Source organism: Merops nubicus, unplaced genomic scaffold, assembly GCF_000691845.1.
Source record: "Merops nubicus isolate BGI_N331 unplaced genomic scaffold, ASM69184v1 scaffold21411, whole genome shotgun sequence".
NCBI classification, from domain to species: Eukaryota; Metazoa; Chordata; class Aves; order Coraciiformes; family Meropidae; genus Merops; species Merops nubicus.
This window is the reverse complement of record NW_008590562.1, coordinates 11,479-83,567: the sequence shown is the minus strand read 5'-3', so window position 1 is coordinate 83,567 and position 72,089 is coordinate 11,479. Positions and strand designations below refer to the sequence as shown.

The following is a 72,089-nucleotide window of genomic DNA, read 5'->3' as shown; positions in this document are numbered from 1 at the left end:
CGGGAGCTGCCCTTTTCATGGAAGTACTGTGCTGTGTGAAACGTGCCAAAAACTAATGGATCATTTGCAGGAAATTGGAAGTTAAAGTGCATGAGTCAGTCTACTTCCAGGCTGAACAGTTTCCACTGAAGTTAATGAATGCCAAGACCTAGAGACAGTACAATCAGCTGCAGCAGTTTTCTTTAGTTGTTTTATGGAGGCACTGTAGAGGATTCTATGTTTATTAGAGTCCTCCGTGTCTTTTAGCTCATCAGGCTTTAGAAGTGTTAGCACGCATTGTTACTGTCATTGAAACCTTTGCAGAAGAAGCAGCAATCCATGCATATTTATTTTTGCTTCAAAGCAGTTACTACAGAGTATGGGCTAGAGTGTGCAGTTTCAGGGGTGTCCCCTGCAGAAAACAACGACCCACTTTTGTAATGTCAGTCTCCAAAAAAGGAGAGGATCATTTCTTTGTTCAGAAGTGCTGTATGTTAGCGTCACACTTTCTTCTTAAAAGACACAGGTCATTTACTTCCTGGCCTCTACAAGGATTTTGATGTACTTATTGAAATATATCAGATATCAGATAAGAGAAAAGATAAAATAGTTCTTGATAGTTTTGATTTTTTAAGAGATCCTGTGCCCAGAGCATACTTGTGCAATACCACTTTCCACCAGGTTACAGACTAAATCTAACTCTTTGTGGGAATTCAAGAAAGAATGAAGTGTTCCTGTGTATGCACATGGCTTAGATTTCCTTAATATGAGTTATTTACTTGATGTCTGTGCGTGTAAAGAGTGGTTGAGGGCATACGTGGCCTCGTGGATTCTTTGCTCAATTCTTTGGTCTTGCAGTGGAAGTCCTATTCTCCAATTTGTATCAATAGTTCAACCTTCTGAGCATTTCTGGATTGGAGAATCACTGTGTGTACCAGAGACTTGGGACTTTGGGTTCATTCAGGCAGTGTGATAGGAGGTAGATGACGTTTCTCCATCCATATGCAATTGCTCTTGAGAGTATCACTGCTGAGCTACAAAGATCACTGTGTGCCTGGAGTCACAGAATTACAGAAGGGCTGAGGTTGGAAGAGACCTCTAGAGGTCATCTGGTCTAAACCCCTGTCCAATTAGGGCTACCTAGGGCTGGCTCGTCCAGATGGCTTTTGAATATCTCCAAGGATGGACACTCTACAACCTCTTTGGGAAATCTGTGCCAGTGCTTGGTCACCCTAACAGTAAAAACCTTTTTCCTGATATTTATATGGAACCTCCTGTGTTTTGGTTTGTGCCTGTTACCTCTGGTCCTGTCACTGGGCCCCACTGAAGAGTCTAGCTCTGCCTTTTTTACAGCAGCCCTTCAGATATTTGTGCATCTTGGTGAGATCTCCCTGAACTTTCTCTAGGCTAAGCAGTCTCAGGTCTCTCAGCCCCTCCTCATAAGAGATGGTCCAGGCCATTAATCGTCTTTATGGCCCTTCACTGGACTCTCTCCAGGAGCTCCGTGTGTCTCTTGCACAGGAGAGCCCAGAACTGGGCACAGTACCCCAGGTGTGAAAGTGCATATGGGAAGCTCTTCCCTGTATCTCCACTGCTTTTCCACCATGCACAGCAGCCATGCAGCATTTCAGCTGTGGCTTGGCCCAGAGTATGGGCATGAGGTTTTAAGAAAATTTGAGTATATTGTCATATGAAATTTATACTAAGTTGGCCAAATGTTTCTTAGTGAGATTTAGTCTGAGAAAGCTTAACATTATTTAGAAGAGCAATTAACCACTTTTTGAAATAAAGATTAGTCCTGGATCTGGAGGAAAGAATTGTTTTTTTTTCCCCTCTCCTTCTTTCTCTTTTCTTCAGTTATATGGAAACATGACTGAGGTTTTCAAAGCCAACTAGGGAATTTTGCCGTGCTGACTCATAACATTCTGTTGCCAAGTCTACTATTTGGCTCTGAAAATCCCAACCTGAAATGTGCTCACCTGCAGCACGCCTCCTCAATAAAGGCTACAGACTCAGCTGTATTAATTTACATGCATGGACCAGGGTGCAGTTTCTATTCCCCCTGCCCCCAAAAATTAAGTATTTCCTCTGGGTGTTTCTATTGGAGAAGACCATCTAACAGCACCAGAGAAATCTTAACTGTTTCAGGACTTGAAAGAAAAGGTGAATGACACTGGTAGGTATAGTTATCTGGCACCGTTCTAATGTTTATAATGTAAACAGGAATGTTAGTTTTTGATTTCTTTTATTAATATTTCATTTTTATAAATATCGACTATGCCTCTGATATCTGCTAGTTAACATGAAAACAGGCAAGCAAAGGCCTGACCAGCTCAGCACTTACTTGCCAGAGATGTGCAGCTATAGACACATGTGAGACACATGCGATGGCTGTTCAGAGTGCTCTGCCAGCCTCCAAGAATTTGTCACTGGCAACCTGTTTACATGTACACTTACTAAACCTCTCTCCAAATATTTTCTTGGGTGAGTTTTCCCATTTTGTCTCTGACCATGTGCTTTGGAATGCTGCGTAAGGAGTTTCTGAGTTTTACCATGAGATTTCCGAAGACCCATTCCTGGGTGATGGTTCTTTTTTCCAGAATATTGGTTTCTCATTCTCTGAGAAACCATTTGAGCTTTCTAGATACAAAAATATTAAAGGTTATCATGTGAATGTGGTGAAAGGCTTAGCAGACAGGTGTGGCTTCAAGAAAAGGTTTGAAACCCAGTAATTTAGTTCTAGGTTTAATTGAAAATTGTAATCCCGGCAACTGGTGCCAAAGTCGTCTAGGATTTCAATCTGATGCACTGAAGCATGTAATTTAAGGCTGTACAGAACGTTGGTGCGCACGCGCCTGTCGCTCCGCACGTGTTAGTAGTGTTCCTGTGGAATGCTCCTCATTAAAGTCCGGTGCTTGGTTATAGTGCAGTTGATGCTTACTATCATGAGCGCTCAAAGCAGGAAAATAATTTTAAATCAAGAATGATTTTTTTTTCCAGAGATACAATATAATTGACAGACACTTTTGTAACTGATGCTATTTTTAACATACAGGAGGTTTCAGCAAGAGACTCCTTGTTCTTCAGACGGTTTCTGTTTTCCTTTTCAAAATCGTAACATTAGCTTTAGTATGATGAAAGGGACTTTAAGTTGGTACATCAGAAAACAGGATGCTTTTGCAGCAAAATAGTCACTAGGGCATGGCTAGTTCACGTGCTGTACTCTAACATCTCATACTTAAAAGCTAGATTTGTTTTGGAAAAAATACAGCCAGTAAATCTTTTTATAAATCATACTTTTTTTTTTTTTTTTCTTTTAAGGGGAGGAACACACACCAAAATAAGTGTTTTGTGATATTATATTGCTTCTTCCTGAAATTGTACATTGTGGGGTTTTTGGCTGGTGTATTGTTGGTGCTCAGTAGATAGGGTTAATTGTTTCAGTGTGAGCAACCTAAGTTCTAAATATGAATTCTAGCTTTTTGACCCCATTAATCATAAAACTGCCTGACATCTCTTGCTTACTGTAACACTGCTGTTTTTTTAAGTGATGAGTCATGAAGATATATTAAATACCATTTCTTTAAAAATTAAAAAAAAAAAAAGGGTTGCTTGCATCTTAAAAAGATTTTGTAAGCTAAGAATTTAACATATGTATATCAGTGGGCTTATGATATAATAGCTTCAATGAAAAGTAGATTCAAATTAGAGTAGACTTTGAAAAAGGGTTGTGGGCACATGTTTCTGGGAGTGGCTGGAATATCTTACTGTAGGGGAAGGTTCAGTCATGCGTGTACTCTACCTAGATGCTAGATAGGGTGATGTTTCTGGTTTAAGCAAGATGTAGAATTTGAAACAAGAAACCAATGAATATGGAAATTAATGTTTGTATTTACTCAAAAAGAAAAACTGCAACTATGCTCTAATTAATTTTCTTTGCTTTGCCTTCCAAAAATACTTTTAGAGAGGAAATAAAAAGCATTGAAGTATTTCAACAAGCCAATTGGTTGTTTTTGTTTGGGTTAATTTTGTTGTTGTTGTTGTTTGTTTGTTTGTTTGTTTTTTAACAATGCCGTTAAAACTTCTTTGGTGAAAAAAAAAAATCCCCAAAACCAACCAGCTTAATAAACCCCTGCCCTGTGTTGCAGCCAGCACTTAGTGGGGCTGCAGAGCTCTTTAACTCACTCAGTGCACAGTAATCACATCGTTGGAAGAACAGACCAATAAGATTTAATTCTATCTGTTGCTTAGTTTAAAAAAAAGGTGTTTTGAAGTGCACAGCCTTTTAAATGTATAAGAATATTTAACTCCTGTATGTCTGTGGGGCTGTTTTGCTTCAAGGCATGGGGCAGGCTGCGGTTGCTTTGCAGAACTCGGTGGATCCTGGCAGTGCCTTCTGTGGGCTCCAAGGCCACCACGAGTGGGTGACTGGCTGGGTGGGGAAACTGAGGCACAGAGCTGAGATCTGACTTCTGGTGCACCAGTTCAGCCAGCTCCAATGCTTCCTCTGCTCTTTGGACTTTATGGATCACTGTGTTTTCTCCCTGCCAGCTTGCCCTCTTCCAGGTTATTTTGTTCCGATGTTGCTGTAACATTTTTCTCCCAGAGACCAGCCACTTATTAATTTATCTAACAGCTAAGAAATTGTGCCTACAATTAACAAAAGCCTTCTTTGGTTGTACCCTTACCTCCCCCCTTTTTCTTCTAATTTCTGGTGACCCTTCTTTGACTTTTACTACCTTTTAAGAAGTGGCAGGATCAGGCCATTAAGTTGAAAGAGAATTATGAAGTACTTAACCCTCTTGTCTCCCTTCTGAAACACCAACCCCAAACATACCAGTTACACAGATATGCTTCTTGCTGAAAATTTTAGAGATTTTTTTTTGGTAGAAAAAATGTGACGTGTATTTGTTTCTAGCTTGGATTGCAACACGTGTAAGGTGCAAGAGGGATAAAACCAGAAAATGAATTTCCTCACACTCAGAATCTCTTGTGTCTCCAGGAGCTCTACTTTTACCATTTAAAAAATGAATTTTGGATAAAAAAATACACTGCAGGGTTCCACACTTTATTCAAGGAGTTAAAAGTCTGGAGCTGTGCTTGATGAGCCAGATGGTCTTTAACAGTAACATTGTTCATATTGTTTAGATTATCCTGTTGCAAGTACAGTGCCTCGTTTACCTTTTATGGAAGAAAGTGTGGAAAATTGACCACAGATGTAAGTAACCAAGAATGATGGCTGAGGCAATTCTTACCAGGCCTCCCTCTCTAACAGGCCTGATCCTGCAGATAAAAATAAATAGAGAAATGTGAGGCAGCATGAGAAATATCTAGTGTTACCTATTTAAGTGTTTAATTTGAGCTCTGTGAGCTACTAAAATCTTTATTTTTCTTAGACTGAGATTTCTCTGTGTTGAACTGGTTTTGGTCTCTCAGTGTAGGCAGCCTGAATGTAGATTTTTAACCAGGTACTAAATAGCACATCATTATGTATTTTTTTCCATCCCGGTTGAAAAAAGGGGGGTGGGAAGAAGCCAACTACACTGACCTCAAACACAGTTTATGGTCCAAAAATCTTCATGAGAAGATTGGTACCCATTTTGTGCTGTAATGACTGCACACAGACTCCCCGTTAATATTGCTTTGATTGGTATCAGAAGCAAAGGCTGTGCCAAATTAATTAGAGGCAGCTCATTGTTACTCCTAATAATGGACTGCTGAGTTTGTGAAGCATCTTGCAAGACAGTTCCAGATTGAATAAACTTTTTGAGACAGGTATCTCTTCTGTGCAGCATCTGGAATTGGAAGGCTCAGTGCTTAAACAGAACAAAGAGAAAATGCTACAAATGAAAGCAATAAAGCCCTGGTTTATAAAGTCCTTTTGTCTCCTATCACTTTTCTTCCATTCCCTTATTTCCTTCCTCTTATTAGGAGCTGCTGTCAAACTGCATTTACTTATGGCAAGTGGTTCCCTTCGGAGCCCCTAAGCTGATATTTGCATGCAGGTGCTACTGTGGTGGAGCACAGCTTCTTGCCTGCCCTTGTCCCCCTGCCCTGGCAAAGCAGAGAGAGCTGTAATTATAAACCAACAGGCTTACCCTGTGAGGGCCCAGAAACTGAAAATCTCCTGCTTGTTCACCAGTGTGGGCTGGCTGGCTGGTACTCTTTAACATTAAAGTCACAGGTAGACTCCTTTGACTATTAAAGGCAACATCTTTCCTGTCCTACACTAAGCCTTGATTGATACAGGAAATATTTTCTTTTGTCTGTGCAGTGCTTTTAAGCTCAATTCTGACAACATGAGTTTCTAGAAGCATAGACTTAGCAGATTCTCCTTCTCGTGTTTTTTAAGGATTTAAAAAAAGTTGTTGGGAAAATGTGTTTTACAGGAATTGCAGAACTGTGATTAACTGTGTAATGTAAGATCAGTGGTTAACACTGGAAACAGACTTCCAAGGCAAAGTTTGAACAGTCAACTTAAGGTACCCTTAAGTGAGACAATAGAGAGTTCATAGTTGTTTTCATATTTTTAATATCTAAAATGTGATAAGTTGGTTTGGCAGCATGTGGCACAGTTTTTTATGGTTTAACTTCTGGTTCTGCTCCCTGCAGGATCTGGAAAACAAAGTCTGTTGGCTGTACCAGCTCGGGCTCTGTGCCTGCAGTTGTAGGCTGGGGAAGGGGGAATCTGTGAAAGTGCAGGTGGGGAAGAGGTGGCAGGGGCAACACCACAGTGGGAGAGTGGAAAGGTGACAACAAACAAGGGCCTTGGAGGGGGCGATGGGCAAGGTGACAGGATAGTATAGGAGGTGTCCAGCTTGAATTAGGATAAAATGGGTGAGAAGAGAGTGATGCTGTGGTGATTTGGTGAAGCTTGCACAGGGTGGGGGACTGCTGCTGAAGTGGCCTAAGCCTGTCTGGGAGCCAGCAGCTCTTAAGGCATAAAGTGCCACTGTACTTCCTAAGCAGCAGTGATGCGTTGACCTTCGTTTGTGCCCCCAGTGGATAGATGCTTACCTCAGTGACAGAGGAAGGTTTTGCTTTCCACTTCCTGTTAACACTATGGAGCAACCACAGGTATGGAAAAGGATTTGGACACCATCCTGGGTACTACAACAGACTTGTTAACTTGTTTGCACAAGTAACAAAGGGCAGGAGGATTTGTCTAACATACCATATAGTACTAATGAAAATTGAAACATTTGAAAAAAAACAGAAGCTTTTGGGTCCTCCATTATATCTGGAGACCTAACAGGAAAAGGAGGATTAACTTGTTCACTGATGTAGCGGTTTGCAGCAGAGTTCTAAAACTTACCCAGATCTGTCAGACATTTCAGGTTTTGTGCTTGAGCTGATCATTCAGCAGGGGAGCCTCATCTGTGTTTTAATTCAGACTAGAAATAAGTCTAAAAAAGACTAAAATCGATTAAGGTCTGAACATTTCAGAAAAGAGTTTTAAAACAAGGCTTTCCAAAGATGAATACTGATTTCTATCTAGAATAATATCAACACATCATTCACACGACCCCAGAGACTGTCCATTAGATAAAGCAGAACTATTGACAACTGTTAGTATTCTAGAGAAAGAAGATGGAAAAGTTCTCTCATTATCTGGGCAGGACCTACTGAAGAGAGCATGCAGGAAGAACAACGGTGCCACAACATAGTCAAGACTCTGCCATGTGAGACACTTTGCTTTTACTGTCATAAATACCCTACAGAGGTATGTGCTGAAGAGACAGAGCCCTATAGAATTTAACTATGGAGATAGATTTTTACACCTTACTTAATGAAGTGATTATTTTTTTAAATTTTACAGGAAGAAGTCAAAGAGTGCTTAATGCATTGCAGCTCACCAGTACAGTAATTCCTAACTCGGTCCCTTGGGCATAAAGTCGACATGTCTATATCTAGGTCTGTATTGTGGTTCTTACAGGCCTGCATTACAAAGGAACTAAATGATCTCTTTCAAGTCAGTGAGATTTTCCTCAGAATCTTCCAAGTGTTGTGATACAAGTCAAATAGAACATAGAAAACACGGGTTTGTGGACCTAAAAACCCAACCAATAACATTTAGAGAAATTAAAAAGTAGCTTCTTCTGCTAGCTGTCTTCAAAGCAGACTATGAATTCAAGTAGAGCTCTGTAAGACATGCAGGAAAGTGCTAGGTCTGACCTTCAGATGTCTCCTTGAATGGACCACAGGCTTTGAACCTTGCTATTACCATTTCTGGGATTAAAATCCAAATCTCAAAGATGTAGAATAAGTACCAGGTTTATACTGTGAGTTGTAGAGTTACCTCACCAATCCCAAATAATAAGTGTGCCCAAATAATTGAAGTGCTGTGAACTCTTGGAAATAGATTGTTCAGTTCGCTGAAACTTTCACATAGTTCTGTAGCAGCATACAGAAGTCCAGAAATAATTCTCTTTGGTTTGGAGTTGTCTCAGTGGGACTTACTCAGTGGTTCTGATCAGCAGGATGGCAGCAAAACATTAGTGTGTGCACTAATGATTTTATCTGAAAAATTAATTGAAAGTTAAGTTACTGAATGTGGAATTGGATATAGCCTGTGTGCAAGTGAGGGGCAAGAAGATTTCTGGTTTTCTAGTGCCTGTGTGGTGTTCTGACATGTTGCTCTTCTTCTGTTTATAAATGTGGGACTCAAGGTATGGAGCTGTGCTGCAGAGGGACTGTGAACAGAGCGAGCTCAGTGGGATATGAGCCCTAAGCTCATTACTGGGTTTGTAGAACAGACTGTGGTCTTCTGATGAACAGTGCTATGTAAATATTGGATACTTTTATTTTTAAAGTAGTGTGCCCTACTACTGCTTGTTTCTGACAGATATGCTGGGAATTTCCTTTGTCATAAACTAAGCCTCTCTTGGTAGAAGTCTGTTTCCATGACTAAAATTATGATGAGAGCATCAGCCTCATATGGGTCCAGGAACAACCTACACAAAAGCTATACTTTGCTAAGAACAAAGAGACTGATTATTGAGATGAATGGTTTTGCTTAATATGCACCACAAAGTAGAAGAAAAAAATATGCCTATATACTTTAGTTCATAGATAATTCTCAAGAAATTGTGTATGGCATAAAATAATGTATGGTTGTGGAACAGAAATATAAGCCTTAAAATTCCTATCCTGAAAATATAAATCACTGCAAGTTTTAAAGCACTTGCATGACTCATATGCAGAGGTCATACCAAATTTGCTGATGGAGCAGGATAAAACAAATTTGGGTACATTTCTATGATATTTTTCTTGCTCCTCTTAGCTTTTTATTTACCCAAACTAATACAATTTTCCAGAGAGGTGTAACAGCTCCAACATATGGAACTGCTATCCAGTTTACAGCTTAGGTGCAAAATTGCATGGGAACAGTGGTGTGTCAAGAAATAGCTTACTGTATGTCAGGAAAAGTAGTCTCTCAGGAACCATATTGCCAGCTTGGCAGTATTCTAGAAGAGGAGATCTAAAGGTGGAATTGGTATATTAATGCACTTTAGTGAATAGGACCCAGGCTGAAAGGAAATCCTACTCAAGTAACATGAAGACTAAATGGAAGGTAGAAAGAGAAACAAGAAAGAGGGGCTTGTTAATGCACAGGTCTGTAAATCAGGGCGTTTTTTCCCCTTACCCTAGCAGAAACTTTGAGCCAATTTTGGACATCTTTGTAAGTCAGTACACTGTAATTTTTGCACTTGAGAAAAAATATTGTTACACTGACAAAGCTATTTGGTAACCAGTTGTGCTGCTTTTACTCTTGCTGAATAATATTTCTGTGCCACAAGAGACATCAACAGGAGTTGTGATTTAGGTTTGATCTGCATACTAGTTTTATGCCGCTTGGATTCTGCTGACTTTGAGGTTGTTTCTGTATTTTCAGTAGCACTGCTGATGTTTAGCTTTCGATTCAGCATAACTTCGAAAAATGAGAAGAGAGTAAATCCTGCACTCAGTTCAAAATGTTGGCACATAACAAGTCAACCACCTTTGGCTTCAGGTGAAAGCTTTGGACCCGAGTGTGTCTTGATTTAATGGCGGGGAATGAAACTTGCTTGTTAGGAAAGAGAAGTTGTATTGAGTGTTCCACATTATCTGATTTGATATGCGTGAACAGTTGTATTAAAGATTTTATTATATAGGGCATAAAAAAAGTGTGTATATTTATAGCTATAACATCATTCTCTTTCTCCTGTGTATTTAGGGAAAAAGGTAGTAGGCTTGCCAATGTTTAGTAATGTTTGGACCTTACAAGGTGCACTACAAATAATGGTAATGTACTGGGGGAGCTGTAATCCCTCAGGATCTTGTTGACACATTTTTAGCCATTTGTCAGTTATATTATAGGAGAACTGTGTCATGCCAATGGTATTTTATTGTTGTCAACAGTCTAATTTTTTGCATTTGCCACCTAGGTCTAGTTGGAATTGCTCCTTTTGAGTGGTATTTGTCAATGTTCACCTGTGTTATCTGGGAAGGACACAGTTTGATAACTTGCATGTCTAAAATTATAACTCTGGTATCCACCTCCTCCCTTTGCTTTACACAGTCCATTTTGGAATTCTTCACTTCTGGATTTTAGCCCTGGTGAATGGGGGAAGGGAGGTTAAGTGTCACGCATACCCCCAAAGCCACCCCTGAAATCCCAGGTGTCATCCTTTTGAGTACTGGGGAAGGCACAAAGGCATTTTGGAGACACCTCTGTCCTTGCTGCAGTTATACACCAACAGACTTCGGCACTGCCAGAGATCTGACCTATAATTTCTTGGTAAATGAGCATTTTATGTGACTCCCAGTTTGTATAGCTCTTGTTTCTGCTTATGTATAACACATGAGTTCTGTCTTCTCATCTTCCATTTATGTGATTTCTGGCATTTTAAATTCAAGTAGATTAGATTTAGACTTTTTTTTTTTTTTAATGAATCTGCATCATTTTGCATTCTGCATATTTCTGGAATAGCCTGGGGAAACCTGATAGACATGATTTATGTGTATATTTAGAGACATAAGAAAGCATCTGATTAGTTTAATCTTTCTTTTGTTAGCTCCTTCCTATAATTCTAATCACCATTTTACTGTAGCATTACAGTATTGGGGAAAGTATGATTTTTCAAAGTCAGGATGCTTGCCATGTTTAGAAGTGGTGGTACTTAAAGGAAAGTGGCTCAGAGGTCTTTACAGTAGATTTTCTTCTGCTGATTGTAGGGGTAGCTCAGATCATAGTTTGCAAGGTAGAAATATGTCTGACCTGTATTTCACTGACAGTAAGTGTAATTCGTCCTTTTCTGATATTATTTCCTGACTTCAACAGAACAGAGTATGGGTATGATGCTTCTGTGCACTGGGCTCTACTGCTGACAAGCAGTTTGTGTAAAATCAGAAAAGGATGCTGATACTGCAGAGCACTGCCCACGACAAAGGAGAAGAAATATTGACCAGGTTTGGCAATGTTTACTCCTGTGGTGATGACATGCATGGAGTCTCCTACATGGCTTCTAGGCCTCTGTCACTATTGCCCTGAGCAGAGCAAAGAAGACAGAACCATTAAGGACCTGGCCCTGTAATTTTCGAATTGAAATCAATCAATGTAAACAGTAAGCCAAATTTTCTTCTGATATCAATCAATACTCTTCTTTTGGCTTTAGTAAGCCTGTGCCTGGTTGCAGTATCTGCGAGTTAGGTTGTTGCTTCCCTCCCAACCTTTCTGATGACTTAACACAATTTTTTAAACATGAAAGTCTTTTTTTCAGGTCTGGGTCTTTGGCTTATATGTTTAAATTTGAGGCATGTCAATCCTCATGTAATCAACACTTTGAAGAAGATCCATGAATGAGGTTAGGTAAAAATGCATTTTTGTTCCCTACTACTATCTGGATTTTCTCAGAACCTAGATAATTTTATCCTATTTGCATCAAACATGCAGGTAACTTTAGAATCCTGCATCTGTATTGTTTCTAGGGGAGCAAAATAAAATTACAAATGACAGTAATTGACATTACATGCTTTAATTAAATTTCCTCCTCTGTGAACCAAAACCTTTTAACCAAGTATTGCAGTGCTATTTCTGTATTTATTTGTTACATGGGCTAATGTGCTATGTGGCAGATATGGTATTTATCCATTTTCACAAATTAAGCTATCAGTGTCATGTTGCCTTTGAATTGTTTCCTGTATTGATGGCTAAAACCTCCTGAGAAAGACTTTAGTCCTCCCTGGCTATACTTCTGTTTTTACAAAGCTGAAAATTGTGAGGTTGAAAGTGAACCCTTAGGAACAGTTTGGGAAATTCTAGGCCCAAAGCATCCTGCCAATGTGCTGTTTTTTCCCTGCAGTGATCTCTGCTAAGGGAAGGAGCAAGTGCATGGGCTTTTTCAGTGATGGTGGTGGTGGTGTTAGGTTACAGGAATTAGAAATTAAGTCCCACTTGAATTTATGTTTGTGGCAAGTGAAAATGGATTGCAAAGAGTGTGATTAGAAATTTCTCTGCTCGGTCTCCAAGCTATGTACTTCAGACCTGCTATTGGCATCTTCTTGCCATGTTGTGCCCTCCAAGACAGCAGCTCTGCTGTAGGTAATTTGCAGCTTTCTTACTCACTGTAATTACACCTGTTTGGACAGTTTACCTGGGCATGATCTTTTGGCTACTACTGTAGGTACAAAAACTTAGAGTAAAAAAAAAAAAAAAAAACAAAAAAAAAACCCAAAAACCCCACACTTTCATTTACTACTTTTGTAAAGTAGTTATATTTTTTTAATGCAAAAAAGCAGCACTTTATATATAGGTATAAAGAAGCACTTATAGGTTGAATTTATGATGTGGGTTGCTGTGGCTTCAGACTTTATTAATTTTTTTGACATGTAATAATCTTCAGCATCTTCCTTGATGTTTCAAGCAGAGCATGGTTTTCCTTTAACTATACTTAACCTCCCAAATGGGTTTGCCATAATAAAGTATCTGGGACACTTATGGTTCTATTCAGAAATTAAGAAAAGGAAAGCTTGGTAAAGAACTGCCAGCTCAGTATTGTTCTGTAGTTGAATGCTGTTATTCAGCAGTTTAGCAATCCAGTTTCCCAGTGCCAGAAGGCAGTGGGACTCCAGGAGTCAGAGTGGGGGAGCCCCGTTACTACTTGTGAGTACAGATGAAATGGGACTGTTGGCAGGGGAGAGCTGCTTTTAGGAGTGACCCAGTAGCTGCAGACCGATGTGTATCAGGCTCCTTAGAACTGGTGAAGAATGTGGTTTTGGGACAGCGATGAGAGCTCTGTGTCTTTTCCTGCAAGGAACTGCATATGATACGACACCAGGGGAAGGAGTGTTGTGTAGCACAGCTGAATAACCCTAAACAATAAATACCTCTCGGTTCTCTGTACTTGCCTTTTGGCACTGGTATTTTAAATGAAGTTCAGTTGGAAACTAGGAAGGTAACCACTTTCCATGACCTAGAAATGAGCCAGGGAGGTGTCACTTCCCTCATCCTGCTCCAAGTTGAAACAGATGCTTAAAACATTTTACAGCTTCTGAAAAGTTTTAGTCTGTAGAAAACTTCATGACAATTTGATTTGTAGCCTGAATAAATAATTGCTGTACATTGTCTCTTCATTACTTTCTGTCTTTGGAAGGATGCACAGTCCATGAAACTAGTTCATTTCTTACAGGTAGTTCATTATTCTTTTGACGGTTCATACTACTCCTTTCCTCTGCTTTTTAGCTTTTCATATGCTTGTGCCTGTTTTAGAGCTTAATCCCCTTCTATGTGAATTTTGCTAATTATTTTAGTAGGGAAGTATTTGTAGAGAGAGGATAACTACAATCAGGACCTGAATTGAGTAATATCACACATACATCTCAATTTTGGCAACAGGATTCAAGGATTTTGTAGCTCTTATTGACCAGCCTCTGTTTCACAAAGGGAAAAGGGAAAAAAAAGGAAATTTCACTTCCAGTATTGCTTTGTCTGTGCCTAGACTTTTCCTATGCTTTGAGGGAATTTATTTCTAAGGGGAAAAGGTAGAAGTTACCTACAGCAGAAAGGGACTGCAATTGGTAAAAACATGTGCTTTACAGTTGCCTTTTGAGCATTCTGTTCAGTTATATAACCGATAACAAAAGCATACAGTCAAAACCGCATCCGAGCGTTCAGAATGCAGCTTAGCAAGCTGCAAAAAGCAGATTTAGTTTCTCCTGCAGATGGTCTATGAGTCTCATGTGGCATCATATTAAATTATATAGGCAGTCAGTCACTTGTTCTTGAAGCAGAGCTCCAAGATGAGAGTTGTGATGTGCTAGGACTATTCTGTTGGGAAACAGGCTCTCAAGCTCCTAGAGCTTCCCTGAGGAGCAGCAGCAGAGGGGCCTGCAGAGCAGGGGGCTGCCAACACCTTAAAGACTGCACTTCTCCCTGGGATGCACTATGAGGGTGGCCCAGCGACCCTATGATGGGCTGTGGAGCGTTTTGCCCTAAAGGTAGGAGGCTGGCCTGACTTAGTTATTCTTCATCTTAATTTCTGTGATACTTGAGTAGTATTGTTTTCTGACCTTATATTTTTGCAGTGGTAGTTACTTTTGTTTTGTAGCATTTTGAAGTCAAGAATGGGCGTTTATTTTCATCTTGCCCTTGTCAGACTTAATTTTTCTGAAGTAAAAGAGGGAGAAAATACAATATTTTGTTAATTTTGAATGCTATGCCATGAAAATATTTCTGCAATATGACTAAGTTAGAATTAACTGTTTCATCCTGGTGGTATTTTGTAAGAGCATGTGTTTCTATTAACCTCAGTTTGGTACAAATTCACTCCTTAAGTGGTATGAAAATAGTGATTTTTATCAACTGAATTTCTACTCAGAGAAAATTGTCATTTGTATTTGAAAGCATGCTTGAGATAGCAGTTTTCAAATAGGCTATGTATCACTCAGTAGGGAAGTTTTAATATTCATGCTTATTAAAATGATGCTTTTGTAGTACTAAACACTTTCTAATGGGAATATTAACCTGAACTCATTTATGACATCAACAACTGAAGGCTGCAGATTATTTGTGGGAAATTCTGAACATGTTAGTTCTATGAAGTAAAACAAACCCCTTTGTGTTTATTTACTTGGAGGATTGAATTGCAATTTTTGATGTATTCACCTGTGAAGTAGGAAATAGAGCCACAACTACTATTGGTATGCCTTGCTTGCTAAAATTGATACCCTGCTAAGGATGGCAAGCTGTGAAATGGATTTAACAGGTAGGAGTTTACACAGAGGTGTTTCCCTTGTATGACAGGGCTTGACAGGTGGTAGCAAGTGCTGTTCTGAAATCAGAGCTCGCTTGAGAGCTCTTGGAAAAGCCGGTTGCAATGCATGTGCAGTTCAGAGCTGTGGGTTTACCCCTACGGTGCTGGTGCTTAGCACTGCTGGCAGCTTCTTCTCTGGTAAGAAACACGTGAATGACAATCAGTTGAACAGTTCAGTGAAGTAACTTTTTTGAGACAGGGAATTTGGATGTTGGTGTGGCTGTCTGAGTTTTATAAAGATGTGAGCAAAACCAGGAATGCACAGGAGGGTACCAGGCACTGCCCATGAAGGGCACAGGGCTGGACGAAAATCATCACTACTAGTTATATCCAAAGAGGGTGTTCTCTTTGCTATGATATGGGTTTGGGAAACAAGAGGTAGGGTTATTCCTGTCCATTCCATATCAGGCTATGTTAGACATCAAATGTTACACGTCAGTAACACAGACGGGTTTTTAAGACTATATTTTTAAGTGCCTAGCTTCCATTCTACAAGTGAAAAGTGCATCACTTCCTGTTCTGCAGTATGGGGCTAATGCTATTTTCTTCTGTTGGTGGGATGTTAAATTATTTCTGATAAAGGGATTTAAGAACCAAGACTGAAAAGTGTTGCTTTATTTCCTGTGCAAATTGCGACCTAACTCTGCTTTCCTAAGTCAAACAGTTTCCAGTTTGTGTTACCAAAGTCTTGTCTTGCATCGTCATTTTGCACTTTTATGTAAATATGTTTTAGAAGAATACCACAGCCATACTATTGGTCACACCACACTGTGATTTATGGCAGCTGACCAAAGTCCTCCCTCTAGTCAGGGATTGCCACAATCCTAACATATTCCTGTGTGTCCATGAAATGACAGCTCGTGCTGTATGGCTGGGTAAGAACAGGAGGGCTTCCACACATCAGGCGTGCATCTCGGGCATGCACATTCATACAAAATAAGGATGGGGAAACAAGTTTACCTTTTCTGTAGTCCTTTCTGTAACAGTCCAAACCTGAAGATTTTCACCTGTCAAACGCACTCTAACCTCCATGTTGGTCAAGAGAAGCCCAAAGGGTAGTTTACTCTTCAATATGCTAGAGTTTATATTTCTGCCATTTTAAGGTTTCATTTTTCTGCCCTTCACCAGAGCCAGCCTGTCTTCTCTAAGAATGTAGCTATGTTTCTGGTGATCCAGCCAAACCACAGCCTAGTTTTGCCATGTTGAAAGCCTGTCTTTAGATCCCAGTTCCCAAATTAGATCCTGATTCGGTCATTGACAGGAAACTTCAGTTCCCTAGCACACACTGCAGACTTTTAGAAAACATCAGTGTGGTAGGCACAAATATTAAATGCAGCTAGAAATTGAAAATCTTGAAAATGGAGGGGAGCAAAAGAATTAGATGTCACAATTCTAATTTCTTGTACTGAATCTGAGAGCTACGGTTAGATGTTCAGGATTGATGCAGAAAGTAGCGAAGCATGGACTTCAGGCTACCAGTTATGAAAATAAGTAATACATTTGCATATTTGCATCCATTATTATTTTCAGTTCTTTGGGTCACTCCTATCAGATCTTTCTGTTTGCTACTTTTCCAGCATTGGTGTCACACCTCAAGCTTCATATTGCCTGACTTTGATACCAAAGAAAGATCTTGAAGCATGAGGAGCTCTCAGAAGATATTAAGGTGGTTTTGGTTTTCCCCCCCTGGGATTTAGAAATACTTGCCCACTTACTGCAACTCTTTTGAACCTTTGTCACAAAGTCATTCCTTGAAGATGATGAGATGCTTATGTTAAATCACTAGTAGCTCTAGGGAACTACAGTTTGAAAATGGTGGCCATGTGTGATACAGAAACTAATTCAGAGTTCCTGAAAAGGAACTTTAACTTCCCAGTAAATGTAGTAAATTTTCTAATTCTTCCAAGAAGAAGCTGTCATCTAGATTACTGAGATACAGTGGGTCTGACAATTTTTCTCCATTCAAAACAAAGCTTATATACACAACAAGAAAAGAGGAAGAAATTCAGTAAATCCTCAGCTTGCTACTAGTGTGACCTCACATTCCTAGGAACTATTTTTGGGTTTTCTCTTAGGAATAGCTAGAACTCGTTGAGCTGGGAAAGACTTCTTGGAACAGATCTTTGGTTTTGTCTTTTCTGCATGAGCACCTCTTGTTGATGTTGGAATAGCTACTATTAGTTGATTGGTGATTCAGAGAACGAGGCAAGTCAGTCCTATAAAATCAGCTTCTCTGCTCCACAATACCTGGAAGAAGCAATTGCAGCAAGCTGGTGAGCATATAGGATGAACAATTGCCTCCACTTGCTTTGGGCTAGGACTACACCAGGCAGTCTCTCTGTCTCTCTTCTGGATGTTGTTACCTGCAGGTTTGTTATAAGTGGAGAAATATTGAAATACCAGTAAGGAGGATTCAAATGCTCTCCCTTCTGTCTCCATATAGCCCCAAGCACTCCCATGTGTTCTGAGATTTCAATAAATATCTCAAACTGGCAGTCTAAGCTGTCAAAGGATGCATTTAAATTAAATATTTTGCATTTAGGGATATCAGTGCAGACCAGCTAACAACCTGGTATGTTTTGCACAACATATCTGACCCTGTTTGAAGGAGTTTTCAGGCTGTGATCACATTCAGCACAGCAGATTTTGGTAAGGTCTAGGCATGGTCACAGCATTTGGTTTGTTCTTGAGCTGAGGAAAAAATCAGTGTAATTTGAACACTCTGAGTCTGTATTTGTTCCCAACACTCTCTTTTGGTTTTTTTTTCAGTGATATTTTAAACACTCCTGTAGGGTGACAGGCTTTTCAAAGCATCTGCAGGTACTGTTTACGTATTTCAGAAGATGTGTCGAGAGGATGTGTTGAAGGAATGAGGGGAATGACTGGCATCTGTGTTAGCTTGACACTGCACCACTTGCTACCTAGAATTCTGAGAAAGAACCTTCATCCCAAATGACATGTGAAAGCATGTAAGGCTTAATGAAGCTACTTGTGACGTGGCAAAGAAAATCACATGTACTTTTAAAAAGGGTTGAGCTTGCTCCCTATTTTGTTGTTGTTTTTTACCTCCTCTCACCAGAGGTCTGTCAAGTTATGGAGTATTTCTTTGTTGCCCGCTAATTGAAAAAAAAGAAGGAACAGCAAACTAGTCACTGAGATACTTTGGGGTAGCTTTGGACTTTATAGAAAGTTCAAGGCAATAAGCATTTAATTTGTGTTGCATATGTGAAAATTAAATTATAGCATTTCTCCCATTCTTTTTTGTGAACAGCGTTTCTCCCATTCTTTTTGTGTGTATGCCATGTTTGGTTTAATGGGGAAATGAGAAAAGAAAATAGATTCTTTTTGGAGACTGGGTACTAATGCAGTAACATTAAAGGCAGGCACATTGTTGTCAGCCAGTTTGCATACTTATTTACTTTTACAAATGGTTGGCTTGGAGTCAGCAGTTAATGGAATGAAAATGATGTTCCTGTACAGATCATTTCCTGAGAAACATTTTCAATTACAAACATATCTCTGCTTTTCTTTCCTCATTTGTTATGTCTTGGAGAATAAATGAGGAGTAGCATTTACAACTTAAGGTTTATGTTCTGAAGACAATTTTAACAATGATCCCCACATAAAAAGCCCCCTTTGTAGTTCCAGACATATGTTTATGATATTTTGTGCTGTGAATATCAAATTTCTGGTGGACGCTGTGTCACACTCTGCAAACTTGTAAACATCTATAAATCCATTGGATCATTTTAGTACCATGTGTAATGCAGATTTATTGTTTTTTTGTGTGGACTTCTTTTGTTTCAGAGTTAAAGCTGAGCTGCCAGAATCCATGTTGGACGGATTATGTATTCAAGAAAATTAGACAGTACCATTTTAGATTAATATTTTCTTTTCCCTTTGTGGACTTATAAGATGCACACACACACAAGCTTTAGAAAATAACTTTTTGGATGGATGGCCCAGAAAACAATTGCATAAGTATGCTTGACTAAATAGTATCATTCTATAAAAATGCTTTTGCTGTTTTTGTCTCTCATTCTCTGACCATCTTAGGTAACTTGGATCTTTTTTCACATTTGCCAGTACAAATTCAGAATTACTCCACTGGAATTGTATCAGGATATAAAACTGGAGTATGTGAGAGGGAATAGGAATCACACTGAGGCAGTGGGCAGGTATAAATCAGCATAAATCCACTGAAATCTGTGTGGATATAGTCATTTATCCTCAAGTCTGCAATGTGTACTATCAAGTTAGTAGAAGTAAAGCTGCTCTTGTGCACAAGTGGTTACAAAAGCAAGCTGTCAAGGTCATGAGCACTTATCAGAAATTTGCACCCAGTAAAGAGAACCAAAACTGATTTATCTAAATTTGGCTCAGCTATAGTTGAGTGTCTCTGTCTTATATAAGAGCACTAAAGACAATTATTTTTGAAAAACAGCAATTTTCTAAACTGGCTGTAGTTTCTGGCTACATATATAAACACATGTAGCATAAGCATGCATGTTTGAATGTGGGTGTATATACCAATATCCAGTGTTACTCTGGCAGTATGGTGTCTGCAGCTAAGCTTCTTGTTCTTGTTCCAGGAAAGAATAGCTTAAGATAGAGGCATGGCACGTGAAGGTGCTGTCTACCATCACAGTTTACAACACCAGGTGGTTTTTCTGTTGACTTTCGATAGAAAGATTAAACTCAGTCATATGAATGTCAACAAATATCAGCTTCCACAAAAAAACCAAACCAAACCAACAAACCAACCAAACAAAAAACAAAGCGATGTATTTGCAACCTTAAAAATGGCAGAGAAGACCTTGAATGTGAAACCCTTATGTTAAAGACAGACAGTAAAAAAACAGCGGACGTGTGTATGTGTATATTTATGTAGGTGTATATGCGTTTATTTAAACCTCCTGGATTTGAAAGATGGAGGTTAGAAGCATCATGTCACTGTGCTCCTCCAGCTTCAGGTTCAGTTCTAATTAATCACAAGCTTTAAGAATCAATCCATTAATATTGTAGCAATGGAGTAATTTTAGTTTTGTTAGTACAGAATTGATTATATGGAAAGAAATGGCTTCAGCACTCAGAGGAGAGACCATTTAACACTACGTCTTGCTATGTTTATTTTATGATTCTTTGGCTAGATATGCTAAAATACAACTAAACCACAGAGTGCATTGGGTGATGTGGCATTTCTGAGCTCAGTTAAAAAATAAGGTCCATTTTGTTCAAATCAGAATAATATTGAGCCCTGAATACTAAACAGGGCAGCAAAAAGCCTTCAGCACACAAAACAAACAAGTAAAAAACCCAAATGAAACTGTCTAATAAATACAATGTGGAGCAACAGGCTGCATGTACTAGAGGAATTAAGCCAATTTAAACCGTATGGGCAGCTCTCCACTTTCAGATGGGCTTGGCCTCCAATTGTTCCAATGGCAGTTGGATGCGTGCGTCAAAGGGCAGAGTCTGGCTCAGAGCACCCGTGTGGATTTGATAGCATAGGTTTATGACCTTGTAATCTTAGAGCATCTAAACCAGTAAGAACTCTATCCAGCTTAAAATAGCTGCTGTGGTTGCTTTTGATATAAGCTTGTGGGCTTCCCAGCTTCGGGGCCAAATTTGGTGCTGGCATGATAGGAGGAAGTCTCTTGACAGCTGATAGCACAGAAGTTGCACTTGATTACATCATAACAAATTTGGCATCTGGACCTGAATCAGAGGTCTGAGCAGAAGTGTCCATTCCTTATCCAGATTTAAAACTTGGACTTACCTACTGCCAATCCACAGAGATTTGTCTGGCCCATGCATAACTGTGCTTTTAGGGTTCTTGCTTTAAAAATACATTCAACCCCCACTTCTATTCAGCATAGTGACCTTAAAGAAACCCATGAAGAACTGGATTGTCCTCTCAGGCCCAAAAGGATAAAGTCCCTAACCATGCCAATACAAGCATGAGAGCAAGCCCCGTGGTCGCTGACACACTGGGCTGTGTCTGGGCTGCAGCAGAGGGTGCGCACAGAAAGGTGCTCCTAACTCTCATTGCTGGGGTGGTCCAGTGGCCAAGCATGCCTGATGTCCAGCAGACAACTCTGTGTATACTGTCCTTCAGAGGAACTCCCACAGGTCCCAGGGCATTGGTCTGGCTCCTGGCAGCTGGTGTCGTGTAGATGAACAGCTGCAGCCATGTCCCCTCTCCCCTTCCTGGGTCTTTATACTGGAAGATTCAGAGTAAAGGTTTTAATGATGCTTCAAGTCATTCCTTGAAGTATTTCAAGAAGTTAGATGATTTTATTATAATTTCAGCTGCTGCAAAAATTGTCCCAAATGTGTGTGCTTTGTTTTTATTAAAATACTAAATTGCTGAAGTAATTTGCATTAAAATTAATTAAAACAAATTAATGGGAAGCAGATGAAAAATGGATTCTTCTGCTGAATCTGTGGTATGCAAACTGAACCTCAGTCACATTTTTGTGGTTCCTCTGTAAACACCTAAGTGTATAATAGACGTTTGTCATGGAACTTTTTTGATGGAAATTCTTAGAAAGTGAGGCTATACTACATTTTGTTTCCCTTTACATATAACTTGATACAAAGCATGTGTTCTTACCTACTCCTTTTAGTGCCATTATTAATTTGTGGTTAAATCTTCTCAGTATTGGGAAAGATGAAGAAGATGCTATCAGGCTCAGGGTTTCTCCATCATGTTTTCTGTTTGTAAGGGACGTGAGGGCAGGAGGAGTGTTTATTTATGGGACTAACACCGACCTTGGGTATGGGCTGTGCACTGCACAATGTAGTGGCTGAGGAGGAGCTGTCCTCTCTGGCAAGCTGGATCCATCTGGGATCTTTGTGTCATCCAGACATGTGTTGGGTACATTCTGCATATGGCTTGGACAGGTGTGAGAAATGTCTGTGACTCAGGTGAGCTGCTGGGGGGAACAAGAGCACCGCTGTGGTCTTGTGTATACCTGCGTACAGTAAAGCAGGACTTAGCCCCTGCTGTACAATAAATATAACACTTGCAGTTCATTCTAGAACAGATTAAGGTATTAGCTTCTCATGTATATTTGTTATTATTTTATTTGTAACTTATGTTCCTTTTCTGTGAAAAGATATGGTGCTTTTTGTTTGCATTCTCCTGTTTTCAGAAACTCTGAAAATATGATGAAGGTCATGTTATTAAAAGTAGAATGTAATTGTTGTGCACATTGGGGGACAAATACGGGCCTTGTAAAGAATGCCGTACAAAACATTCAGCCTTGAAGGGTCCACTTGGTCTCCCTGGAGAAGTGTCAGTTAGCTCTGCTAATGGGTTGCTTTCTAGAGAGAGGAGCCAAAAGCTTTCCCCACTGTCCTTCACTAGGAAAATGAGCTGACTGCTTCCTCCAGTGTGTCTTGCCCAAGCAGAGTATCCAGCTGAAATGCTGGGGTCTGAACCCCGAGCCCCGAATTAAGGTTGCCATATGGGTGATTGCCACAGCCCTTCATACAGAGGGGGTGAGTTTGCCTTAGAGCTTCCCCCCAGGGTGCGGCCGGCCCTGCAGGGAGAGCCAGAAGGGAAATGAGCCCCAGGGGTCCCGCAGTGAGCTGACAAAGGTCAGGTGTCTGCTTTGGGATAAAAGCTGGGACCACTGGCAGGGAGTCAGGAGTGTCTGTCTGTGGAGTGGACGCACTTCACAAAGCTTCCTGGTTGAGGAAGGGCCTCCTGGCTCTCCTGGAACTGGGCCCCAGTCAGCTTGGACCTTTGCAAACGTGGGCTAGGAGGGTGAGAGTTGCCATGTGGCTGCCCTTATCTTATGCATTCAACTTTCTGATCTGGCTGTTTCCCTTTCCATCCATGGGAAACCTTGGCTATTTGTTTATTCCACCCATTGTCGGTCGGATTATGTCTTTTTTGGGATCATTGGGGATGATGTCAGTTGTATGTGAACTAATTGACTTGTTGGTACCCCCAGCAATCATTCGTGGACTGTCCTTCTTATATTCGATACATTCCACCTATTGGTTCATCTTCCTGCTGGTTGTGTTGTTTGTGTTAGGCCTAGTCATTGGCAGAACACCAGCCCTTTGGAACAGGAGAGCTCAGTGGAGCCAGCTGACTTGAGTAGATTTTATTTACTATGTTTTCTCTTCGGGTTGATATGAGAAAAAAAAAAAATTCTGCCTAGGAACATTTATGTAGAAATCCTTCATGAACTAAATATTTCAAAACAGAAAGACCTCCTAGTGGAATTTTTCTATCCACTGACATTTTTATGCCCATAACCATTCTGAACCAAAATGGAAAAAAAAAAAGAAAGAAAGGAAGAGGTTAATAAAACCAACAATTATTTTCTCTAAGGAGTGCTAGAAGTTTAAAAAAACTACCATTATGTCTAAACAGTTCTTGACATTGTACATGCTAGACCAAATTCATCCTTGCTACAACTCCTCAGAACTCAATAGAGTTACATGAGGGATTAATTTGGTCTATTGCTCTCATCCATCAGTTTTAGGGGATATACAGCAATCGAGGGAACTATTATTGTCAAAATTATTTTATGACTTTTTAGAACTGCTCAGTATTTGTATTTTACAGATAACACAAGCAGAGTGAAAAGTATGGAGTGAAGTTAGTGTGTCAGTATTGAATGTAGTGGATTTTTCAACATTATTTTTGTACCATTAAAACTAATAAGCATTCTAACAGGCATTATTGCTATGAATCTTGCACAGATGCCTGAATACAGCTACACAGACTCTTGAAAAATACACAGACATTTCATCTGGCAGAGCACAAAACATGTAGCAAAGTGTAGAAAATATCTGGGAAGTTTTAAGTACTGTTATCACACCAAATGACTAATTGTCACCATGTCAATGTGAAATTTGGCCCTACTTGCTGCACATGGGAGGTTAAGGCAGAGGTAAAGCTGGTTTCTAGAAGCTAACTTACAAGGCAGTTGTGGGGCCAGGAACAAAAAGAACACAAGATCCCTACTCTCACTTTCTACTTTTCTGTTTTCTTTGAAGCATTTGTTTCTCTGTAATTTTAAAAACAAACTGAGGAAAGGTTCAGGTAATAAATCTGAAATGTTAGCTGGTGAATCTGCTTCTGCACATAAATAATATATTTTAGTTCATGTCAGAAGGTGTATACAGCTCTCTGAATCTCTAGGACACTTAGGATGCTTGAATTAAATTTAAACTCTGACTAGAAAAATTGTGCTAACAATCAGTTCTGTTAAAGGCCTGTACACTGGAAAATGACTGCTCAAAACAACATGACTTACTTGTCATTCATAAGACAGTGAGGCTTTATCCTGTTTGGTAAATCAACTTTGCACTGACTCCTTGGTTACAAAGCAAGATACAAACTTGTCTGATCACTGAAGTGTGATCCCCCCTGCACGGTGCTCTCTGTTGTTCCATAGCAGTAGAGTTATTGTAATGGCTTGTTTGTATTTATTAACTTCTGTTATGGAGGCATGTTTGGGCAATGAAGGAGGGGGTTTGTCTTTGCAACCTATTAAAGCTTGGGTCACCCAGAGGATGAAGGAAGTTGCTCTGAACATTACCAAGTAGGGAACCTGTACAGTACAGAACTAGTGGCACGACTGCTTTTACCCTTTGTCTCTGGATCACTCTGTTCCTATGTTCTCAAATTGTGTATTACAAGAGCATTTATTTTGCAGCATAAGGGGTCTCTGGCTGAGTAGGAGCTGCTCCATATTTCCTGACTACTGTGGTAGGCATCTCTGTCCTATGGGATCTTGGATTACTTAGCCATTCCCGTGTCCAAGTTCTTTCTCAGCCTATGTCTAGACTCCACACTAACAGTATTTTTGTGGGTTTATCATCTTACACCTGTGTCCTGCTACTGTGGTTTCTGCTAAAGAAAGGCCAAGAACACAGACCAGAAGCATCCCACAATCTGCTCTAGCTGATCTCTGACCTGAACACCAGAGGTAGCTATGTGCTGCGACTGCAGCTTCAGTCTTAAAGAGTTTATCAGACTGGCAGCTCCTTTGTGGGCCAGACTCAGCTCTTCTCGAGTAGCTGAACGTGAAGCATCTCCGGAGCAAGGGTGATAGCTGAGAGCAATAATAATTTCCCTCAGCTAAAAAGATTCATTAATCTTAAAATGTCAGGACCACTAAAATGCAAGTGAGCCTTTTAAAATTTGAGGACAATGGACCTCATCCTAGAAAAGTTTTGTGGAAATTGCATTGATTCCACTACCATTCTACATGAAAAATCTACTCATACATGTAAAAGACTGTTGGCTGGGTCTCCCATTTTTGTTAGCTGTATTTTATTGCTGTAATTATACCTAGTGGCTTATCTAATAGAGACATGTTCTTATAAAGAAATTAAGACAATTAATGCTACTTTTAGCAAGAGTGAAATAGTAAAATTGAACTGAAATTTAACCAAGCCCTTCTTTTTTATTTCCTAGTATCTGAATTACAGGAAGAAGGAATAAATGCCATTAACTTACCTCTGAGTCCAATTCCATTCGAACTAGACCCTGAGGACACTATGCTAGGTAATTCACAACAATTTTACAACTCAACATAAAAGCTTGATGTAAAATAAAGTGTCATGCCTGTAGTAGTTTCTAATATCTTTCCTTTAAATCTTCAGAGGAAAATGAAGTCCGAACAATGGTTGATCCAAATTCAAGAAATGACCCAAAATTACAAGAACTAATGAAGGTAATGAAAGCATGTAAACACTTTCAAGAAAGTGAAACTATTCCTTGATGCTCTCCCTGCCTCTTTCATTTGAACACTTCAAAGCACTGTTCAGATATTAATTAATTAAAATGGCATGTACATCCCATTGAAATGGGCAGGTCGTTGTTGCAGTATCTTTCTCTAGATATGGCACAGAGAGACTTAGGAATTTGGATTAAAATCCTAAAACCAGATTCTTAGTCTCATCTCACTACCAATCTAAGATCCCACTGACTTCTCTCACAGTCTTTGTGATTCTTTGGGTTAGAACTTAGAACTTTAGCAGGAAGCTTCATTAGAATTGACTTTGACACCTTTTGCTTCATAATAAAATGTTAAAATACCACTTAGAGTAAAGGACAGGTTTAATTCCAGAAGGCACTGCATCTATCTGATACTTGTCTAGACCTTGTGGGACATTGACACAGCCACCTTAGAAGAGCCCTTCCTAAATTCTGCCTCTTTTCTTCTGATGCTATTTCAGGCTGATTGTATTTTGAGCCATTGCAGCTTTGGTATTCTTTCTGCTAAATATTTTCATCATTGTACAAAATGACATGTGTTTTAAATTGCAAATGAATAGTGTATAATCCTGCCAAATTTGTGTTTCCCATATAGGTATTAATTGACTGGATTAATGATGTGTTGGTAGGAGAGAGAATTATTGTGAAAGACTTGGCTGAAGACCTGTATGATGGACAAGTATTGCAGAAATTATTTGGTAAGAAAAATACATTTGTATGCTGTTGGGGCACTTTGTCAGTAAGTGGATCACTTGTTCCTACTTAGAAGCCTTGGTATCATCTTACATTTATGCCACTAAGTGATACAAAAATAGCATTGTGTTATGAGACCCTTGAGCAATAGGCTGTACACACAATCCTTATGGCTGCAGTGCAATGTGTGGTGCTCTGTAGCTGGTGAGAATGGCATAAAGCCTACCTGGGGTGCTAGAGAGGGAGGGTTCTTGTCTTGGCAACAGTATTCACTCCAATTAAGGTTATTGTCTGCATATGTGTTGTACAAACTTAACTGTGTTACAAGTAGAAAGTAAGTTTGAAGGCAAGAGTATTTTCAGTAGAAGGGTGGATGTTTTTAATATCTGCTGGTTCCATACTAGAGTTTATTCACATTGTGAAGTTCTTCTGGAAAGTTGGAATTTCTCTCTGGTTTGATGTCTGGCTTTTAACGTTACTGAGGTAATGGTACCCAGTGGACTGCAGACTGAGATTCAGCTGAGTAACAGATAGAGAAAAGAAACTGTTAATGCAGAGCTGACATGTGCTTTTTTAATCGTTGGCTTGGAAGCCAGTTTCATAGTTATTATAGCTCATGAAGTCTCCCTAAGTTTCTTTTCAGTATCTTAAATGAATCTTGAAACATCATGTGAACACTTTCAATAAAGATTACACAGACTATTCCCTTCCGTGAATGCTTAAGCTATTGAAAAATATTGTGATGGACTGGATAGACCCCAGACTTGAGCAATTTGGTTTTCATGAGCAAAATTCCAGTGACTTCACTCAAAACCCAGAAAATGTGTATCCAATAGAGCCTGAATCTAAATATGCATATACTGATCCAGCACTTAATGATTTCAGTGGAAACTTTTCCATTACCTTTAGTTCCTTGTGGATCAGGTCTGTGCTAACTAAAAAGTTTGGTCTTGTCAGGAGACTGTGTGTGCACAGACTGATTTCCATGGACGCACAAGAAGCCCATGGAGATAGCAGTCTCTCAGGCAGGATTTATAGGCTGGTAGCTCACACTCACTCACTTTGGGAAGATACTCATTTGGCTTTGAGGAAAGATCAATTCAATCGCTCTTGATTACAAGATCAGCTCTTACTAAATGATCTGTCTCTTAACAAGATGTTCTTTCATAGAAGTAAATTGATAGGTGACCAAGCATTTTATTTCTGGTGGTGTTATCAGGGAATTCGTTCCGCTAAATTTTCTTTGCTTACTATTTAATGGTAAACACTAAGCCATGTATGTATATGCCTAGCAATCTGTAATAATTGTTAACAAACCAATTAATAAAGTTTTTTTTAAAATCTACTGCAAATGATGAGTGCAGAAAAGGGCTGTAGTTTCATACAAAGAAATTGCCGAGGGTTTTAATTATTTTCATACACCTAGAAATACTTGTTCACATTTCTTGGGTGCATCCTCCACCTCCATGAGTATAGTGTCACTTTATTTTTGTCACAAAAGGGCCAAATAAGATTTTAAATCTCCTGAGTCTGAGGAAGAAGCCAGGAGGCTTAGACTGATGAAACAAATCTTCGTAACATTGGTATCTGTTTCATAGGTTTGATAGTCTGCTGTACAAGCCATTTGCATACAGAATTTCCTTTATCCAGTAGCAATCGAAATAATGGGCTGTACCTCAGAGTCTGGTGTTCCCTAAAGGGAGCTGCAGCAAATGTTTGTTAGCCAGTAGCATGGCTTTCACTAATACTTGGCCTTCCCCTTGACAATGGATAAATCAAGGAAGAAGGTGAACTGTACCTTTAGGAGTGTAGAAGTGTGTGGGAAGGTGGCTCCAGAAGGAAACCCAAATATTTTAAAACTAGGAAGTCTAATATCTCTTGATGTACCTCTGTGTGCATGGAACGTCATCATGTTCTTCATGGAGATGACTGGTTTTTCTTCTGTTTTCTTCTATTATCATTTCAGAGAAACTTGAAAGTGAGAAGCTGAATGTTGCTGAAGTTACTCAGTCTGAAATTGCTCAAAAGCAGAAGCTGCAGACAGTGCTTGAAAAGATCAATGAAACCCTTAAACTTCCTCCAAGAAGCATTAAATGGAATGTTGACTGTAAGTTGTGTGTTTTCTATGCTGTTCTCATTTGTTGATGGCCAGGAGTTTATAGCTGCTATCTGTAATTCTGAAATATCCAATGATAAGGGAAAGCTGAAACCTGGTATTTATGCTAGGAGCTGCTCTGCAAGGCAGTTCCAGATGTGGTACAGTCTGCCTCCTTTACTTGTGTTCAACCTTCAATTTAAATAAACTCTTTTCAGAGTCTGTCAGGTATGGTATTTCTGCTTTTAAGTCCATATGCATAAGAGCTTACATTTTCTGTTACTAAATTGATTTGTTGAAATGGGTAAGTACCTGCATAAATGTAGTAGATAGGCAGAGAGAGAGGTAGGTTGTAGTACTTTTTGTTTGTGTAGAATCTGCAACATAGATATGGACAATATTTTTGATTAAGGCTAAATCTGAACCACTGAGCTTGATTACAGAACTCTCACCAAGATTACAACTGCACTCTTCCTGTTTTATTTTATTAAAAACGGCCATAGTAATATCTAACAGAAATGCTCTCAGTGGCCCAACACAAGACATTTTAGTGCGTATGTGTTGCAAAAAGCAGGTTATCATCAGTTTTAGAAATTTAGGCATCTTAATCTTTAGCAAGTTTTGTATCCAGAATAATTTCATACCTGTGAATACTTTGACCAGTATGTAGCAGTTTCCTTGTCTCCTATACCTGTCTTGAGCTGAGCTGGTTTGTATCCAGTTCCATTCACAAAAAATTAGTGAAAGGGGGAGAAACAGGTTGAGAGAGGAAGGGTGAACCTTATGCATTTTTGCTTTTCCCATTTGTGTGGTCCCACTGAGTTTTTGGTTCCCATCTCTTTTCAACCTCCTCCCAGTTTTTTCCTGCTCTCTGTTATGCAGCTGGAGGCAGGGTGTTTGGTGTGGCCTGACAGTTTAACTTATAGTTTTAATTTAATGTTTTACATGTGTTTTAGACCTAAGGTAAAGATAGATAGCAGCAGCTGGAGCCAGCTGCACACACAGCAGTGCTAGGCAGACATCTCTTCAGTGTTCTGCAAAAGCACTTAATCTGTGACTACTGGCACCCCATCAAAATTGGACAGCAGTGCCACATTTTATCTGAATGGGTATCTCCACAGCATAGTTGAGATTTGCATTCGAAGATTATAATAAAGAAGGGTATTTTAGTGAATCTGCTCCTGTTTTACCAGTGAAGTAAGGTAGTAGCTATTGGTTAGTTCAAGCACAAAACCACATGCACTGTACTGTAGCTATCAAAGATAATTTAGGAATATTATTCTGGGGAAACCTAGAAATGCAAAAAAAAAAAAAACACCAACCAAAATATAAGAAGAAAGACAATAATAAGAGTAAGAAATTATTCACTTTCATGCCAAAGGTTTGATACTTGATTAAGGATTTCCTACAGTATGGCTTTTGATATCTTGTAAGTCATGTTAGTATTAATTACCCATATGAAACCTGCTGTGAAAAAGCTACAATAACAAGAACTATAACAACTTCAAGAGGAATGTTGGAGTCATTGAGTTTAGTAAGTTATTGCTTATGGCTTCTGCCAAAATAGGATCATTTATCATCCTGCAGACATTGTGGCACTTAAAAATGAGTAAGTGCATGTTATGAGTACAAAAATATCTTTCTGATAGTCCATAAATCCTTATTGAAATAAAGGGAAGGCAAGGAGAATGCAGAGACAGCACTTAAACTGCTGTACATGAAATCAGGCTTTTGGAGTAGCTTTAGATTTCCATCTACACAAGCCTATGGCGTCCAGACGTGTTGCAAAAAGGAACGCTTTGCTGCTGACACATATTACTGACTGGGCTGCCTTTGCATGGCCTGTGGAGCAGGATGAGGCTAGCAAGTGTGAGGTGCCTTAAAGTGCCACCTGACTCCAGGTGGCAATAGGGAAAGAGTCCTGTAATTCCTGTTTCCTAGTTACGTTGCATTTTGTAACTTGTGCTCTTAATATCTATTTCAGCTGTTCATGCTAAAAGCCTCGTGGCAATACTTCATCTTCTGGTTGCATTATCACAGTATTTCCGAGCACCAATCAGACTCCCAGATCATGTGTCCATTCAGGTTGTTGTTGTGCAGGTAAGAGAGGTGCTAAACGGCTCTTGGTAGTGTTGTGAGGTTCACTGAGTGGTTTCCCTGAAAAATACATTTAGAGTTTCTGTTTATGAGGCATCTGTCTGCCTCTTTGGCTGACAAGAAACACACGCATGTCTTCCCTGCTGACAACGCTTCAACCAGAACATGGCAGATGTGCTCTCCCAGATTGACCTGTGGCTCAGAGTATCTTATTTTGATTGTGAAGTTGGCCAGACTCTGACATTAAAATATATGAAGCGTTATTATTATTACTGGAATGTGTTTATCACCTAATATGATCCCTAGAATTATTATTTTTCCCATTTTTGACGGTCTCCTCATTTGTGTAGAGATTCAAATCATTCTTGGCACTGAATGATGAATTGTCACTGTTTATTACATTCAGATTCATGTTAGGTGACTTAATATTCTTTTTCAGCTTTCTGCATGCTAATTTAGTCTGATTACAGTGTTGGTGTTCTCATAAGCATGAAAAAAAAACCCCATCAAGTACATCTTTCGTGCCAGTCAGTATCCTTATTGGAGCCTCATCCATCCAAATTCTTCACGTTACTCTGTTCATCGTTTTTCTTTCAGTTGGACTTGTGCTTGCTGTATATTTCACCTCTTCCCATTTAATCTCCTTTTTGTTCTCTCCAATTAACTTTGCCTTTATTTTTCACACTGTATCTTTCTTTATGTGTTTTAACCAACGTTACCCTGAAGTATCTGATGCAAAGAGCTATTGTTCAAGTTTTATGTGACTGAAAACCTTTCAGACAGATCTGAGAAAGTAACCACTCTTTTTTTTCCAGCATTCAAATCAGACAAGGTTTGTAATTTGGGGAGATCTCTGAGGGAGAGTCTCTGTTAGATGTGTCACTGACACTTGAGAATTACTCATTGACTCTCATATTTCTGCTTTATGGGTTTCTCTACAGATGATGAAAGAGACCCCAGCCAATCTGCACATACCTGTCTATGACTTCAGAGGAACATAATTTTCAAATGCTTTACTTTGTCTGTTTTAAATATATTAATTGCGCTGGTTTATCTCAGAGTTCTACCAAGACCAGCTTAAGAAATCAGGAATGCAGTGGTCAAGACATCTTTGGGACGAGAAACTAAACCAAAAAAAGAACACAGTCCCAAAATAAAGAACAAGGTCTTGCATTCTGCTATCACTCCACACATCCAGACAAAACTCCCATTAAACTCAATGGATATAATTGTCCTCTTGTTTAATAGGCTAATGTAGCTCAACAGCAAATCCACTGAAGTCAGTACAGATAAACCAATTTAAAAACAATAAGTAGTGGGAGAATCTGGCTCACTGCTTTGCCTCTTAGCTACACAGCTGTAGCTCAGGCACCAGTGAATTGCAGAGAAAGCAGTTGCACCAGAATAAAGTCCAAGTAATGCTGCAGAAGATTTCGCCCTGCAAATTGAGTCCTTTGTGAAAGCCAATCAGTGGAACTCCAAGGCTATGCTGATTCCTATTAACAGAGGGTGGGGCCAGTATTCTTACTGTAATTGTGTTTGAGACATTTTTCATTTTTATTTTATGGTGGGTGTTTTTTTAAATTGTCTTTCATGTTCCGTGGAGTTGGTTCTGTGTAATTCATCACATACCCTTTGAACTCAATGAAAGTTTTAATCAACAGTTATGAGATCCTGAAGCCTAATTTAGTGTTCAAACTTGCACGACTCATGCTCTAAACCCTCATACATTCTGTAAAGTAAAGACTATGTGGTAACTGATTTTAAATTCTACTGTATACAGTTTGATAACAGGAATAGGAGAGAGAGAGAAAGAGTGAGTGAGAGAAATGAGAGAATGAAGTACTTTTATGAAGTCTTTAAGAAAGACTACCTTAATTAATTCTTTTTTTTTTTTTTTTACATTTAGAAACACAGAAAACATGATGGTTGCCATGTTGGATAGGTGTAGTTTGTTGAAACAGAAACAAAGATATTTCAGAAACAAGAACTGTGCTCGTGCCCATCAGGTAGTCGGCACAGCTCTTACAAAAGCTTCATTCCCTTGGCTGTTTTGTACAAAAGCTGTTAGCAATGAGAGTAATACAAAATCTGGGTTATAAGTTGATTTAGGAAAAAATGTGGACCTTTTGTAGCTATTTTATTATTTTCTTTTCCTTCCATACTGCTAGTTTGATCGTTTCTACTAAAACAAATGAGACCTTTTTGAAGAGCTGGATCTTGCCATCGTTTTGCCGCTTTTTTTAAAAAACATAAATTATCTGTGCTGTCCACAAAAGGTTAATCCACAGATTGATTGTGTGCAAGAGATGCAAGTCAGAGAGTATAAGAATGCATTGGTAGAGCAGCCAGAATGGCTTCAGCGTACTCTGAGCACCTGGGCTTGGTGTGCAGCAGTTTTTGGGTGCCTCAACTACTGTTAAGCAAAACTGTGGGAAACCATTGAGATTAGAAGAAGGTGTATATCACAATCTTAATCTGAGATCATTGGTCCCACTGCCTGGGAAGGTCTGAGATGTTTCCAAGCATCGTTGCTTTTGGGTTCCCAAGAAGTATTTTTTTGAACCGTGACAAATGTGTACTTTCAAGTGCCAGAATAGTTCTGCATTTCATTTTGGAGGGGCAGTTCTAAAACATGATCCTCCAGATGAAATATAAAATGAGACTATGTATAGGAAATTAAATAGTTGTCCCTTAGTTACAAAAAGTTGCTTACATATAGCTGAAGAGAGGTGAAGAAGAGACTTTCAATTTCCAGACGTATTTCCAAATTTCAGATGTATTTTTTTTGTTCTAGAGGTAGTCACCAATTTAAAATGGTGATTAGGAAGGTCTTTCATGGCCTTCAGGGGAGTCTTTCAGATGTAAGGGAAGAAAATGCCAAGCCTGTCCAAATAAAGTCTTGTGTGGCTGCTGGAATGTGCATCCAGCTTTTCATTTTAATGGGGAATCTTAATTCATGCGTTGTTTACCAGTTACTTTCAAATAGTAGATGTTCATTTTAATAATTTGTTATTGCAGTTATAGTCACTGTTTTCTTTAAGGAAGATTGCTGGTCAGTCTTTCAGTCTTTAGAAGCACTTCTCTGTCTTTTTAGGCATATTGTGTCATTCTGTGTCTAGTATAAACCTTCAGAACAAGGTAACATCATTATTTTGAGGTGGGGAGTTTTTAAAGTGCAAAAGATGTATGGGAAGCTGCTTTCACAGAGAGGGTGCTTAGGCTACTGTTTCTAAGATCCATTCTGATTGTTGCTGTTGGGACTTTTTCACCGGCCTGCTTACAAATCAAAAACATGGGAAAGTCTGTCTTGAAATGGGCTGGTCAAATATGCACCCAGTGGATGCATGTCGTATTTGGGCAGTGTGGAAATTCCATTCATGTTAGTCATCAGATGCCAGGAATGGAATTCGGAACTAGGACTTGATGTGTTTTGGTTTTGGGAGGGTTGTTTGGTTTTGGTTTTGTTTTGGTTTTTTTTTTGTCAGCATTAGGATTGAGGTGCAGAATTCCTATTTATATTAATTGCAGTTTATCAAAAAGGGAAATATTCCAGTACTAAATAAAACGTATGTTTTAGGCTGGTTTTGCATGTTTGCAGAGGGAAGGTAGAGTGTAGAGTATTGAGTATTGCAGGGCTTTTTCTTCTTCCTTATCACAGAACTGAGCACTGAAAGTTACAAGTGCCGTTGCTCTGATGCTCAGCTCCAGGAGACAAGAGTGATAGGGCTTTTGCTCTAGAAGGCACTGTTGGCATGTCTGAGTCATCATCAGGAGGAAATAAAAGTTTCCTTTCACCCCGTTTCAAAGGGAAGAATAAACAAAACTCCTGAGCAGAATGGAATTCTGACTGGAGCTAGCATGGACTAGGTTGTGATTTCAAGTGCAAGGGCATACTGGTTTTTGCACAAGCTGGAAATGAAGATAGGCCTCACTGATGTGGCCTTTGTTCAGACTTTCCAGGTGTGTGACAGACCATGTCTTGGCAGGTGTTCTGTGCCCCACTTGCAGTGTGTAACATACTGGACTCCACTCAGTCTTTTTAATGTTCAGAGGTCTCTCTGAATGCATTGTGAGATATTTAGTAACAGGGCTCTAAAAGGTATAATGGAAAGACCCTGAAAACTGTCATATAGTTAAAAGGACAGTCCACATTACTCCTAGTGCCAGTCTGGGATGACCCACATGGTTCCATGTGTGCCTTTCTTGCAGAAAGTAAGTTTGAGACTCATATATTTTAGTAATACAGTATAGAAGCAGTAGGCTCAAGCCCAGCCAAATCCTCAGCACATCATACACCGAGGACTGCCTGAAGTAGGGATGTGCTAACTTCTCCAAGGCAGGGAACAGCAGCCACCCTAGTTCACATGCCATGAAGAAAGGACTTTTCTAAAAGGTTTTTCTCCTTTTCTCATTTCCAGATAGAAGGCTTGTCTAGGACCAGCATAAATTTATTTTTCTTCTTTCTTTCTATGACAGGGAGTGACGAATCATGAATAATTGCTTAATGTCTAGACTTTACATGTAGTTGTCAGCATTTGCCTGACTTTTCTTTCTGTATTGCAAAACTTTACTGATTCCAGTGAATAGAATTAACAGAAAGAACACAGAGAGACAAAACATATGTGTGGTATTTACACCACCACCAGATGACTGTGATCAGCATACTGGAAACAATGTCAGATTTTTAAACTCCTTCATTTTCCAACTGTCTCAAATAGCAAGAAGCCATTTGAATTGGCTTCTGCCATTTTGTGTACAGCTTCTAGACACAGGCCACTCACCAACATGTACAAAAGGGCTTCTCACATCTGAAGAACATTAGGGTCGATGCATATATCAACACCAAGATGACTAGGGTCTGGAGGAGGCTGTGAATAGATTATTCTCTATTTTGGCTCTCCATCACAAGCAAATAGAGCTTTTTCTGTGGAGAGAATTCAGAAAAGAAAAACAGTGAGGCAATAAAAAGGCAGTGCATGAACAGGGCTGAAAGAACAAATAGCTTGGGAGCAAGATTTTTGCAAAAGAGAAGCATGGCCACCATCTACCAAGCTGTTCATTGAAATACAAGGTTTAATTCAAATCACCTAGACATACCTCTAGTAAAATACATATATATGTGTTTAGGTGTTTCAAATGTCTTGCTGAATTGGGGCCTTTAAAAGAAAAGTGAATTAAGAACAATGGAGAAAGGAAAAGGGGTACTTCCTTCTACAGGTGGAGTTTCAAGTTTCTTGTTAATGTACAAAAGAGTTTTCTGAAATATTTGCAAGGTGAAATAATGTATTACTGTAAGTTTGAAAAAAGTTATCATTTTACAGGTTTCTTATCTTATTATGTTTGTGGATCACTAACAAATTTTTACTGTGCCCTAACCATTAAGTTTTACTGAGAAAAATGTCACTTTTTTATTTTTTCCAGAAACGAGAAGGAATACTCCAGTCTCGACAAATCCAAGAGGAAATAACTGGTAACACTGAGTATGTCAACACCACTTTTGCCAACAGTTCAGTAATTGAACACAGATGCATCTCCATAATTCAAACATTTGCTGATACTTAGGTTTTGGTATTGGGGTTCCAGGGAAGATGATGTGCATCAGCTAGTGATGGTAGTTTAGCCTTTTGAAGAGCTGCAAACATGCATCTAAAAATACAAAAGGGTGAGGAAATACAGAGCTGGGGAACTAAAGGCAGGATAACAGGATAAAAAAGAAGACAGAGTGAAGATAAACAAAATCTCTATTTTGTATTTATCCACTATTAATTTATTTCTGTATTCATTGTATTTCTTATTATTTTATTCAAAATTCCTTCCAAAAAATCAGAAATAGAGATGCCTCATTCTTTTATGGTGGTGTTTTTTGATAGAGAAGTAAATTATTGCAAAAAGGAATATGATATGATTATTTTTAGGTGTTTTGTACATCAAGCATGTAACATGAAGGTAGCAAGCCATGTACATGTCATATCACTGAACCATTTATGACAGAAAAACTCTACCAAACCAACAGAAAGCCAGGATAATACTAGGATAATACAACTAGGATAATATCTTAGTTTTTAATATTACAGAGAGAAGACAGAACATTGACTTACTATTAATGTTTGTGGATTTGTTGGTGTGTAAATTGTATGAGGGATTAACTGGAGCAAAATGCTACAGTTCTTAAGAACCCAGTCCAAGCATTCTTTTGGCTGGAATTGTATTGTAGTTGGTGTGGAAAACACATCCTTAAAGAAAAGGCAAAAGTTTTCACAAAATAAACTTCAAAAAGCTTTCATCACTCAGGCTAGGTGTGTTGATTTGGTTCAATGGTCAGAAATCTGAGATCTGGCCTCCCATGAGTGATTCAGTGAATCCAGGAGGTACACAGCGATGGACTCCAAATTAATCCAGATTCTTAGCTGGAGCAAGTTAATGAAGGTTTTCTTGGTTCTGTGGATCTATTCCAATATTCACCAAGCTAAAGATCTGGCCATGTATGCTGTTTTCTTTTGCAGCAAAAAGTCTGCAAATGAGTTATATATGACTGTAATTTGTTCTTCTTGTTTTGTTTTGTTTTTCATAGGGCATTGTCAGGAAGGCATGGTAAGTTCATTTGATTATTATTTTTTCTTGAGACGGCCAAAGTATATGCTAGCTCTACAATGCATGGTCACTTTGATCAAACTGCAAGGAAGCAGAGGATTTCAAGTTGCCCTGGTGAATGTATTGATACATGCACTACAAGCTATTGTGGCAGTTAGCAAAAGAAAAAAATCATTAAAAACAGTCTGACTATCTTTAAAACACATTTCATTGCTTTTCAGTATGTGTTAATTTGCAGGTCTTTGTGGTTTAACCTCTAGAACATTACTGTAGTACTATTAATGATCATAAGTTCTCGGCATCATATGAAATGATGTCTTATCATAAGACATCATAAGCTGGTGAACTTGTTGGCATTCTTGCATACGTTGCCCAGTTATGCTTTAATGACTTCGAGTCATTATTCAGCAGGCCTAAACACCATGTAAGTTCCTGTGCCTAGTGTATCTTTTTGCTAGTATTGAGACTCGGCAGATGCCTGGCCAGCAGAAAACACTAATCTGAGGTGCTTAGGTGGAGTTCCACCAAGAATTTAGCATTTGCCTCTTGTATTATTCCAGTGACTGCCTTACAGATGATTTTAAAAGCTACACGCATGACCTCTTTTCCCAATGATACCCCTGAGCAGTCTTACTTTCTGTGAAGTCTGCCTTCTGTGAATACCTTTGGATCTACTCTAGTGTTTTTAATTGCAGAATATGAATGTAGCTTTTTGTGGAGTCATTTGTTATCACTCAGGTGATTATGGAAATGGTAATTGCTCAGAAAAGGCTCTGGTGCCTCTTTTTTTTTTCCTCTGTTTTCTTCAGAAGGTGACTACAGTAGCACTCCAGTCATGCTACTCTAGGTTGCTCATCCTGCTGATAGTGTCCTAAATTGCATATCAGAATGGCTCAAAAACACCTATAAAAAGGATTGTATTGCAGCTTTGCAATCACAAGCTTGCTTGAGGTGCTCAATAATGTAGCACACTACAATGCAGTCAGTGGCCCATGAGGAAAATCTTCTGCAGATATAGTGACGCTAGATGTAACTCATGTTCTGCAGAAAGGTATTTGATTACTTCACTCCCTGTATCTGGCTGTTTAAGGCTTTATGCATAAAGATACCATTCTTTGTTAATTTTTCAGAAACAGGGTTATCAGGTAATCCAAATTCTGCTTGAAAATTATGGGGTTTGCAAATAATAGAGAATAAGTTGCTAGCAGCTTGTAGCAAGAGAGCAGTATGCAAAATACATGGTACTTGGAATACAAAGAAACTGCTGAAACTTTTTGCTGACTGTGTTGTCTCAAACAACTATGTGCCTTAATAAGTGTTTATTCTGCATTTGGATGAGTGCTGCTCAGTATATTAACATCTCTGAATGTTTTCCAGAAAGAGATGCGTTTGACACTTTATTTGACCATGCTCCAGACAAGCTCAATGTAGTGAAAAAGGTTGGAAGGTTTTTGTATTTAAATACGTAATGTATGCGTGTGCATGGTTGTGTTTATCTGTTTGTACATATGTAGTGAGTGTGTATGTATATAATTGGCATAGTTTGCATACTTTATAGGCACTTAAGGTTTATGCTTAAATATACGATTTCATGATTATGTTACTTTTCTTCAATATTTAGCATCATGAATGTAACTTTGGAACACAGAACAACAAATAGTTATCAAAGTTCCCATCAAAAAAGTTCTTACAAAGTATATACTGAGTAGAACCGAACTAGTAGATTGAGTGTACTGATGCCAAATAGATATTTGGTTTACAACTGCCAGGGTTCTGACGTAGAACATTTGGACTGCTGTTGGATTTGAGTGGAGTCCAATTACCCACTTCCCTATGGTCTGCTGCAAGGTTTGTTGTGGGTTTGGGGTTTTTTGTTTATTTTTGTTTGGTTGGTTTTTATTTTTTTAAGAATTATTAGGTTTTAACAGTGTATTTTTATCTATAAACATCATTTTCTTTTTAGTTCTATTCTTCATTCTTGGAAAAAAAATATTTTTTTTAATGCCACATTTCAGTTTTGAAACAAAATTATGTTGCAGTCTCTTCACTGATGCAGATTCTCTTCTGAGTGGAGTACTGCAGTTGAACTGCTGCTCTGCTGAGCAGGCCTTCACTCCATTGTTTTCATATTTCAGACTCTCATCACCTTTGTCAACAAGCATCTGAATAAATTGAATTTGGAGGTCACTGAACTGGAGACCCAGGTAGGGTTTTACAGCCTTTCTTAAAGGGGGAGGGATAGTTGCACTATGTTATGGACTACGTCCCCAGTGTTATCCAGAAGTTTCATTGAATTATAATAGATTGAGCTTTAAGATGTTATTTTGGTGGGAAACCTTTCAATTCTGAATACGTTTGTATGAAGACAACCTTCACCAATTAAGCAAAGCAGTCATGAGGCTAGCTAAATTTCTCTGAAAAAGTTTTGTACTTCCATTAGCATAAACATTCATTAACAGATGCTACCTCTTGGGTCCTGCCAAGTGCTGTAAGCAAAACCTGTGTTTGTTTTGGTCAGGAAAGAGACCAAAAATCCGCTTGATTTGATCCGATGTCAAGCTGAACAGGAGTTTCCTGCCTACCTTTACACAAGCATGCAATTGCATGGGATAACAATGACTCTATTCAGTGAGATATATTCTTGAGAGCAAAGCTACTCAACTGTATATGCAGCTGTACAGTTGGGCTGCAGGCTTGATTGCACCACAGAAATAATATGGTGCACGGTCATCTTTCTTGTTCTCAGTTGATAAATTGGCTGAAAAAGAAGCTAAAAGAAACGCTTAATTCTACTATATTAGTAACTCCCCATGTGAACAATTGCAGCAGTTATAAGAAAATTTCAAGGTCATGCAAGGATGGTGTCTGCACTATCAAAAAACCCCAGGTATCTTCAGGACAGGCTTTGTTTTCCATCTTGATTCGTGTTAAGTATCTCTGTTTTATTTAAATAACTATCAATCTGATAGAGATTTTCAAAAGTAAAATTAAGATTTAGATGGAAATAATGTGTAAGGGCATTCAGAAAGGTGTTCCTTATGCTTCCTAATTGCATTATTTACTTTTGGAAAAAAAGCTTATCATTCAGATGTACCTAGAAACCCTATAAACATTTATCTGAAACAGTATTCCCTAAGATGAGAGGCTGTATTTCTCTCATCTGAAAGGAAATTGCCTACCTCAGGAAGGTGATGGATTACTTCAGATAACTCGGTTGGATTGTGCAGATATCTCAGTGCACTGATAGATCTGATGCAGCAGCATAAGAGTGAAAGGCCTTTTAAAAAAAATCTCATGGATGTTGCTAATTTTTTAGATAGAAATGAACGTATTTCATAGCAATTAGATTACTTCCACCTGTAATTACATACACTTAAAATTAGATTGATGTAGACTTGCAGAAAATGGATGAAGATGATCCTTTGTTCCTTTATTTCCTCCAATACATTGAATTCCAGTGCAGTCGTGAGATTGTACTGTATTCTTTTTTTTACTGATCAGGGAACACATGGCTTTTGGGAGCTTCAAAGAGGGCTGTTCTGATTCCCCACAAATAGTAGCATAGAGAGCAAGGGCATAGATCAATGCCACTGATCACCTTGCTTTGCAGGAATGTCATTCTGCATGTATAGTTTAGCAATAGGTCAGTTTTGGAGAAAACATAACAGAGGGTCCTAACTAAATAAAATAAAATAAAAGGAATCAAAGAAGTGAGGTGAGATCTTTTAGTTGCAATTTAAAATATTTGTATTGGGAGTTTGTTGATAGTTCACGATTAGACAACATGTATCGTGTTCATTAAGGAAAGCAAAGAGTTATTCTTCAGGAAATGTACTCAGAAATGTCTTTTTTACAGTTTGCAGATGGGGTGTACTTAGTCCTGCTAATGGGTCTCCTAGAAGGCTATTTCGTTCCTCTGCACAGCTTTTTCTTGACTCCTGATAGTTTTGAACAAAAGGTAATTAGATTTCATTTTGTGAAAAACAAACATAAACATGTCTAGTAGTGCAAGGATGACACAAACTTTTCTGTGTATGTTTGAAGTAAATAGCTGAAGTCAAGAGAGGACTCTACTAGGAACCATTTCCAGGCATTCTTAAGATCTCAGTATTAATGCTTATCCAGAATAAAAGGGAATATTAAAGATGGGATGTTAGCAATTGTTAACTGATTTTGGCAGTCATTGTGTGATGCTGTCATTGAACCAAGCTTGCTGTTCATTAAATGTGTAAAGATTTACACACGTGAATTGATGACAGCAATCCAAATTTTATTTTGGACAAACAGTGTCCAAAATCCAAGAATTTAACATTTGAAAGGTTTCATGGTTTTTGGAAGCATAAAGCATTGTGATCAGCAATGCAGTTTGGTTGGAGGCCTGTAGCTAATGGTGTTCCACAGGCGTCAGTCTTGTTCAACATATTCATCCATGACCTGGCTGAAGGGATGGAGTGCACCCTTGGCAAGTTTGCTGATGACACAAAGGTGGGAGCAGTGTCTGACACACCAGAAGTCTGTGCTGCCATTCAGCAAGACCTGGACAGGCTGGAGAGCTGGGCAGAGGGGAACCTTGTGAAGTTCAGCTAGGGCGAGTGTAAAGTCCTGCACCTGGGAAGGAATTACCCCATGTACCAGTAAAGGTTAGGAGTTGACCTACTGGTAAGCACCTCTGTGGAGAGGGACCTGGGAGGCCTGGTGAACGAGAGCAAGCAGTGTGCTCTTGTAGCCAAGAAGGCCAGTGGTATCCTGGGGTGCATTAAGAAGAGTGTGATCAGCAGGTTGAGGGAGGTTCTCCTCCCCCTCTGCCATAATGAGGCCACATCTGAAGTGCTGTGACCGGTTTTGGGCTCCCCAGTTCATGAGAGACAGGGAGCTACTGGGAGAGATTCCAACAGAAGGCTATGAAGATGATGAAGGGACTGGAACATCTCCCTTATGAGGAAAGGCTGAGAGGTCTGGATCTATTTAGCCTGGTGAAGAGAAGACTGAGAGGGGATCTTATCAATGTTTATAAATATCTAAGGGGCAAGAGGATGGGGCAACTCTTTCCAGTTGTGCGTAGGACAAGGGGCAACAGGCACAAACAAGAACATGAGAAGTTTCACCTAAAGATAAATAAAAACTTTACTGTGAGGGTGACAGAGCATTGGAACAGGCTGCCCGAAGAGGCTGTGGAGCCTCCTTCTCTGGAGACTTTCAAAACCTGCCTGGACACATTCCTTTGCAGTCTGCTCTGGGTGAATCTGCTTGAGGAGGTGGGTTGGACTAGATGATCTGCAGAGGTCCCATCCAACCCCTGCCATTCTGTGATTCTGTGATAAAGGCATATGTGTGAGATGTATCATTTTAAGACCAACAATTACCTCAGTGTCTCCTGCTATCCAGGCAATTCAGATGTCTATTCAAGACAAGAGTGCTTCATGGGCCATCATGTTCCAATTTCTAAACTTGTGGGAGGTGTGCTATTCTTACTTGTAATTTTTCCATGGGCAATGTTAGTTCATATGTTAATTTTAAATTACTTTTGTATTTCTGAAACCACCATCACTGCACAGAAAACAAACAAACAAACAAAAAACCACAACAAAACAATGAATTGTCTGGATTCTGTGGACTGTTGATGTATGGAGCCCTGACTATTTTCTCCTTCTGAGCATTTAGGTCTGCAGCTTCAAATACATCTTGTTTTGATAATTTGTACTATATGGTATATAGTTCACAATAATGACTACCTTTATTATATTACTAGGTCCTCAATGTGTCTTTTGCATTTGAGCTAATGCAAGATGGTGGATTGGAAAAACCAAAGCCAAGACCAGAAGGTACCTATACTCTTTTTTTTTTTTTTTTTTTTTTTTTTGTATCTCCTTAAATATGTACATTAGATCCAGATCTTATCTCATAGGAGTATGGTATAGCTAAATGAAAATTAAAATCTCAATCCAAGAGCAAAAAGTGAGATGCATGTTGAAGTGCTCAGGTAACTGTATTTCAAATGGGCAAATGATTTTGCAAATGTTGCAAGGCTTCCTTTCTTGAATGGCCAGGGTAACATTTGTGTGACCAAACATGCAGAAATACTTATATATTCACTAAAAGGAAAAGAATACAATTTTGAATGGTGTCACTGGTAGATAAGAATTGCTCCAACTGCTCCATTTTCCCCCATCCCACATCTTTATGCTTCACCTCAAGTATTCCACTGTAATTTACAAGATTTTCACAAAAGAGGCTGATGTTGCGGAAGAATAATTTCAAATGTTCATATAACTGCCTTTAAATGCAGGACTGAATCTTGCATATTTAAATTAGATTTAGAGCTGGAGACTAAAAGTAGAATGTGTCTTCATGGAAGATGCATGTTTTGCTGCTGACCTTAGCAGGACCAGGATTCCACTCCTCTCCACTCATACCAGTACAGAGTTTAAATCCAGCCTTTCAGGATGGATATAAAGCTCTTAATTCACAATGTTGTGGGGTACTCTTGTGGTTCCTGCCATCAGACGTTACTGCTTCTTACCATACAGGAGCTGGACATACAGCCTCTGCTCCACTCGTCCCAGCAGGGGTAGTTGCTGGGTGTCTGCTGGTTACCTACCATAATAATCAATATATGTTTTCAAGACCCATTGCAGATTCACATTCTATGGGGCAGTCTTTTCCTGCTATCATATTGTCATTCCCTGAGAAGCTGATACAAGCTGGTGCTCAGAGTTACACTTCTCATGGCAAGGGCTCTCTGGAGATTCAGGCACACATTGCTGAATTGAATTCTGCTCCATTCTGCTTTTTTCCCGTCCTTTCCAACTTCCAGATCGTAACAGCAGCAGACGTGTGCACACAGAAAAATATGTCTCAGGATCAAGCCTAGGCTGTTTATGCATTTAATCTGGACCTACCTGACCTAGTTTTCACTTCTTTTGATTACTTGAACTCTTATCCACAAGCATACTTAATTAAACCTTTAGTTGCTGTATCACAAACTTTTAAGTTGGAAATAGTCAAAGAGAGAAGGGGGAAATAGTGAAATCTAGGGATCCAAATAAAACAGAGTATCTGTGATCCCTTACTCCCCATGGAGGTTTAAAATTCTTATGACATTTAATTTTTTAGGTATTTATTGCTCTAAGGGACAGCTAATTTTTCCAGTATAAATCAAGCCATAAGGATATTTCAGCATATATAAGACATTTCTTGTGCAATTATTGAAATGCTTAATATGAAACTTCCTGCCCAATGTGAATGGAAAAACACATCTGTTTTATGTGTTGTTACATTGGGCACAATGCCCATACTTAAAATTTCCAGTGAGCAAGAGAATATTGAAAAGGATCTTACCCTAAATGTGTATACTAAATACTCTTTAAATTCCTACTCTGTTTCTTTGAGGTTCTTGAGGAAAAAAATATGCTGAAAAGTGCTTTAGAATATGAAAAAAAAAATTTAGTGGAAAAAAGAATGCACTTGAATAAATTAGTATGCAAAGCAATTATTTTTATGGGGTCAGCCGTTGATACGGGTTGTTTGCAATATAATTGAAACGGTATTAAAAGCTTTCTGTGACCTTTTACTTTAGAAATTGCTAGAACCTTAATCTACTGAGTCTGTAACAAATTCATTTGCAGTTTGAGCTTTTTGAGATTACTTCTTGAAATGTGTACATCAAAGCCAGACTCAAGTTTCTTTTTTTGAAAATTACCACCAGTAAAATGTTATACATCTTGGTCAAACACATGTAGAAATGGAAATAACTCCTCTTTTGCTGGGAGTGTGTGCTTTTTTTGTTTTCATTTGGACCTTTCTGTGGAATTCTTTTCTGGTGGTAGAGTCTTCTGGTAACTTTGCAAAGTCAAACCTGTCAAAGTTACCTCTCCATTGATTTCAAGTTCTGTATTATGAAAGGAAGGTATTTTGCAGCTCACTGCTGGCCTGAAAGAGGAATCTTCCCGAGTCATGTGCAAGCAGTATTGCAGAGTGTAACGTAGTCTTGCAGGAGCATTGTGCCCTTCCCATAGCTTTTGGCGTTTTCTCTTCATTTTATACCAAGCATGTTTGGTCTGCTTTATTAAGAGCCACAAACTCATGTGTTTTCATCATTCTTCTGTGGATAGCTGTTTGCCATGTAGCTAGTATCTTTAGCCCTTCAAAGTCTGCATGCTTTGGGACATTGTGCATAGTTTTGATTGGATTAATTCTTCGAAGTATAACCCCCTTCACAACCTATGAGAAACATCAATGTAGAAAAATATGACAAAACTATCTGATGATTACATATACGATTTACTAGGCTTACTTGGAGGTTTTAAGATAATAGGTGTATGCACACCATCTGCTTTATACCTCTATGGCCAGTTTGAAGAACCAAAGTCAGGAGATTGAGTTCCTATACAGTCAACAGAAAGATAGGACAATTATAATTCTATTCTGTTCTCTTCTTTCAGAGGGCAATTCTAAGCTCCAATTTGAGATTGAATGTTCCTTGAAGAACTAGCGTAGACAGCTGCAGTAGTCTTGTCAGCTTGTTTTATAGATTTCTTGGGAAATAATATTGACTTTCTCAAGAACTTGTCTTTGAAACAGAGGTATTCATTAGCTTTATGTTTCATATAAATCCTTTATTTTAGATGTTGAATTTCTAAGAACTAATTCAGCCATATACATTAGCTAACCCAAAACATTTTCATAAGTGTCTTCAAGGGACACTTGTATACCTCCATTCTTTAGATCCTTCAGAAAATATAAACTTGCTTCTAGCTGTCTTGCTGAAGTTAGGCCTAATAAAGGATATTATAGCACAGAATGGGCTGAGTCCTGCAGTTCTAGGAGAAGAGTTCCACTGTTTCCTGACTGGTGATTTTTTTCAAGGTCATTACTTTTCAGCCACAACTAACTGAAGATACAGTCATATAAACATATGTAGTCCTAGGCACAATATGTCTCATGGGCATCTAAACCTTGTTTGCATTTCTGTATCAGCAACATTAGCCATTTGTATTCCTAGGTTGAGATACTGATTTCTGAGCTGCCAGTTTAGAAACTGTGCTTTATTTATATTTCTACTCTTACTGTCCTTGTAATTCTAAAGTTTAAGGATATGGATCTAAGCAAGGAAAGGGAATAGAGAATAAGCACTTTTTCTGAAAAATGTTTTGATCTAATGAAGTTACTAATTGGTTTTCCCTTGTCTTTTTTTTGTAGATATTGTAAATTGTGACTTGAAGTCTACACTGAGAGTACTGTACAATTTGTTTACCAAATACAGGAATGTGGAGTGAAGAATTTATGAGTTGTAAAGGAGTGTTAACAAAATAAGCATTATAACTAGCATTTTTCATCAGTATTCCTTCTGCATCCGTATCCTAAAAGGAACTAAACCATTTTTTTGAAGAATTTTTAATTGGTTATTCTTGCATTACTATTTTCATAGTAGATTTAAAACTGATGTAACTTATGAAGAAAAAAGGTTTGGAAGAAAGTATTTGGGTGTGTTCTGGGAGAATTAATGTCTCAATAATAACTGTCTTCACACTTGTTTTGTAGTAGGTGGAGCAACAGTGAAAAAAGATCTAGTAACTTTAATCAAAATCAGCCTTTGAAGCCTATCATAGGAAGATTCTATACTGAGTATCTATCTTAGTATTTTTTACATATGTCTTTTCTAAGCTGAGGAGGGGAAGTATATTTTCTATCCACGATAAGGTGATTGCATTCTAATTATGAGAAACGTGCATGGAGAGAAACGGTTAAAGAGTGTTGGTCACATCGCAGCTAAAAATAAAAGACTTTCTCAAGCACTTAACCTGATTAATTTATATTTCAAGTGCTATTAGGCTTGAAACTTATGGGTACAAACTGAAGTGGCTACTCATTCCTTCAGACTTCTTTTTAACGTGACACTTCTTTAAATGTGTTATTGAGCATTCTGCATAAGTACACTTTGCAGCTTGTTGCTTGGTTTTGTTCAAGGAAGAGATCTTTTTTAGCAAAGTACACATTTCAGGAAAACACACTTGTATAATACAGTTTCCCTATAGTATTTGTATTATTACATAGTATTAGAAAGTAAAAATATGACTTGTTTTTCTTTAAGTAGCTTAAAAACAGGATTGCCAGGTTACAAGTTTAGATTTATTGCTAAATAGTATTTGGAATTTGTCTCTTTGGTTGATTTTTATGATGAATGTATTTTGCTGTATAATGTCCAACATCAAAAAATAAGATTCATTGTTTAGAAACATTCCTGTAGCATTTCAGATACAAAAGCACTGCGTTTTGGTCAAAACTGCTTCCATCTGCAAAGAGTCCATTACAGCATAAGGCTCTTTGGTCATTTTACATGAATGTAAAGAATACTTTCACTTAATCATAGCCAAGTATAAGGCGTTACCTGTTTGGTTTAAGCTTTAACAAAGACACAAAAGAGAAATGGGAGTTGATTCATCCATTGGACTGATGTCAAGCACCAGTTATATTTCTGTAAAGAAGCTGATAGATACTGCCTGAATCATCAAAAAACTGCACTGGCTTCAGTAAATCAATCATTTGCTAGCAGTCTGGATGTTAGTATTAGATACCTTTCTAGACAAAGTGTTGCAATGCAACCACGGATTCTTGGGATCCTTGGTTACATAGCAAGGAGAAAAATCCTTATGCTAAATGACTGCTTAGAAAGCTTTGGACTGCTTAGTGCAGGAAGGAGACATGTTAATAGTTATCCAATTGTGGCAGAACTGGTGTGGATACAGGGAAAGCAATCTGTTAGCCTTTGAGCCCATTCATAAGAAGCAATGCAGGGCTGGCAAGAACAGCAATAACAGCTTTATGTTACATATTATATAAAGCATTACATATTTTTCCATTTTCAAGGGCTTTTTTTTTTTTAATGTAAAGATTTCTAGTGCAACATTAGGGAAGGGAAGGCAAACAACTACATTCTGTCTTTGAACACCGATGTTTAATAACAAGATGATACTGACTTCCATAGAAGTTATTCTTATGAGAAGTAAATATCAACTTCTGCAGAGGAAGGTATTATTTAATTCAGATGACAATATCTGGATGTTCTCTGAACTCAGAAATTATCTGGTTGTTATAAGCATTCTAAATATCCTCTTTAAAATGTTTTTTTACCTCTATATTTTTAACTGAATTTCTGAAATTAGAGATAGAGAAGATAACAATTATTTACCTTTTAAAGAGGGAAATAACTGGAAGCTTTGACCTTGGTGAAAATGAACATCTTTTCATTATGTCTTTAATAACTGAGAAGCTAAACAATAGGAATTAACCAAGCCATTTTTAAGCAAACTGAGACAGAACTCCTCATATATATACCCAGCAGCAATTTCAGCTTTCTTTAATGTTTAACAAGTAAGTTTTATATTTGCACACCTAGATCATAATAATTTAATAGTTATGTAAAAAATAGATGATGTTTTTTCTGCAAATTTTTCTTTCACATCTCAGCGTTTTGATTGCCCTTGTTTTCAGGAGTGCACTTCCTTTAAAGAGATCTATATATGTAAAGGAGAAAGGTTAGAAATGCTGAAACTGTTTTTTGCCTGGACTTGAAAATAAGTATTCCTGTGCTATATTCGCATAACATTATTGGAGATTTTGAAGTCTGTCACCTTCCATTTTCCATCCTTAAAAAAAGGTTAAACTGAGTCAGAAAGATTAAATCCCTATGCAGTGATGCAGAACCATAGAAACATTTAAACAGTATCCAACCTTTACACAATTATCTGTCCTATGGTAGAGGTTTATATCAATTAAAATCTGCTATATAAACAGGACTGTGCTATGTAAATGTAGACCCACGTGATAGTTTTAACACATTCACACAAATAACATATGCTGCCATGTAGGAGTGGTCACTGCTTATTTTTCTGTCAGTGTAGATTTAAATACCTATCAGATAAATATGAAATCTAATATACAGATTATATCTAATATTTATTGCTTTGATACAGAATATTATAGAAATATAGAATAATGTAGACAGTTTGTTCTTCAGCAATCAGTGTAGGCCAGCACCTTCCTTCAAGGAAGTGAAATTTTGTTAGCTGGGTCAAATTCTGCTGACACCTACGATGCTTATTTTCTTGATACACAGTGATGTATATTGATGTACATCTGAATGGAGAATTTTCCTCACTGCTTATATTAAGTCAGAAATTGTTTAAGTTTTCTGAAGTTTTAGGTCAATCCTGGTATTATTTATAATTATTTTAAATTATAAAATAGGTCCAAATCAATTAGATATGTAAGATATGAAGGCCACTTTCTCTGCTGGTCCCAGCAGGAGCCTCTGATCTCAAGGCTGCTATCTCAACACTTTGGCTAAGTTTCTGAAGCCAGGTAGTATGAATCCAAGCCACTGCCTTAAGATCTCATGGTGGTAATTGGATCTTGTCCACCAGACCAATGTGCTTGTCTGTTGTCCTCTGTCAAGAAGGCCCACAGGTAACTGAGTCCACTGAAAACTTGAGGATTATTGGCCTGCTTTGAGTAACAAACAGGAAACATTTCTAATGCTGGGGCATTATGAAATTGCCAAATTATACAGTTTTCTGTGCTTCTCTGACTTCTAATCCATCCGTTGCACCCAGCAATTTTGTACCCAGATTTGCTTTGTGGTTGGAGATAGACATCCTTTCCCTGTTGATGGATCCTGGCATCCTCTGTCAAGACATAAAACATTTTTTTTTTTCTTTTTTCCCAAAAAGGAGCTACAGATGCTTAACAGTATGTAAAAAAGATATTGTCAAAATAATTATCTAAAGTCCTAATGTCTTGATGTCAGCTCCTCTTGTATTTCTTTCCCAGCTGGCTGACATTCAGTTTCCACAAAGAACAGGCCCTAGAAAAAAGTGTTGAAGGAATCTTTTCATAATTTTACCTGACACACACACACACATAAAGTCCAGAGTTGGGTTGCTCTATATTTCCAGTGGAGTGCAGATGCAACAAGTTTCTTATTAAATGGTCTCACTGCAGAATATCTAGTTCTTTGCACGCCTCAGTCAGTAGATTTCCTGTTATAGGCAGGTAGCAAACCTTCCACCTACATAGTTAAGGAATTCAAGTGGACCAGTGAGTGCTGGGTAAGGTCCTAATCCACTTCAGTTGGCTGTGGGCCAAGTTGCTGATCAGCATATCTCACGTAAACCAGTGGCATTAAATCAAGAGAGCATTTGGTCCTTTCTGTTTCACAGAGTGTTACAGTACTTGGGAAGGGTTTACAGTCAGGCAGGCTATATTGATTGAGGTAAATGCTATTTGGCAGACTTCTGTTCCAACTTACTTTCTTGAAGTATGTTTTTAAATTCATGTTTCAGATTAATTTAGCAGACACCTTATTGCAAGCCACAGTGTTGTAAAGCAGAAGTACTTTAAAAAGTAATGGGGTTTATTTCATGAGAGAAAGATATATATGATATTTAATATATTAGATAATAGCTTTAGGTCTGTTTTTTGTTATTCTTGTCTTCCTGTCAAAACAGCCTTCATGAAAGGCCTGTGTGTGTGCCAAGCACCCAAATAGAGAACAGTGTCTTGAAGACCTCCTGCAAGATTTTCTACACAGTTACCTAACAAACTTTTATCATTTTAATATAAGAATTAGTGTGGCTTTTGTCTTCACAATTAAAGTACAATTAAAAGCCAAAGAAATAATTTGTAGAAATTTATAATTAAAGAAAGATATTTTCTTTTGATGTATCACATGAAAAATGGAAATAGCAGCACCAAAATTCCAAAATTATGCAGACCTCAGCATCCTCTTTTCCAAAGAGTTTGAGTCATTTAACACTTACTAGGGATAACCTTTTGGTTTTTGACAATATTTTTTGTGTGACTGTTTCTTTTTGCAATAATTAGTTTATCTTTTATGTCTGTTTAATACTACACAGTCTGCAAAAGTGTTGGTGTCATTGAATTACTTGTTTCTCGATTTCAATATCAAACCACTCGAGAAAAAAAAATTTGCAAAATTTGCTTCTTAACATGTGTATCTGAAAATAGTGGTTAGTTTAAATTAAGCTGCATTGCCTTCAGCTGCAGAGTTATTAGCTTTCACAGAATATATTTTATGTACTCTAAGTAAGAGACACTCTGTTGCTGCTTTTTTTCCTGTGCTTTTTCTGAAACGTTTGTTATGACCTACAATAAAATTTGCACCTGAAAATCAACGCTGTATGTTGTTGTTGGGTATGAGATGTATGGCAAAAAATTGGGAAGGCTGTATGGTTTATGTTCTTCTACACCTCTGATGCATCTAACCCATTTTCAGTTACCTTATTGTGGGTGTACTAGGCTTTTATTATTATTTTCTATGGGGGCTGGTAACAGCTGAAAGTGGGTTGGCAAAAGCAGCCATGTAAACATATGCTTGAAGTGATTAACAGCAGCAGGTCAGGAAAGTGCTGTATTTTACTCAAATAGGAAAGTACACCTTTGCTTTAATATGACTGTGCTGAACACTTTAGCTATGATATTGCAGCTGGGTATAATGTAGTTTTCTACAGAGTAATTTTGTTAATTTGAAAATGAGCAAAATGTTAGTAAAATGTTAAAATAATTTAAATTAAACTGTCCATTTCTGAAAATAACTTCATTTAGGTAAGTTTTGAGATCTATTTTCTTGTAAACTTGGTTTTATTGTGAGCCTTTAATACAGGAGCTTCAGTGCAGAACTTGGAACCAGTCAAAGATGTAAGCATCTAAAGTGCTACAGATCAACAGTTTTAGCCACTGAATTACTGGAATGAATCCAGAAGCAGGTGTTTGATCTTTAGGTCTGCTTGTAAAGCTGAAACCACCAAGCAGAGCTGCTAATCAACAGGGAACACTAAGCACAGGGTGAGTTTTAATGCCATTCTTCAATCCCAGCCTATTGCTCAGGGCTAGAAAGAAGTATCTCTTTCTGCTTAGGATCTTAAGCCCCACCATATGCACTTACAGCTTTTGTACTGAATTTTACTAATTTTGGGCTGAAGTGCAAGTCTACTTGCTCTTCTTTAAACACTGCAGTACAATAAAAATGTCATGGTCTGGCTACCTCAATTTCTTCATAGCTATTCACCCAGAGAGTAAAAGATCTGGGTTTAATGCTCTTCTGCACCTGTGGGTCCAGGTTATTTCTCCTCTTTCTTAGAAGAGTGCATAATCTGTAATAGGAAGTTAAGGCGATGCAGTTTTTTGTGATGTTGGAGGGGCGCTGTTGACTCAAAAGCTAAAATTGTGGCTCTGTGTATGAAGTAGTTCCACATAACTGACAGAGAAAGAGAGCAGAAGAGGGAGCATAAATGGTGGTTCGGTTGTTGAAAAGGTGGAAGAGGATCTGGTGGAAGAACCTGTCCTCTGGCCCTCCTCTAGGGCCTGCTTCTGTTTTAGTCAGTCAAAATACCAAAACACATTTTGAAGGGGAACCAGGACTAACATCAATTCTGTTTTAACACAGAATTCTCCTCTCTTTGAGGACTCTGCTGTCAAAAGAGCCCCAGATAAGCTATTCCTGCCCCACACAGCCTGCAGCCTAGGTTAGGTTTGCATTTCCTCACATGAAGTAAATTTCATCCCTTGCTTCCTACCTATTCTCTAGGCATTAAGTGACCTCACATGGGAAGATTAGCAACACATGGTCTACAAGCTGTGTTTTAGGAATATGGCAGACATAACTGCATGTTGTCTGTAAAGCCAGTTGAGGTTTCTTGAGTCTTCTCTGAGCACAAGTACTGAATTGAGTGCTACAACTCATTTTTGGATCCCAGCCAGATCAAAAATGGAACTACTTAGTCGCATTAAGACTGGCTTAGCTTCGAACTTGTGCATGTGTAAAATACTAGAGATTTTTCAATTGAAAATCAAGGGTGAAACTTAGATGGCCTCAGGAGGAGGTGGTGCTCAAACAGATTTTCCAGGATTGCAGCCTTAGTGCCTATATTCTATGTGATGAGCAGAAAATCAGCCTGGGGCCATGCCCCTCACATGGACTGGGGAAGGAAAACAGGAAGACCATTCTCTGCTTCCCTTCTGAGATCTCTGTGTTGGGGCAGACTGCACAGACTGTTTCCTACTTGGCTCTGTTTAATTTTATTTGGAATAAGCCTGAAAACATGCTTTAACTATTCCTCCCTCTCCTGGATGTTTGCACTGTTCCAGTTAGGTGAAAATTAATACTAAACTAGCATGTTGAGGCTTTAAAATCTTCAGCTGTGACTAATCAGCAGCAGCCACTGCTGAGGGCTTTTGATGCTGGGAGGAATGAATGGTGCTGACTGTAGTCATGTCTCTGAATGATTAGTCCATTGGATCACATGCCAAATTTATAACTGTTATATTAGATGAACAGTCAAGGCCTATTCAATTATGTGCAGGGGGGTGAGAAATAGCTGTGACCAGAACTTTTTTTTTTTTACATGTAATTTTCCTTTCTTTTTTGTTGCTGTTGGGCGGCAATATTAGGTAAGGGAGGGGAGTACTTACTCCTGTGCACAGTCTGAAACCTGCAAGTTGCTGAGGACTGAAGCCTCAATTCAACAAAATACTGAATTAACTCTAAATATGTGAGAAAGGTCCTTGTGGTTTCTTTGAGTCTGTTTTACCTTGAAATGGGTAAATATTCCTGTCACTGTGGGCAGCTTCAGTCACATCTACACTGAGGTCTGCGTTGTATTGTCTTCACATCCTAACATAATCCTATATAATTACACCTACAAACCCATTACTTTTAAAAGCCTACTTTCCTCAAAGGATCCCTTATAGGTGCTTTGTAAATTATTTCATAAGAGAGATATATTTCTTGTCCACTCTTGTATTCATTAAGACTCATCTGCATTACAGTTAAAAATCCAGGATCGTTTTATGTCTTATTTTGTGGGGCCTGTGGAGATCAGCTAACGAAATCAACTGCAGGGTAGCAGAATGCTGCTGTCAGCTTTCAACCTTGGCACTAAGTTCTTGACAGTTATAATTCAGGTGTGCTTGTTACTGCTGTTTGGTTTATATCCATGCCTACAGGCATGGTTGCACTTAGCAGTTCCGTGAATGCATGGGATAATGCAGTCCCTGTTTTGAAGGGCTCACCGTCTTGCAGGAATGTGAGAGGAGGGAAGGTGTAAGTTAACTTCTGTACCTTTAAACAGAGGATCGTGATAGGTATGGATTAGGAACCAAGTTCTCCTTTCTGTATGCTATGTGTGCTTTTAAGTTCTGGTGTAAAACAATGAGATAGAAAGTTACCAGTGAGGCTCGTGTGGAATGCCAGTCACCAGGGAAAAAGGAACCAGAGGAGTTACAAAGCTTAAAAGATTATCACACTTCTTGTGGTAAAGATGTCAGTGCTCAGCATCAGGCCACTGAGGCAAGTAAGTGTGTGGGTTTGTTAGGGAGGAATTTTTCCCATCGAAGTGCTGCAGGGCCATCAGCTAGGAGGAAATTGCCAGCATTATGAATTACACGTGTGATTTAGACTTTCCTCTGTGACAGTAGTTTAAACACTTTAATGTGCATATTGTTTCAATAATAAAGTATTGAAGGTGTCAGTCCTGAATTTCTAAGCCTTCTGCACCTCCAGATCTTTCTGAACTGTTTGTAATGGCACTTGAATAGACAGAAAGGACATCATTAGAGCAGATCTGTATTCTTAATTGCATGAAAACCTTGTGCATCTACTGTCTGAAACCAGCACTCAGTTCTAACAGTGTCATAACCTCTAGCTTCAATTTTTTTTCTGTTATCAGGACAAATTAACCCATTAGCTGCACACACTCTATTGTGAGACAGACGTATATGACTCATGTGAATAGAACACATTTCTATTCTGGCTTTAATTAACTTGGCCTCCACCCAAATCCTCCTTACAAATGAAAGATACTAGGTTAGCTGAAGTCTACAATACATTTTTATGGTTTGTGCTAAACTTACATGTGTATTTTTATGAGATAATGCTACCAAAAAAAAAGGATTCCCGTGAGTGCACTAGCTTAAAATGTAAGCAACAGAACCACCTTATTTGACAGATTGTTAAAGTATTGTAATTAATCTTGTTTGTTTGTTTGCCTTGCAAACTACAAGAGAACAACAAAAAAAAAAGAAACGCACAGTTCTAACACATTGGAGAATTAGTCCCAGTCCCAATTCAGATGAGTGGAAAATGCATTTGTAGTAGTTACATTTTTGAAAGAAGTACAGTCTTAGGTGAGACTTGCCTTTGTGATTTTCATAGTTTTGCTACCTGGGAAATGTTATTTTCTGTCTTTTTTAAGATATAATGTAAAGATTTGTTAGATCCCTATCTATTTCTAATTGGATCACTATGTCTTCTCTTAATAATTCAGTACCAAAATGAAATAAACTCCTCAAATATAAATGGCAGAGAGGGTCATATGAGCCGCTACTGAGAGTAGCCTGTCAAAATGGAAGCAATACTAACTGTATTTACACAATTTAAAAATAATTAAAAAACAAAACAAAACAAAAAAAAACACACACACAAGAAAATAAAACCATTCCTCTCTGACCCTCACAGAAATCAAGGCCTGAAACGTACTTAACACTAAAATTTCTTCATGACACTTTAGGGATTGTTAGTGCAAGTGAGAAGCTGGCATACAGATACTTGGTGGAGCTTTCCCACACCGTCATCTCTAAAGCAACAAGCACAGAATAAAAGCAGAGGATGAGAAGAAGAGAGAGAAATGTATCTTTGTGTGAACAATTTATAGTTTGCAATGTGCTCGTATAACACAATGAGGGTGGGCCAGCTGGCTGTAAAGTAACCTAGACTGATAAATGAATCAGGAGTATGCTCTGTGTGCTACCAACTGTCCTGTGACTAATAAGTTAGTTTTCTACTTTGGCAGGTTCCCCGAGTTTAGTTGTAGCAAGAGGAAGAGAACTGGAGGAAAAAGGTTGGGTTTTAAAAAGGGGCTTAGTTTAAGGAGCTCTGAAATGAAAACTTGCATGTGGACCACTACTTCCTAGACTTTTCAGTCGCACAGTTTAATTCCAGTTGCTTAGAGCACTTAATCGAGGTCTGCCTTCAACTCTGCCTGCCACCAGTTAGTCCTCATAAAGCCCTAACTCGCCTTCTCATTGCCTAAGTGGTGACATTAGGACTTTCATCAAAGCAAAGAAATTTGAGGCACGTAGCAGACTCGGCTTCATTTAGCCAGGGCTCCATGTCCAGGTTTAGAGATTTTTCTGTCTTGGAGGGATGTTGTCCTCTCATGTGAGAGAGTCTGGCAGTGAATTTGCTACAGTATGCACTTCCCAATCACTGCAGAAAGTTACCAAGCTGGTAGGAAGCATATTTAGGGTGCCGATTTATCTACTGATATTTTGAAGAGTTTGACTGCTTTACAGGAACATACATATTCCTCAGCTGGAATTTTTGAGTGTTAATTTCTGAAATTCCATTGCTGATAACTAGACCTTCCTTTTAATTTTTTTTTCATTAACCACAGTAGATTTTCTATGCTCACATTGTTTGAGGTTGCATTACCAAAACTGGATTCCTGTTTTAGGCTCACAGTAATGTCCCTGCATTGAACAGAGCTGTTTATACAATCTACAGATTACTGCATGATCCATCATGGTGCAGAGGACAATACGAAGATAGGATATAATGTGCAAGTTTCTCTGAGTTAATTTTGCCTTCTTTTGTGATATATGTACAAGAAAACCTGCATTAAACCTCAGGATGTCCCTTTTACCTTGTGTGCTCAGTAACACAAAAGATCCAGGGTTCTCCTTCACTTTGTGGTCAAGGAAGATATGTGTAGCTGTACTACTAGAAAGAGGAAGAAGGAGTTGTACACTGACAGGAGATGAAGGATGGATCTTGCTGGGGTCCCAGCACATTTATTAGTCTTTTTCTTAGCAGACTTGTAACTTGCATTCTGAGTACTTTCAGGAAACAGGCTGAACTGTCTTGTGTTTTTGGGTCTTTTGCATGTACCTTAACGCTTTGACCCCAGAAATCTTGTGATTCCCTGTTCTTTCCTTTATTATGACACGACCTCACCCAGTAATTTTAGTATCAAGACTGTAATTTCTGCTGCTCATGAGACCTCTTTCCCAATGGCTTGATTACCCAGGCAGACCTCTGGGATAGGGAGTTAAACCACAGTAACACCAACAGAAAACTTCTGCTGTCTTAAGTCAATCAAAATTTTCCACTAGGTGCATTCCCCCAGTTAAAAATCTGAAGAATTGTTCTAGGGAATCAAGACATGTCTGTTATTTAAATGCAATTTCTCTTTTCTTAGTGGTTTATTAAAAGTTACCATTCTCTAGTCATCAGCATTTCGTGATTAACATAAAATTCCCAAGGTCTGGTACAATTCCACCACCCACAGTCCAGTGGTATCCTGTTCGTTTCTATTTAGACTACATGTTGCTAGAGTATGTAGGATTATATTGCATGCTGCAATTATTTTCAGGAAGGACCGTAACACTTGGCCTTGATCTTGACTTTTTCTAGTACAGAGCATGGTAAGTATCCTGTGTTTATTTATAACTTGATGGGGGGGAACAACAGAGGCTGTCTGACACTATGTGCTCTCTTTCTCTTTACACTGTAATTCTTGGATAAGGCTCTCAGGAACTCCTCTCAGGAGGAGAGCTTTGCCATTTGGAAAAACGTCTTACAATTTAATCAGAATGCGAATTTAGCCAACCAGCTAGTTCAATCAGCTGGTCCAGTTATTGTGTGGGTTGAGCAAGTCTCTGCTCAGGGTTGTCTTGAGTTACTTTTAGTTATGAAATAAAAATAAGAGATTAGGTCAGTTATACTCTGTTGACTACTTCTAATCGTACAGCTTCCGAGAGCATACAGCAGCATAGCTTTGCCTAAATTAATATTTGGCATCTCACCACTATGACTGGGCTTTGCCACCAGTTGAGAGCTAAATTGGGAATGCTCATTCCAAATGGCAAATGACACATGTGCTTGTCTCTGGAGTGGTTTTTAACCCTTGCAACACTGCAGGTGAGTACTTTTAGTCCATGCTAAAAGAGCTGCATCAATTCTCCCATCACCATCTAAGAACAACAGATACATTCCTGCATGCCGTACCCCCTCCATTGGTGGTTTTTTCCTTGACTGACTCTTCCGAGATCTTGAGTGAGGGTTTCTACCAATATTTTCTTACCTACTTTAGCCCTTCAAAAATTCCTAGCTCCCTAACCCCTGTTCTCTGATCATACTTCATAACCTACTTCCTCTTCTAGGTGTCCCTTTTCCCTGCCTAAGGTCAACCCAACATCCAAACAAGCAAAATCATGCAGCTAATTTTGCCTTTGTTTCACAAAAACCCACTTTTTTTCTTCTAACTCATCTTAAGCATTATGCCATTGCTGTTCCTTTTCTTCAAGTGACATTAAAAGCTTTGAATGGTTTCTTTATCTTGATGGATGTAGCAACTAAAAGAGCTTATTTCTGTTGTCACAGAATCACAGAATGTTGGGGGTTGGAAGAGACCTCTGGAGATCGAGTCCAACCCCCTGCCAGAGCAGGACCATCTAGTCTAGGGCAGGTCACACAGAAATGCATCCAGACGGGTCTGAAAAGTCTCCAAGGCAGGAGACTCCACAGCCTCCCTGGGGAGCCTGTTCCAGTGCTCTGGAACCCTGACAGTAAAGAAGTTCTTCCTCATGTTGAGGTGGAACTGCCTGTGCTCCAGTTTGTAACACAGTTCTTATCAGCTTCTCGTGTTCTATGGACATGCTCATAACATTCCCTGATTCACCCCTGCTATAATTTTCAAGGGCAGGATTGAAAAAGCATACAACAATCAGTTTTTGCCACAGTCCAGCCCACTGTGCAACATGATTTGCAATACCTTCTTCTTCTCCCCTAAGGATTATTCTAAGAAAAAAAATCCAAATCGTGACCTAGCAATCAGCCTGTGGCCATTGCTGCATTCATGGCTGGTCAAATATGTGTCTGTTCATGCAGACTGCAATTTAGTAACTGCACAACATGGAGAGTATGGCTGCTTGTCTCTGTCAGTTACACTGCAGAACAATATTAGGCCAGAAAATTGCTGGGAAAACCTCAAAAGTGCCTGAGTTTGCATACAAACCAAATGTTTTGGTTTCTTGGGTGCACTTACAGAAGTCAGAAGAGAAAGCAGAAAGACCTACAAGTGTGCTGTTGTTCACTCCTCTCCCTTTAATTCTGTGGCCCTATCGTTTTAAATGGCTGCTATCTTTATTCACTCTTTACTCTACATCCCTCACTTGCAGATGCATACCACTTTGCCTACAGTGCCGTGGAAGCAAATTGTTGCATAGTGAAAATGAGATTTGAGGAATCAACTGAACTTCTTACAGATCAGTTAAAAAAAAAAACAAACATGGAGCTGACAGAGGTGAGGGTTATTACTTGCAATACTGCAAAGTTAGAAAATAGAGGTTACACTTCTCACATGAAGTTGAGTTACATCTGGATGTCTCTCTAAGTGATACTGCTGGTTTTTAAAGCCCAGATGAAATTGAGTGATGAAACCTGCTTCTGTGCTGTTAGTGTTCCATACCCCTGAGGACAGCTTTCTGCACTGATACCACTCTGAAGCTTCCCATTTGATGACGTGAAAGTTGTGTATCTGCATATGTAGAATGAAGTCCTCCCTGCTCTGCAGAGGATAAAGTTGCTTTTCTCTAAATTGTTGTCTTTCTTTCTGGCAAATAATGTGTGCTTCCAAAGGTTTGCAGGCTAAGGGACTCTTCGTATTTATTGTGATGGGAGCAATAGTCTTTTCTCAACATCAGTGGACATGGGTCAGGCCAGACTTCCAGAAAACAGAAATAGTATTTTCTGTTACGTTATCCTATGAAATAGGTAGATTATATGGTATGGTCTGAATTATTAAAGAAGTCAGACATCATTGTGTAATATACTGAAATAAAACTGTATCTAAAAATATATTTTGCTAAGTATAATTCAGATCTTAACATTTGAGAATGATTTGCATTTTAGGATAGCATGAGAATTAATTCCAGAAACAAGATGTAATCAGTTTACCTTTCTTGGCACTGTATCTTGCTAAATGTAAAAAAAAACTCATTTCATTTACTATATAATTATCCTCATGTATTCTTGCATGAAAGCAAAGCAAAGATCACATTTCTGGCACATTTGGGAGCAAAACAGTTAAACTGCTAACAAATAATGTTTTGTAGTTTGTATGAGAGCCAAGAAGATTAATGAAATGTTCATGAGAGAGTTTGGCAAGTGGCCACATTCCTATGGGAACATTGCTGCAGTGAGGTTTAACGGAGCATGAGGGACATTAAGAAACAAATGTGTGGGAGTTTTAGGGTGAACTGTAAATGATCAAGAATCTAGTAAAACTAGATACCATGTATTTTGCCTTTGAGGCTTTCCAGTGGATCTCTGTAACAATTCTCATCTTATCTAAAGTCTGTGAGGAAGATGAGCAAAGTGCATCCTCCTTGGTTTTTTTTTAAGAGCAGCTGTCAAACACTTGAGCTCTACTAACTTCTTTGAATGTTACAGCAGATGTAAACTCAGTAAACAAATGGCTACAAGAAATGTCTTTAGCCTGACCAGATTTTTTTTTTGTAGAAGCTCCTCAATGCTTAATCTGCCAGTCTGACTGAAACTTGTGTATATGTTTAATTGCAAAAAACAGTCTTAATTTAATTCTTTTACAGAAGCCAAGGAGAAGCTGCATTACTATGGCATTATTTCTGCTGTACCACCACCTCCCCTTTCACAGCAGTTGTCCCAGAAATACATCCTCGTTGGCCATGTGCATCCACTAACATGCTCTGTTTTGACTAAGTTAGTGAATGTTATATTTAATCAAAGATAAGGAAGCAAGTTAAATTTCCTCTCTTTCAGAAGAAAAACTCTTTATCAGTAAGACTGCCAACAGCAGTCAAACACCTCTTTTTACCATACCAAAAGGTAAATTAAACAAGAAGATATCGCTTTCCCTGAGAGCCAGGCAGGCATTGAGAGATGTATTGACTTTATGGTATGCTTTCTAGAGATTTTCCAGATTAGCTAAAATAATCATCAGTGATCATCGTGGGTAGCTATTAAAGTGAAGGAAACCTGTGTTCTTACTTACCTTTCCACTAGATGGCAATGGTACATGGTAGTTACGTGTACTTCAGTAGAGGAAATCTTTAAAGACAAAAACTTTATTAGAGGTTTGGCTATCTCTTTAAATGAGGACAGTTGTACCATTAACATATACTGAAACTCGGCTGTCTCAGGAGTCCCTGTCTCAAGTAGTAAAACTAATTTTCTTTGTGTAACAAATGCAATATCCAGATTTAGAAGTAACAGAGAGATAGTAAGCCTATTCAAAAGGAAATACAGTGCTGTGATGATGAGGCTAACTCACCAAAGTATGTATTAAGTTTCTGCTTTTATGCTGGATGAGGCACTTTTCTGGTATTCAAACCACGACATAAACCAATTATTGGAGTAATTTCCTTGACTTCAGTAGAGTTACATTAGGGATAGGTTTGGTTCAGGGCAGTACAAGATAGGACTATTCTTCCTGTGGTGAGGCAGAACAGCATCCAAAGTGGGACTCTTGTAAAAGGTTCCCCAAAGCCATTAGGGGCTTTACATCCTAAAGGAGGTGATGTTGAAGGAAGAGGGTGAAAGGGGAACAATTCTTTTTTCAATGTAGCCAAAGATCTGAAAAAAATGCAACAGGCATTTGGACAGGTGGGAGAGCTGAATCAGGCTACTGGTGAGTTGGTATCTATGGCCATTTGAGGCCTGTCTGTAATTCACCACGGCAGAACTGCTTTTTCTTAAGTATGACAGTTTGTTCTGATGTGGATTAACTGTTTTGCTATGAAGTAGCCCAGGGTGGTCTACCTGACCCTACAAGACCTGCTTCCCGGCGGTTAGATAGAACCACTCACATGATCCATAGTGAGTGTGCAGCCAAACAGAGCAAACATGACACCCTTCCATTGGTGCTGGCTCTTCCAGGGATACCCCTGTGGTATGGTGATTCTAATATTTGCCCTTTGTGATTCTTTTGCATACCTCTACACAGGTATATTAGCAAAGGGCTTATGTAACAGCCTCTTCAGATTAGCGCTGATATTTTGGGAGAAGGTAAAATGCTGCACTGGAATCTGTCATACTTGGAGCTAGCATAGATGGTAGACTGCACATGTCGCTGAGATTTGCGCAGTCTGTAAGGTTCTGGTTCCTCCATCCACAGCATGCTCAGGATGAGTTTGTTGGGCCAAGCAAGCTACTGTTGGGTACCTACTGTACCTACCAGAAGAGGAAGAGTCACTCCATGATTGACTGTTAGCTTTGTGGGCTTACTCCCTTTGCTTATGCCCTACAGAGAGAAGCAGATCGGTCATCTCCTAGAATCTGTTACTGAGTCCCAACCCAGACTGACTGACTTGTGACCTCTTCAGGCTTGTCACAAGAGGGAGAGAGGCCCTCAGTGTCATATGTTTCCCTAACACATGCTGACAGGATGTGAGGAATGAAGCAACTGTGAGATACTATTAGCTCTAAAAGAACATGGAACTGAGTCTCTTCTCAATGGGGTCTGTTGCATTGACTTGGGGAAAGATCAAGATGATGGACTACTTGTAGTCTTCATGAATAACCATGGAAATATGGCTAAGAAACAAGCTTTGAAGGCCAGCCCAGAAATATCCCTAGAGCCACCTCTTCCATATGCTCGGTGTTGCTCTCCCCACAGCTGTTCCAAAACACTGGTGACGCAAGATGGAGGCAAAGTGACTGTTCTGTTGGGTGTGTGGGATATGTGTAGCATCTATGCCTGGCACTCCACCTGTGCTTGCTTTGCAGATATTGTCACTGCTGTGCACTGCTGAACAGAGGAAATAACTTCTGGCCCCTTCTCTGTTGTTCCTGCTTTCACCTTCCCAGAGCCTGCACTTCTGTTTAGGAACAGAATTTCTCTGATGCTATCACAGATTCCTTTTTCGCTTGGTGTGGTGATTTTAGTCCTACAAGAGAAATCTGGACTTAGAGTGCCTCTCTCAAAGTCTCAGGAAGGCTTTCAGTGTCCCAGAGGTCCCATTGTGCTTTTCAGAAACCTCATAGTTACAGCTGTATTAAATCAATCCCTATAGCTGATGAAAAGTCATGTTCACAGGTGGTGGACATGGCAATAGATCATATTGTGCTACATTTTTGAAAAAGTGGGATTTTTTTACAGCTCAGCTCTAGTCAAAGGGTCTTTGCAAAAGTCATGAAATATTGTCAGACAGAATCAATATTATTAATATTGTCAAGCTCAGACACCGTTTTTGAGGATGGAACTTCTTCAGGAAAAAGAAACAAACAATAAAATCCTATGATCAGGTCCTGTTTTGTCACAGAGAAGTGGATTACATTACTTGCTGTAATAGACCCAACTACTCTTGTCTAACTAGAAGCTCGGGCAATGCTTTAAAAATTGTGTTGTTGGTTTCTTTGTCTTCTTGTTTAATTTTATTTTGTCTTTCTATTTATTGACTTGTGATGGCAAGTGAAAGATGCTGGTTGGGCATGAGGAAATTACAGTTCCCATGGTGTCACCCTGATATCACCTAGATTGGTGCCTATGGTTCTGCACAAAAAAAGACCACTTTTCACTGCGTCACTAATGGCTAGACACTTAGGCAAAGAAAGAAATCCTCCTGTTTTCACTAACTACAGGGTGGAAGATGTTACCCCAAAGCATGGGCTTTTTGTTCTAGAATGCTTCTCTCTCTCAACAAACACCTCTTGCAGACTCTGTGTTCTCTTCTGAACTCTGAGTGTCGTTCTGACATCCACAAATAGCCTAGAAAGCCAGAGAGAAATCCTTAAGAGCTACAGCTTTCCAAGGAGCTTTGGAGACCTTTTATGGCCTCATTGCTCAACCAAACGTCTGAGGTGGCTGTTAGTGTGGCCAAGCTCAGCTGGTGGGCAGTGATGCTGAGGAACAAGAAAAACCCCTTTCTCCCTTTGCTGGGAAGTTAATTTCAATTTGGTCTCATGCTCTTTCGTAAAGCCTGTTCTGCATCACACCCTGACTGTTTTATGTACTGGACTAGAAAAACATGCCAGCAAATCAGCTGGAGAAAATACAATGGCCAGGCCATATTCTTGGACCAATGTAAAGAACTCTAAATACAGTCTTCTGTATTAAAAAAAAAATAAAATCACAAATGTAAGTCAACATAATGGATTTTTAAGGTCTGAATCATTATTTTGTATACATGTCAACAACAATCCAGCTTTCGATTTAGTGAGGACTGTAGACTCAGATCCCTGGGTTTGATTTTGTGACATCTCAGCCTTACTGGAAATGGTTTCAAGTGTCAATACCTTTGTGTATTGATGGTGTAATACACAGTGAAAACCTTGCTATGCATAGTGATAGTCCTTGTTTTCTTCTTAGACTTCATGGCTGAATGAATTATGGAAGTAAGCTTTCAATGCATGATTCAGGAAAGGAATCAAGGAAAGAAACTTACAGGCTTTTGGAGGAATATTTAGCCAACTAATTCTCAGCAAAAGACTGGCTGTGTCTGGTCATAGCATGGAGAAGGAAGGATGTGGAACTGATTCCATCATCGTGTCTGGTCTTTTCCAGCTCATCCTGTGTCAATTCCAGAAGTTAGGACATGGGTACATTCCCTACCCTCAGCTGGTGCATAAGCAGAGCTTTCACCCGGTGCTCCCTAAAGAGTCGTTGGAGGGAGGACTCCAGAACAGAGTAACACTTGGTCAGTCCCCCTTTGTAGCAGCCCTTAAATATTGTAGTGACGAAGTCGATAAGAATGTGCCTGTGAGTGGCACAGGTAGCAGGTTTGCTCCTGGCACGTGTGAGATCTGGGTCCTGTATGCAGCGGGCAGCCTCAGCACCTCGCTCCAGGGGGCTGCGGGGCTGGTGCCAAGAGCTGCCTGACTGCTGCTCTCGGGTGTCGAGCTATAGCCACTGGCTAGTGATCCCCACTGTGAAGAAGAGGTGAGCGATACTTCTACAGAGAAGGTTTCCCAAAGTAATTCTTACTAATTAGTCAAGAAAATGTTTTCCCTCTGAAGGCTCTAATCCCACTTGACTGAGCAGTATTAAGCAATCCTGTCAAAGAGAATGTATTTTTGAAGCTGTCCTTGGGGCAAAATTAAGAGCTTCAAGAATAAGAAATAATGAGAGATGTAGGGGGGAGAGGCTTTTTTATTTTTGGAACGAATATTAAGGAAGAGCCTTTGCTCCTGAGTCAAGTTCCCATGCTTTTTTATTATGTTCTTTGGCTGAAGTGTTCTTTAGATAACAAACGTGTCAAGCTGTTCTGTCTCGCTAAGTTAGAATTAGGTTATGTCTGTGCAGAAGAAAGTTTTGGAATAGCTGCAAAAACAATTACAACAGTGCTTGATTCACTGATGATCTTAATTGTAAATCCATATTAATCTAGGGCTGGGCAGGAGTTGCCAGAAGGATTCATTTTCTATGTACCATGACAGATGCTTGTCTCCCTTTCTTATTTTTTTTTTTCTGGTGCCTTAGACCTTAGATATCGGCAGCATTTTCTGAAAGCATAAACAGTCGCCTTAAGCAAAGTTACAGTTGATAGGAAGGTTGCAGTGGCCTATATAAACCTCCTTACATGACTTGAGCTCTCACAAAAGCAGCTCATAATCATATTCTAGAAGTCCTTGAATACTAACACATAGGAAATATTGTACCAACAGCTAGTTTCTTATGTAGGAAACTTTAAGGTGAGTATTTCTTTTTTGATGTGATTCTTAACCAGGGACAGATAGAAAAAGCAACCTGGGAGAGAAAGTCAAGAATGAAAGATAAAAATGTTTTTTCACTTCATTTTGAATATAAGATAGTGTATCAGGTCTGCCTGAGCTGATTTGCCCATAGCAGCCCTCCTGGTGCAGTGTTTTTTTGTTGGGAGTTAGAAGGGTGTTGATAACACCCATGTTGTGACTACCACTGGGCAGTGCTTGCACAGCACCAAGGCTCTTTCTAACGTTCCCCCCCCGCCGTGCGCTGGGGGGCAGGAGCTTGTGGGGAACATAAGCAGGACCTGAACTGACCCAAGGGATACTCCAGATCATGTAATATCAGCTCAACTATAAAGCAAGTAAAAAAAAAGGGGGGTGGGGGGCTGTTCCTCTTTCCTCCGGAGCAGATAGAAAGCTGTTCTTTTCAGTCAGATGCCATGTCTCTTTCTGTCTGCAAGAGTTTTCAAACTCCCTGTCTGCTGATGAGCTGTGGAAGGCTATTTGTGTGGAGAGTATTTCTGTGTCTGGGGCTGTGCATTTTTGAAAGCTTGTCAGATTCATATGCCCTAGTGTGCAACAGTTTAAAGCTGCTCAGATGCTTATAAGTTGTCCTAGTGATGAGGAGAGCCTGTAGAAGTACAGTGTACTGATTGATTTTGCTTCTTATAGACTGGTAATTTGTCACATGATAACACCAAGTTATAAGTAAGCTTAAAGATACAGAGGCATGGTGTGGGTTCCAGGTTACTGGTGTCACTTAAGTTTGGCCACACTACCAGGAACTGAAGCAGAGGTGAGTTATACAGCTGCCTAACTGAACGGAGAGGGTGGGAGTCATGTACCATAATCCCACAGATTTTCTGCTTGTAGGAAGAGCGCTGAGATAGAAACATCTGCTGAGAAATTCCAACAGAGTACAGAAACTTGAATTGTCCTGTGGCACTGGCAGACCTCACATAAAAAAATTCAATTAGTTTTAGTACGTTGTTGAAAAATTACCAGTTCCATGGCTGTGAGACCAATGAAGCTACTGATTAATATGAATGGGGCAGTTCACAAGCATCTTATTAGGCTCTTGACAGACTCAGGAAGATCTTGCTGTTTCAAAATATATTTGAATCACATTTTCTGTGCAGCCATAAGAACTAAAAAGTTGGGGGGAGGGAAGGGAAGTGGTTAGTGAATAGCAAAGATGGGTGCAAATTTATGTCATGGAAGTTGGATACTGATCACAGCTCTTCCAGACCCTTCTGTTGCTGGCAAAAACAAAGGGATCACTAAATTGTTCTTGCAACGGAGACTGCACAGCCCATGAAAGGGTCCTATTAAATGTACTTTTACCCAGAACATTTAGGATTATAATTGCTGATGCAAGTTACTTGGCACAGCAACTGACAGTTCATTCATAACTTGGTGGTTTCTCCGTTAATAAGTTACCCCCTAATTAGTTCCTGTGAAGGTGCTTTATGAAATCATAAAGTCATATTCTTGTAACTTCCCTAGTATGACATCTGCTGTGTCCTAGCCACAAAGGACTGGAATTCACTAGTCTACTGAGCTATCGTTGGAAGATAACTAGAGATGGAAGAAGATGTCAACTGCTCTCTGTGCTCCTCAGTCCTAAACTTAAGGGCTAAACCAGGAACAGCAGCAACTAGGGCATTTAGGTCCCTCCAGCATCCAGCTGGCTGATGGAGGAGAGGAATGCATCCCTAAAGTGGAAAATGGCGTAAGGACCATTAATTATGGTGATACTGTGTCCTCTGTGGTTCCCCATAGGCAGATAAGATCCTCATCTGTAGAGGTCCAAGGATATGACCATGATTTGTTTTGGTGGCTTATGTTTCCCTCTAGCTCTTGGTAAGGAAATCAAATGCATTTTCTATAGGTAATCCAAGGAGATAATGGCTTTCCTTTCTTGCTGTGCTTCTTCAACCCTTTTTTCAATATTTGAAGGTAACAACAGACTATCCCTACCATACCCTTGCTTCTGTTTTGGGTTGTTTAAATGAATTTCCAAGTCTATGACCTTCTGCATCAGCAATACCATCTGCTTGAGAGTGACATTTTATTCATCTTGGCAACCAAAGATGTGGAGTTACAGCCCTTTACACTGCCTGTTACTTTGCAGGAAAAAGAGCCTTCTGCAGCAGAAAAAAAAAAAAGAAAGATCATACTTTTACTTTATTTTGTCATTTATCTTGCTTCATGTAAGTACCACCATCCAGTACTAAGTCACCTTTCAGATTAAATTCAGAGCTGACCATTATCTGCACTGAGACCACTTAAGTAGTATATTGTTCTGCAGGGGCTGTACAGTGATTAATTTGAGATTAATTTAATAGTGGTCTTAACTCTGGCATTTTGCATGGGATTTTTTCATTCTCTAGGGTTAGTGGTCTGAACTTCAAATCCAGGTAGGTCTGAAGTTATCAAAAGGGTCATCTCTGGAATACCAAGTCCATGGGAGAAATTTATGAAGCTTGGGTGGGTATATTGTTAGCAAAGATCTCTCATCTCTGTAAAATGTATCCAAGTGTGAATATAAAGCCGGTAATCTTTCAGCTAAGTCCTTTTCTTAGTCTCAGTCCTAAACTTCCAGGAAATGCAGTTTTCTAATGCTTTTCAGTTAAAGGTCCCCTTTAAGCTGAGTCCTCCATACCTGAATATTTCTGTAATGACTAACTTAAACAGATGTAGTAATAGGACAGCTAGGGCTCTGTTAGTTAACCCAAGTTTCCTGCTGTTATGTTATTTATTAAGATGATTATTTCTTGAATTGAAATTTGAGATACCTATTAACACATTATGAGCTGAACAGATGGCTATATATTTCTAACTCCAAAAAATATGTTATGCAACCAATATAGCTGTCCTGCCATCCAGAGGAATCATAAAAATTAAAATAAACTGAACTTTACCTAACATATTTATATATTTTTAAAAATATTTATTCAAAAGTTTCTGAAATGCAGATTTTAATGCCCCGGGAAAACGCTAACTTTCATAATACTTCACATGCTATAATAGATCATCCCAAGGTAAGAAATAACTGCAGGTCAAACCTAATGACTAGCCTGCAGAGCAGCATTTTAAAAATTAGGATCTCTGCTTAGAAAATGGCTTACACCAAATGATTAGATATGGCCATTACATGGGCAGAGGGTGGGGACAGCTGTATCACTGCTAGGTTTTCTTGTGGTCCAGAACATGAAGTCATGGCAAAGACCAAAGTGTCTTTTGCATCAAGTCCAGTTCCTGAAGTGGTGTTGAGCCGCGCAGCCCAGAGGCAGTTTTTAAGCTACTGAAGTAGTTTCAGTTGCGAGTGGAAGAAGGATCTGATGAGGATTTCTCCTGGAGGGAGTGTGGTGAGGGAGTGCAGCGACCCAAGAGGCCTGGCCAGAGTGGCCTAAGCCTCTCAATGAACGGATGGAACATTAGTAGCTTTGCTGTGTGTGATACTACACTCTTAGTCAACTTGGCCCTTAGTATCAAAGTAACTTTTTCGTAACATTAAATGTTTTTATTATTTTTTACAACATCAGGTTTTATGGGATTTCTGTCTAACAACTGCAATCGTAACAACAATAAAAATACATGTTTTTTTAGTGAATAGAGTGCTGGTAAAGGTCTTGGCTGCTACTGGAGCTGAAGTTCTCCAGTTATCTGGGGAACAGGCACTGAAGGTCAGCAGTAGGACAGGATTGCCCAGCCTGGCTCCCAGAAGGCGCTCAGCCCACGGGGGCACGTGGCAGTAGCACAGAGAGGGTGAGTATCCATCTTCTACAGCTGGGCGGAACTGAAACACAAATGGGTAAAAAGATTTGATTGAAGTCAGTCTTCCAGCTGGTCACAAAGGCAGCATTAAAGCCTATGTTTCTACAGGTTCCACCAGCATATTTCACAATTAGGCTGATTTTTTTCTGTATCGGCTGCTAGGAAGTGCACTAAGACCTGTTTGGGTATGATTTCAATAAACCAGCCGTGTGATTCCTTAGGGAGGAAATGCACAGTGCAAAATTATGGACTGCAGAACCTTGCTGCTGCAGTCACCCAGCCCGCAGCTCTAACCAAGGGCTGCTTCACTGCCTCCGGGGAGGGGAAGTGCCAGCTCCAGTCCAGTTCCCTTGGGGCTGGCGTCTGGCACAAATGTGACACAAAAAGGCTGACACTAATGCGTATGCAAACTGAAGGGTTTTTTAATCATTGAAACTTTGGACCAGGGCTGCACTGACACTGTAGAGGTACTTGATATTGCAGGGGGTGACAGAGCTCGTTTGAGTGCCACAGGTAGCACAGCCACAGCAACCCAAAACACCACGTGGGCTAGTTACCCTGCAAGGCACCTTTGTGGGACAGCAGTGAAGTGACTGTTTACCCAAGGCAGGCTGCTTACCTGGCTTTCTCTGCTGTAATGCAGGATGCAGTGAGGGCAATCCCTTGCCTTTTCTGTAGGGCAGCATGAGAAAATTTATACAGATTTGGTTTGAAACTGGCCATTTCAATGCAGAAAGGGGAGGAGAGCTCCTTAACACTTGACATGAACATTGACTTTGGTTCTAGGTTAAATATGGTGTTTCACTGAGAGGTATCATGGAAGTCCCTTCCCAGCTATTGCTGGTGTGGAACAGATAGGGCCATGAAACAAATGGGCTACTGTGCTCAGAAACAAAGGTAACAGCCTCATTTTAAAATTGACATCTTTTGAGAAAAAAACAGTCTTACATTTAGACAGAGATGAAGCATTATCTTACATTTAGACAACTTGAAGCAGTTTTGGGGAATGTGTAGATTAAAGGGGGAAGTTTTAAATACATTTTTGAAAAGCACAGAAGTTGGATGTGCTTAAAATCACAGTTCACAATTGAGCTGGGCTGGATAGTTTTGCGGAGCAAGAGGGGAATATATGTATACACTGTGGCAAATACAAAAGAAACAGTCTTAACTAAATTACCTGTGATACCTTTTCTGTTTGCTTTTCTTTGGTATGTTGTTAGGAAATAGGCCATTTTCAGGAATGTAGTTTTTAATTTTCACTACTATGGTGGGTAAACTGATAGCTTGTGTAAAAATATGGAGTAACGTTCAGGGGATAAGACCAGACCACACTGACTGACACACAAAGAAATGGTCTCTTCAGAAAACATAAACCTTTAGAAGTGCAGAACTGCGAGAGATTTCAGAAAATCACTGTCTAGCCCTGCACTGAGACAGGATAAGATACTCCTAGACCACCCTGGCATATGCAAACCCTAACTTCTCAAAAACTTCCCGGGAAGGAAGCTCCTCTGGCTCCTCAGTCAGTCTGTTCTGGTGTCTCACCATTATAATGCAACATAGCATAAAAGGGATTCAGAACTTGTCTGTATTATGTTTATAGTAGGGACAATTTTGCACTGCCATGGCGATGTAAAGGATCACTAAAGGGAGTTTTACATTAGGTTTAACTTGAACTCTAGGGCCTTTTTATATTGCTGGGGCAATATGAGCGAGTATGAGTGAAAGTAAGGGTCTCAGCTTCTGATGATCTTTCTATGGCTGTAGACAAGGAAGACTCCCTTACAACGATGATGGTATTGACTGGATAAAGTAAAATAGATCATATACTTAATCTCTTCTCTGATAGTGTTGTACTGTGCCAAAATTTAGATTATCTGGAAGGAACAAAGAGAACTGCATTGATAAGAGAGGGTGCAAGATTCTGAAACCATCTGTCGTATTTAACACATATACATATAAAATAGATACACATATACAATAGACTTTTGATGTGTTTTAATGGAGTTTTTTTGCAATGCCTTTTTGTATTCCATATTCCTCACTCTA

At 39.1% G+C, this 72,089-nt stretch overlaps 1 protein-coding gene across 1 annotated transcript; it reads left to right on the top strand.

Annotated features, from left to right (window-relative positions):
• Positions 1-25,719: 25,719 nt before the first annotated feature.
• On the top strand, positions 25,720-46,776 carry PARVA (parvin, alpha; the record flags this gene model as incomplete). Its single annotated transcript, XM_008949996.1, has 12 exons — positions 25,720-25,809; positions 25,908-25,978; positions 26,618-26,720; positions 28,682-28,822; positions 30,795-30,910; positions 36,332-36,390; positions 37,482-37,501; positions 38,879-38,940; positions 39,637-39,705; positions 41,358-41,459; positions 43,251-43,323; positions 46,700-46,776. Coding segments are annotated over 12 exons (983 nt in total), but the record flags the coding sequence as incomplete, so codon positions are not given.
• Between the last annotated feature and the right edge of the window lie 25,313 nt (positions 46,777-72,089).